Raw genomic sequence first — 72,089 nt, 5'->3', positions numbered from 1 at the left:
CCCAAATCTGGCATCAGCTGTGATCATGGCGTAGTGATGAAAGGGGATTATCAGCAGTATTGATTTTGGTATAGCCTACTATTCATTTGAATAGGGAAGAGAAGAGTTAGTCTAATTTGGACTTTTCATTTCCACACAGTTGGTGGTATCAAAAGAGATAACACCAGCCATCTATTTTTATACAAATATGGGCAGATACTGCTACGTGCATATATTTCTCAACCAGAATGCACTTGTACAACATGTTGTCAATGGAGACAGACAAAAGAATGCCAATTCCACTTCAGAAGTGTCTCATCTAATGCACTATTAGTCTGCTGCATTGTGCTACCTAATTAAACAGAGAAGATCCTTCCGTCATTTCCTTTGTTATACCATTGGTTTCTGCATCTGGAACATATTTGCTTCTCACAACTCTCCTCTGATAGCTCTGCTATTGACTAGTCCCCAGATATTTTCTAAATATGCAAATATTTGCTGAATACTTGATATCTGTACTTGATATTCCATGACATTTGCATCCAGTTTCTGACAGCTGATATTTCACAATATTTTGAAGTTGACATTTAATGCTATTCACTCAGTATTTGACAGTTTCCAATAATTGTATGCAGTAGTGTTTAATCTCTGACAGCATCCGATAAACATGCCATTCAATTTATTATTTGACAGCATATGAAATTTCCTGCCAGGAAATGCCATGAGTTCTACAGCACCTAAATTCCAAGGGAAAGTTTTACATGGAAAATTGTGAATTTTAAATTGCATAATCAAAATTTGAATAGCAAAACTGGAAATGCTGGTGAATTTAAAATAGTCATGACGATTTCCATCAATTTGTTGTGTGTACCTTCTCTGTTAATTTTCCCTGAGGTCATTCTGAAACATTCCACATTGTGGGAGAAATTATGGCTTTTTATTTTGTTTTTAATTTTTAGAGTTCCCATCTATATGTTTCAGAGGTCTAGTATTTGGTGTACAAGGCACCCTGCCTTCTTCCTATACAGAAGACTTCAGCAGTGTACATGCATAAACAAGTTATGTGAAGTTTACATTGCTTTCTTTTAAAAACAGCTCCTAAGACATGGGAATATCAGGGCCAAGTCAAGATATTCTGGTGCCTAAAAAAAAAAGAAACAAAAACACTTTCTCCAGTAATGTTGAATCTGAGGTCATTCCAATTATTTCGGATAAAACAACAGAGAAGACAATAAATTTGCTGTCTCTTCATGTAATTCAAAAGCCTTCAATTTCTGGATTCACATACACATACATGTTTTGCACCTGTCATTTTTGTTGAATTAAAGCAGTTCCTCTCCCTCCCTCTTAATTTGACATTTGGGAAGATGGCGTATTAGACTCCAGTTTTCTTAGAGGTTCCAATAACTTCCACACAAAGCCAGAACTCTGAAAAATTATTTTTTTTGAACTGCAATTTCCAGAATCCTGCAGCCACTCTACTCAGAGTTGTTTAAAAAGTTACTTTTTAAGGCTCTGGAGAGGATTGTCCCATGCCCTAAAAACACAAGAGTACAGTCTAATACAGCCTGAGGTTATTTATCTTGGACTATACTTTTCTGAAAGTAAAATAGGGCTGTGCATAGATTCACCATTGCGAAAGGAGGATGGGAGCACAAAAAAAATGTAAGCACATAAAATGGAATATTCCCTATGGCTTCCCTGAAGCAACTCCCCTTTGCAAATGCAGAAAGGTAGTCAGAACACCAGAGGTCTCGCTCGGTGCATCGCTGATCATAGCAATTGCTGTCTATGAATATAAATATTGAAAGATGCTGCAAAAGAAGATTGCCAGCTTCCATTTTTCCTGGAAATATATAAAACCTCGGTTGGAATTAATACACAGTCAGGTTATAAAAATTGCTTGTACATGGAGGGACTGAAATGGAATGGAAAATTGCAAGCAAAGCTTCTCAATGCAGCCATGATTTTTCAATCATGTTAATACACAGCTCTACAAGTGAATAATGGGAAGGACAATGGGAGTTGAAAAAAACATATGTAAGAAAATAAACACATGGCAAAGGGACCCTCTCTCTCTTCCAACACTGGTGCGGTCCAAAAGATTCAGCTATGGGAAAAGTATTAGGAGATAGCTTAAAGTATCTAAACGGAAGTATCTAGCAGGCAGATACAGATAGCAAAGACCCAGGTTCAAATCCTAATCAGCCATGTTTCTTGCCAGATTAAGAAGGGCCAACTGCTTCCTCTTGGTTTAGCTGTAATCCACCTGTGAGAATAACATATATACAGCTTTCACCTTCTTATGGGAAAGGCAAGCCATGGATGTGACAAATGAGGTTACTACATGGTCCTGCCACCTTCTGGCTATTCAGTACTGGATTTATACACCAGCTAATTAAGTTTTGGGTGAGTTTAGCAGGTAGTGGGTTTCTAATCCTAGAACCCGCCAGGGGCTCCAATTAAACTGGGAATGATCAGAAGTTTATTTGTTTCTTTTCCCCCAACAATATTTATATTACTAATAACAGGACAACATTTTTTTTTTGGGGGGGGTGAACGGGAAAGATGGTGGCAACCCAGTTCAAGAAGGTGTGAATAGCCCAGATATTCAGCTTGTTGATATCAATATTAGGAAATATTTCTCCAAGTTCACAGATGTGTGTGTGTGTGTGTGTGTGTGTGTGTGTGTATGAATAAAAGTAGGGACACCATCGTTTCAAGAAAGATCCAGGAAGTTGTGGAGTGTAAATGTGAATCCCACAGTGACAATATGTCTGTCTGTCTGTCTGATTGTTTCGGAGAGAAAGCATTTTTTTCTTAGTATGCTGGACTAATTTTATTCTTTGTCTTTTACTATTTGTACCTGAAGTCTTGATCCCTCCTGTATAAAAACATAGTGGGGGCTACCCAAGATGCCCAGTAATTGGGACTGGGACTGACTCCCAAGAGAGCTCAAGTCCAGGGGAGGCAGACAGAGACAAAGAGAGATAAAACACAAAGCATTCGCTCACATATGTTTTGAGATAATTGTTCACATTTAAAGCGAGTTTATGGGGGGTAGCAAAGGGGACTGACGGAGAGCCTCCACAATTGCATCCACATCTTCACTGTATTTAGTTTAGCGCTCAGTAGCTTTGGGTTTTTTTGTGGATACAGAGAAGGAGGCGGTGTGGGGAGGATGAAAGGAGAATGCTTAGATAGGTCAGGTTAAAAAAAGACAAAAAGTCATTTCTTTAAAAAAAAACAGAAAGAGAAAGTATTTCTGATTTTTAAAAAAAACTGTCTTTTTTGGTTTTTATTTGGCTGAAGAAAGGTGTGTAGGGCACAATTTGTTGTAAAGTAAAATCGCAGCTCCCAATTTTATTCAAACGGTTCTCCAGTTTTATTCAAAACAAGCAAAAAATAAAATGAAATAAAATAGGAGGAACATAACCTGCTCTGGGGCATTAGGAGTTGCTTTGGGGACAGACACAAATTCCATGGGCTACATGATTCTGAACCTTTCCTCATTTAGTGTCCCATATCATCATGATCATCATTGTCAGCATCCTTGTTGCAACAACAATAGAGTAAACCTATTGAATCAACAGATGAATGGCAAGCGAAACAGTTATGTAAACCCCATTAAGTCATTGGGTCTATTCCAACTGGGTATTAGCAACTGAATTTAGGCCAAAATGATGGAATTTCAAATTGTATGTAATGTTATGCATTCTCTTAAACCTGATATAGACTGCTCTTCTCTTCCCTGCATAACTTATGTCACAAAATCACCCTCCATTTGGCATTCTATGTGGCAGCTGCCTAAGGCAGTTTCTTTTGGGTTTCATAGAAGCAAATTGTCATTTAATGTATTTTTACCGGAAGATATAGGGGAAAGCACTTGTGGGGATTTATTTATTTATTTAGGCCTCAGGTATCATAATAACTTGGCCTTCCTTGATCATTATGCACCTTGACTTGTAAGTAGAGGAAAACATTAACAGCTTTGCCTTAGGCAGCAAAATATCTTGAGCCATCCTGTCCCATCACCCCATAATGGAGAGGTATGAGTCTAAACTGGTCATTCTGGTCTTAGCCATTAGAAATTACTGGCAATTCAAAATGAAACTTCTCAATTTGTCACAAGCAGATATGATAAACACTGTAATTTTCTGTAAACATATGCCTCAGTATAATTGAAAGTTCATTATAATGCTTATTCCATTCTCCTAGAATGCTTTTCATCGTGTGTTGGTAAATGTGTAAATTAAAAACCCAGAGGTAATTTTTGTGCTTTATCTGGATGTTAAGAAGATTGCAAAATTATCATCTCTTTCATAGTTAAATAACTTTAACCTGCACACCGACCTTTTAATATGCAAATAGCTCAGCTTTGTGGAAGGAAATGCATTTGGTTAATTGTGAAAATGATAAGTGGAGGAAATCTGAAGGAAACAGGAATTCACTTTGAAGTAACCCCAGCTGAAAGCTGATGTGATAAGGAACAAGGAATATATATATATGGGTAGACTCCACAGAGCAATTGTCTACTGCTGTTCAAATTGGAGACTCTGCAGCTGTAATGAAAACCAGCAGGAGAGTTTCGAACTTACAACACTAGCAGCAAATTTGGTGGATGCATAATGCATGCCTAGAGAGTTGAAGAATTTCAATAGGTCCTTTGGGAGCCATTTTTATCCCTTCTTTTAAGAAGTGTTGAGAAGACTAAATGCTGTGACACCTGGAAGATTCTAACTGAATATTCTCTAGAAGTCCAAAACATATTTGTTTCCATGAATAAATGTCAATGAAGGTAATACATATGTAGGAAAAATTAACATGCATTTGGTATGGTCCTGGCAACATGTATTATTTTTGCATTGCATATGATGATGTTATTTGTACATGAGAAATCACAGAACTACAGTAATGTTATCAACAATGGACCTTTTTTAAGCAAAACAATTTGTTCCTTTGGCATATGTATTGGTGAGTAGGTTCATACAAATGTTCAAAACAATAGGCTAAGTGCCAAAATACTTAGACTTTCGAAATTTGAAATCAGCAATCTTGCTTGTTTTATTTGAGTAGACATGATTTGGTAGGGGATTGGATTACTGTGCCATTATTCTGACCTACATCAGTGTCAGGGTATTGCCCAATCCACACTTCAGAGAGAAGTCTTCAGAGGAAGCAGGTTGGGATTCTATGGCAAAGCCCACTCCAAAGAAAATGTGAGGTAATATAAGGAGTACCATCATAGGGATGTCTCACCTGCCTCTCCTAAACCCTCATATGGTTTTCTCTCATCCTGGGCCCCACTATGGTTCTCCATGATTTGCCAGGATATGAGAGAGTGGGATTGGACCTGGTGAGAAACTAGAGAAATGGAGCCACCATTTTGCTTAAAACAAAAATATACTTTGAATCAGGGAAAGACCCAGCTGCAAACAAAAATGATGTAGACATTACTGTAATCACTGACGCAGGAAGAAATGTACTTGGCAACAGGCATATAGGTCTTCGTCTTTTTACAGACCTTTGCAGGATCAATAGCTTCCTTCAAGCCTATCGCATCAGCTCCTTGTTCTCGTACATCACCAGCCCAGCTTCTGCCGCAAGTATGGTTTTGACTCTAGTTCTGAGCTACCATGGGCAGCCTGAGGATTTGGATAGGATCCTTGGAGAGGTGAGAGCCACCATATGTATATTAGAGTCTTGCCTTCCTGGCTAATTAAAGAGGTTTGAGGAGGACTGGCTGAGTGGGTAAGGGAAGTTATTAATGGCTCTTTACCACAAGGCAGGGTTCCAGCGTGAAGGAGGCTGTGGTAATACCACTTCTGAAAAAATCCTCCTACAGATCCTACTATACTATAAGCCAGTCTCCAACCTTCCATTTTTGGGACACTGTGTAGTGACTTCTCAACTCCAGGGGTTCCTGGATGAAGCAGATTATCTAGATCCATTTCAATCTAGTTTCATGCCTGGTTGTGGGATGCAGGCAGCTTTGGTCACCTTGGTGGATGATCTATGAATGAAATTGGAAATTGACTGTGGTATCCATCTGAGTTGCCTCTCTGGGATGGGACTTGGAGGTAAAGTTCTGCAGTGACTCTGTTTTTTTTGCTGGATGGGCACACTCAGAAAGTGGTACTGGGGGATTCCTGTTTGACTCCTTGAGCGTTGGGCTGTGAAGTTCCTCAGGGTTTAGTCTTCTATGCTATTTAACATCAACATGAAACTGCTGAGAGAGGTTGTCGAGAGTTTGGGGGTCAGATGTCACCAGTATGTTGATGATACCCAGCTCAACAAATTGAATTAATCCAGACAAGAGAGAGATGCTCGTGGTCAGTTGAAAGAGAAAGAGGGAAATACTGATTCAGCCTGTGAAGTTTATCACACAGCCCCTGGGGACGTGATGGAGGGGTGATGAAAGGGAGTGGGATTAGAACTGGATTTACCACACAGAAGAATGCCACCACCAATCATTCCCATTGCGTTGCAAATCCATCCCAGAGGGGGCACCTTTAAACAGTTATCAAAAATTGCCCCCTCTGGAACAGATGTGAAACACAGTGGGAATGTCTGGTGACAACGGCAGCAGCATTCTCCTATGCGGTAAAATGCATTCTTCGCCCCTTCTGGTTCCCATCCCGCTCCCTTTTGTCACACCCCCATCACATCTCCGGGGGCTGTGAGATAAACTATTGAGTTTGATGGAGTTACGTTCCCCCTGAAAACACAGATTTGCAGTTTGATCCATAAAGCCTCCTACAATTTGGACTCAGGTTATTTGAAGGATTGTATCTCCCTTCATGAACTCATTAGAGTGCCAAGATTGTCTGGAGAAGCTCTTCTCTCTGTCACACCACCTTCTCAGTTTCTTTGGTGAGAACAGGGGAATAGCTTTCTTGGTGGCTGCTCCCAAACTTTGAAACTCACTTCCTAGAAAGGCCAGAATGGCTCCATGTTTACTCTCCTTCTGTTGGCAAGTCAAGATTTTTTTGTGCTGTCAGGCTTTTACAAACCAAATAGGATTGGGCTTTTAATGCTATGTAGTGCTGTTTTAAAGTTTGCATCTTGTCTTTTCATGGATTTTAATATTTTTAATATTTAATGTTTTAACCTTATAAATACTTATCTTATTTTTTAATAAATAAAAATAATAAAAATAATAAAATAATATTTTTTAATTTATATGCCATCTCCCCCGCAGGATCGAGATGGCTTACAATAACAGATAAAATACAGTATAAAATACAACGTACAGTATATTAAAATACATTCCATCAATTCCCTCCTCTCCCAACTACACTTATAATAAAATAACAAGAACAATTAAAGCAATTAAAACAAATAAACATCATGCCAGTCAGAGACAAAGGGATGGGCAATCTTGGGTGTTCTCTGTCATAGTTTACTTTTTGTATTTTGTATTTTTTCATTTGTATTGTTTAAAATAAATTGTTAGCTGCCTTGAGTCCCATTATTGGGAGGAAGGCAGGAAATAAATGAATTAAATAAATGTGAAGTCATGTGCAATCAGTCTCACTTCAAGCTGCTATCTGTCCATTAATGAAAGCATATAGGTACACATATTTTGCCCAGAGCTTGGAATGTTAGGTTTGAAAATTAATTTGTTAATAGTAAATGCTTAAAATTGGAACAGTAACTCACTATCATAAACACTGATAATGAAAGACATTTAATTAGCTAAATTATTGTTAATTAATTCATTAACTGAAAAATTCCTGTTGGACTAAACCATGGGATTTACAGAGAATGACATGGAGATTGTCAGTGTTGACCTTAGGGAAGGACATTTCATTACTGGGGCATTCAAAAGGCATCTTTTTAATCCTTTTAAAGTGCAGTGTTTCCCCACATGGACTACAAAGCCCATAATATATTGACTTCAAATGAGAACTGTCAGATTGGGGGAAATTGTCCCAAAGCATAGGATAGCATCTTACAACCTTTTATGTCTAGTTTGTTACTCATTTGCATCTCTTTTTTTCTTTGCATCCCCATCAACAGGTATATTTCATTCATTCTTCAACTATGTTGTTTGTTAAAAGATAATAAGGAATAATTCATTTCATTTAGAGAACACTGATTCACTGTGAGTATAGCAACAGGCTGATAGCTTTGGAGTTATTCAGTGAATCAAGAATAGAGAAGTCTTAATCTGGCATTTTAAAGATTCTTTCAGCATTTGAAGAATATTTTTGCACTACTGAATCACTGTATCTTTTTTGCCTCCTCACTCCCAATCAAGAAGTGTCACCTGCAAAAATCAGTGGTAGAGCACATGTTTTGTATGCAGGAGGCAATGATCCCAAATTGAGTGGAGGAGAAAAAGAGAAGGAGGAAGAAGAAAAGGACAGAAAGGAGGCAGAAGAGGAGGAGGAGTAGGGGTTAGGTGTCAGAATGGAAAGGAGATGTAAATAAAAAAAGAGATAGCAAGGGAATGGCCAAGAGGGAAAGAAATGGGAAGTGAGGGTTAAGGCAAACATTTCACTTAATTATCTAACTTCATAGAATTGTATGAGCTATATTAGAAAGTATTCATTGCATCTCACCCCAAATAGTATTATACAATATTGTACACTATGGGATAATATACAGTAGAAGCCAGTGCAGAATATAATCAATAGAAGAGGAGAATTTAGTGAAAAGAGTCACGATATATCTTCTACTGGCTAAATAAATAAATAAATAAATATAAAATCCAGACACTTTTCTTGCATACATGAGCATGGTGGGAAGACACCTGTCTTCCAGGCCCATAGGTTCTAGCATTCTGATAGGGACCTGGATGCTTGAGGACTGTAGTGTCCTGTAAAGCAAACAAATTACTCCCTACACCCCACCCTTATTCCATTGAAAGGCTTACTTTTGTTCCTTTTCCCCATTTTTTCCTCTTCTTTCTCCAATTCTGCTCTTCTTCTGCATCTCAATCCTTCTGCTCTGACCTGAAGGAAGTTCTTTTTCTCCCTTACCTCTCTGCATTCACAAAGAAAACACATAGATTAGCCTGCTTAACAACAGAACATTGTGATGTGTTTCCTACACTTCTAATATGACTTCTCCTGAAGCAGCAGACTTCTGGCATAGAGGCACCCACCCTAATAAATTCTAATGATCAGTGTCCAAAGGTTCTGCAGAACAGATTACCTTATTTTATTTGTGGGTTTTTCGGGCTATGGGGCCATGTTCTAGCAGAGTTTCTTCCTGTCTAGCATTTGACAGACAAGTCACCATTTGAAGCCAAAATAAGTATATAGTGGACATGTCTATTCAGAACCAGGAGAAGTTACTTTTCCAAACAGTATCACTATTCCATCCTTAAGTGTTTGGCTTAATATTTTCTGCTTACACTAGATATGATGTGTGATCATCCTCAACAGAAAAAATAACAGTAAAGCCTTCAGAAAGTAAAACACAGAAATAGTTATCTGAAGCATTGTCTATATCCTAGAGATATCCTTGCAAGATTCACTGTAGCACAGCCATTTATTGTTAAAGCAGTGTTTTACAATCTTCAAGCTTCCTGACAGATACATACAATTGTTCATGTGACAGAATGGTAAGAAAACATATTAGCCTAATGCAGCAGGGGGTCTATTAAAAATGAGAATGGAGCTCTCTAGGAATATCATGCAGAGACAAGAATGCTGCCAGTACCATATGTTTATGTAATAAAATCAGGGTCCAAGTGTGCCAAGATATTATATAACAATGGTGGGCTGCCATTACCTCTTCAGTGTCCTCCCCTTCTCTCTCTTCCTTTACTAGATAATCAACTCTAACAAATATTGACCAGAATTTCTGGAGCTAATTGAGGCTTCAGCTTCACTATAAATTATATATGCACTGTCAATGTTCTTTCTGAAAACAGAAAACAGCACTACCTGCATGAGTCATGAACCTGTTAGAAGACAGACCAACATCTGGCTTTAAAGGAACAAAAAACTAAAATGAACACAGTTGTACTGACCTTCAAGGAGGAAATGCAGGGCCCAATTACAGTTCCATAGTCAGCAACTTTCCCTTTCCTAATATATCAGGGTAAGAACTAGAAGCTAGGTATTAGGTCACTGTGATGCCTCAGAAGCAGATCTTTGGGATCCAGACTAGGTTAAATCCATTAAATTTGTATCACCCCCCCCCTCTAATGATATCTATATTGTTCCAATACCAAAAATAATTGATACCACCCACCCCCCTCATTTTTTGCGCGAAGCTGCCCAAAATTTTAATTTTTAGGTTTTTTTCCTATTGGACAGTTTTAAATTTTGATGTTTAATCTCTTTTTATGGGGTCATTACTGTTTTTATGTTTGGGGGGAGGGTTGGGGTTATGGAGTTTTTAAATTGTAATTTTTAATTGTTTGATGTTTTAATCATACTGTTGGAATCCGCTTTGATTCCTAGTTGGGTGGGAGGTTGGAGCTGCTCCTAGGTCAACTGAGTTATGTTAAAGATAAGACAGGCAATAAGAACTGAATAAAAATGCACACATTGAAGCTGTTCTGTGCCATCCTGAGTAGCTTAATTTAGAAAAAAACTACAATAGTTAACTTGAAAGAGACATCTTGATGAACAAATTGTTACACTAACATGTGATTATTTCTTCCTTATTGCTGACAAATGTGTGAGTTTCTGTGAGCAGAAGGGCCCACTCAACATGTTGTCTTCTGTGGGTTTTTTTTTAAATGGAATATCTCAGCTGAGAAGAATGTTCAGACCTAGAAAATAAAGTGCCTGGAAGAGATTTTCTAAAATATAAATGAATTACAGAAGTTCACGTTGCTCTGCAATTTTTCATAACCAAACTTTAAAATAATGGTAATTTTAAAAGATTCAGCAGCAGACAGCATGAATTGCAAACACAGAGTCCACATTGCCTTGTGGATTCCCATAACTAGAAATATCTGGATGTAAGAGCAGTATCAGCAGAAGGTTGCCACCATCTCTCAACTCCTCACAATTGACAACTTCTGGATTTGGACAGGCCAAGATACATTCAGCCCATGAGAGATGTAGTTTGCTTTCTGTTTGAGGGCCCTGTCAATTTTTTTTTTTTAAAATCCAGATAGACAACAAAGGTGTATTATTTGGTTTACTGGGCTGCAGTTTTGCTGGCCTAGATTAGGTGTAACCCATGGACTATATGCCATGCTGCAGCCTGACACATATACAGAATTACATTTGCAGTAGCTCCAGCCCAATAGTTTTGTTCTTGAAGGTCCATTAGCAAATAAAAGCCTCATTTGAAGCAAAGGGGCCTAATCCTTACGCCTGGACAAATTATTTTGACACAGGAGGCAGAAAATTCCACAATTTCTTCTCCCTCCTACCCTGGGAGTTAATTGTTAAGATACTGAATTTAATAACAAATTCATTTATTTAATGAATAATTAAATATCTAGCCATTTGCTGCACCTTCATGACACCCAAAGGCTGCTTAAGGCTGCATAATGTTATATGCCAACCCTATTATTTAACATCAGATTTTGCTGGAAGTTTCCAAATCTCATGAGGATGGTAGTCAGGTGTGATGGCAGCCTTGTTTTATTATTCATTTTGCAAAGGTTCTGGAACAACAGCTCTCTCAAAAGGAGCAAAAAATGAAACCATTCACTTTTGTCAATACATTCTTAAAAGCTCACCATTTGTCCTACCTCCCAGCAATAATTTGATGTAAAAAAATAAAAGCTGCAGAATCATTAGGCATGTAAATCTGTGACTTATTTCTTTCAGCTTCAAAAATATCTAAAGCTGACACTGGTCATTGTGTTGTAAGGTGATTATGGCAACAGCCACTATGGCAACAACAGAGAACACAGCAAAGCATTATTAGGTAATAGAGCCAGCCATCTCAGGGAGTAGATACTGGAGGCAGGGAGTGGCAATATGGTGCCAGTAGACAGGATGGTGTGTGAGGATACAGGAGCAGATGCATCCCATTGGGGTACTCAACCGACAGTGGAATTAGTACATGGAATCTAGAATACATAGGAATCAGTTTATGGGAATCGAGGTGCCATTTTGTCCTCCACCTCCTCCATCAAAATGTCTTGCTTTGCCCCGGACACAGAGAAAAATAATTTAATTTACTACAGAATACTTTAAGTACAACAAAACTTCAGAGTCCTCCTAGCTGAACTAAGGACCTGTTTTATAGCAAGAAAATCTGGCCCTGCCTGGACTGATTCTTTAGTATTTCTTTTTGCTGTGTCTCTAAGAAGTTGCCACCTGCCATATGAAATTCTGAGGGGTATATGCTAGGTCTGAGAGTACATATGAGACTGAAGAAGGAGAGACAAGCATAAAAATGGTGGGTGGCATCTTGATATTCATACCCTCATACATAACTGAAGGTTTGGCCTGCATATTGAACTTTGATGGTTGTGGAGGGAGAAACTGACTACCTCCCACATGGAACAATCAAAAACTTGTAGGATTCACCTTCTTCCTGTCGAATCCCCCTCCACAGCCATTTAGATGCCGATGGAGATCATGAGGCATTATAGTAGAGTCTGAGTATGTCCCTATAGCCAACCACAAAATGACAAAGGAGATTATTGCATTACCTTTGCTCCTGGCATAGACACAGGATGTAACTTTAAGAAGGCAGATTTTATCGCACTCACCTGTCGCCAGGCAGCAGGCAGCCCATTTGCAACCGGGGCTTCCCCGGGCTTCTCTCGCATCTTTTCATGAATGAGATTTTCCTGTTATTGAAAAATTGTAGCAGAAGGGTTACAAATGGGCTGCCTGCTGCCGAAGATGGGTGATTGTGATAAGATCTGCCTTTGCTTTTTGTCCAGTCTACCAGTGTTTTTATGATGCTTCTTTTTTTGGCTTGGGTGATGGTTGGAGTTCTTGTGTAGATATCTGTCCATGTGTGTAGGTTTTCTGTATACTGCGTTGCCAAATGTTGGTTCAGTTTGTGGATGAACAGGGCATCCAAGAATGGCAATGTTCCTTCCTTTTCTTTTTCCATTGTGAATTGGATGTTCGGGTGAATGTTGTTCAAATGGTTCAGAAACACGGTCAGATCTTCTTCTCCATGGCTCCAAATGATGACAGTGTCATCCACATATTGGAACCATCTTGTGGGCTTTTGGGGTGCTGTTTCCAGGCCTCTCTTTTCAAAGTGTTCCATGTAAAAGTTTGCTCTCATGGGGCTCAGAGGGCTTCCCATGGCTACCTCATCTCTCTGCTCATAGAATCCATTGTCCCACTGGAAGTAGCTTGTGGTGAGGCAATGTTCAAACATGGTTACTCTGAGACCCAGAAAAACCCATAGGAGTGAAGACAAACAACCATTGAAAGGGAAGGTATTTTTGCTATACATCAAAGGAGTCGCAGACAGAATAGGGAAACTGGTGAGGAAACACAACCTCCAAATGATCTACAAACTGACCAAGAAAATCCAGCAAATGCTGTGCTCAGCAAAGGACAGGAAAGACCCTCTCATGGACACAGGTTTACTACACAGCATGCAGATGCGGACAAGTCTACATTGGGACTACCAAATGCAGTGTTGAAACACGAATCAAGGAACATGAGACACACTTCAGGCTGGTTCAGCCAGAAAAATCAGCAGTAGCAGAACACATTATAAACCACCCTGGGCATAAAATTCTATTTCAAAACACTGAAATTCTGGACTATGCCAACAACTATCAAGTCAAAATGCACAAGGAAGCAACTGAAATCCACAAACAGCTAGACAACTCCCCCAGGCAGTGTTGCCAATTTCGCGACTTTCACGCGAAAACGGGGACTTTTCAGAGCTTTTCGTGTGATTTTCGCCCCTGGCTCTCTTTCAGTGCCTTTTCGGCGACTTTGGCCCATTTCAGCTCCAGACTGCTGGAGTGTAACAGTTTTCAGCCAAGAGGGCTGGAGAAAAAACTCTCTCTCTTTCTTTCTCTCTCTAAGACTCCCTCTGAGAGCCAGAACAGAGCAAGCCCAACCAACCCCAACTGTTTGGAGGAATAGTTCAGCCAATCAGAGAGAGGACAGTGATTGCCCCCCCCCCTCAGGCATTCTCAGGCTCCAGGGGCAAAGCACAGTGGCTGCAGTGCTGGAGGGAGGCAGGGAGTGAGGGATCTTGGCTGGCTTCATCCCAATTGCCTTGGATTTCCAAGTAAGACATAAGTTTTAAGGCACACAAAGGCAATAGTTGACAATGGTATCATGGCTTGATGTTGTGGACTGCTGTGTGTGCCTGAGAGTGACATTTGGATTTATGAATTCCTGAGCCTGGGCAGAGTGCCCCAAGCCTACCTCTCAGGGCCGTTGTTGTACTGTCAGGACCATTTGGGTTGTGTGATGTGAATGTGATGTCCCTGAGTGTGTGTGTGTGTTAGTGATTAAATATGCCTCTGAGCATGGGCAGAGCACCTGGTCAGTTGGCACCCCTGCTGCCCTGTCTTCCCAGAATTTTGTTTTGTGGATCTCTTTTTCATTCTCTTTTCCATTGCCATCCATACTGCAGAAATAATCCAGTTTGGCACTGCTTCTAACTGCAAGGCTCCCTGCGATGATGGGATTCTGGGCACAACAAACCACCAAGCCCAGAATTTCATGCATGGAGCCCTGGCTGCCGGTAAAAGCAGAGTCTCAACATGTCACAACAAACTACAATTCCCAGGATTCCCTGGTTTGACAAGGGAATTGCCTCCACGCTTCCAGATCACAGCCCCAGAGAATGAGTCTATAGGATATCAGTGTTGCCAATTTAAGTCCACTTCTGCAGCTGCATTTGGATTTAATAATGATAATAATAATAATGGTGATGATGATAGAGAGATCTTGTAGCACCTTTGAGTCTCACTGAAAGAAAAGTTGGCAGCATGAGCTTTCCTAGACTTAAGCGTATTTCCTCAGATGCATGGGAATTGTAGTTCATTGTGGCACCAGAGCTCTTTCTCACAAAACTACAATTCCCAGGGTTCCCTAGCACTGAGCCAGGGCAGTTAAAGTGGTCTCAAACTGGATTATTTCTGCAGTGTGTCTTGGACCCAACTCAAGCTACATCTTCACTCACGTTTTAATTGCCATGGCCCAGTGCTATGAAATCCTGGGAACTGTAATTTGTTGTCACACTAGAGTTTGCTGAGAGAGAAGGTTAAATGTCTCACAAAACTACAATTCCCAGGGTTCTCTAGCACTGATCCAGGGCAGTTAAAGCGGTCTCAAACTGGATTATTTCTGCAGTATGGATTGGACCTTGATCATTTTTAATAACGAAGGTCCAAAACACTGCAGAAATAATCCAGTTTGTGACCGCTTTAACTCTCCTGGCTCAGTGCTAGGGAATCCTGGGAATTGTAGTTCATTGTGGCACCAGAGCTCTTTCTCACAAAACTACAATTCCCAGAGTTCCCTAGCATTGAGCCAGGGCAGTTAAAGCAGTCTCAAACTGGATTATTTCTGCAGTATGGATTGGACCTTGAGCATTTTTAATAACTAAGGGCCAAAACACACTGCAGAAATAATCCAGTTTGTGACCGCTTTAACTCTCCTGACTCAGTGCTAGGGAATCCTGGGAATTGTAGTTTGTTGTGGCACCAGAGCTCTTTTTGATAAAGAAGGCTCAATGTCTCACAAAACTACACTTCCCAGGGTTCCCTAGCACTGAGCCAGGGCAGTTAAAGCAGTCTCAAACTGGATTATTTCTGCAGTGTGTCTTGGACCCAACTCAGGCTGCATCTTCACTCCAGACTCCAGAGACAATCCAGTTTCATACCATTTTTACTGCCATGGCCCAGTGCTATGAAATCCTGGGAATTGTAGTTTGTTGTCACACCAGAGTTTGCTGAGAGAGAAGGTTAAATGTCTCTGAAAACTAGAATTCCCAGGATTCCCTAGCACTGAGCCATGGCAATTAAAAGGGTGTCAAACTGGATTTATTTCTGCAGTGCGGTTGCAGCCAAACACGTTTTCTATTTGGCACAAAGCTTCCTGAACCCCCTTCATGTTAAAATAAATATCTTAAAAGGACTGAAAGATTCTTTGTTTGGTTCAATGGTGATTTTGAGAGTTGAAATAAGTTACAATTATTTTTATTCAATTATGTTTACGTTTATTTGCAAAACATCTGCCATTTTAACATTATGGGAATTTTCCGGGAATTGTGACTGAATATTCCGTGTGATCTGGGGGGATTCAGCGGGTTTTGGACAAACATTTCCGGGAATTATCTTCGAGGCTTGTGGGCAACACTGCCCACAGGAAAGAAGAAACCCTTAAAGTAAACAAAGGTTTGCTGCCAGTCTTGAAAAACACCAAAATCAAGACCCAACCCATGCAAATGAAAACCACCGAGGGGGGGGGGGGGGGGTTTCTCAGCAAACAATGGATCACTAACTAAATCGACACCCTGAGGCCTTGGCAGTCAACAGCAGACCAATACAGAGATTAACATGTAAATCACTTTCTCTCAACCAAGGGTCACACAGTATATATACCCCACTCACCTCTATGCCAGCATTCTCTGAAGATGCCAGCCACAGATGCTGGCAAAACATCAGGAATAAACTCTTTCAGAACGTGGCCACATAGCCTGAAAAACCCACACAAAACCCCCTGTAGACTACATTATTATTAAATCATATTATTATTATTATTATTATTATTATTATTATTACATTGGGTGGGTGAGAATTACAGAGAATTAGGGCTTGGAAAACTTATTCTTCTCCTTTTGTCTACAAGTCTCAGAAAACTGGGAGTTTGGATAAAACAGAACAAAGAATATCCATAACTCTGTTAGTGACTGTTTTGGTATGAATATCACCAGTAGTTTAGTTTCTATGGATATACAGTGGGCCCTGTATGTTTGCGGGGGCCCAGGCCCACAGGGCCCCCATGAAAGTGGAAAAACCACAAATAGAAAAACACCTTTTCTTTCTTGAAAGAATCTTTCTTGAAATCTCTAGGTTCTCCAGTGCAATTCTGTGGTCAACATCCAGTGGAAGGTGACCACAGAATCACACTGGAGGACCTACAAATGCCTGGAGAATCTCTAGGTCCTTTGTGTAACTTTTATGATCACCATTTAGCAGAGTCACATTAGAGGACCAAGAGAAAACATTATTCAAATCCATGAATAATCAAATCTGGAATAATCAAAGCCGTAAATGTGGAGGGCTAACTGTAGTGAGATTTAATAAAGATTATGTAATCTGTACCTCTACCCAAGACATCGTCAGTCCACAATTCAGGCCTCCCAGAACTGCAGTAGTTTTAGGTGATACAGAAAAACTATGGTGAAATCTGAATCTGATGGTGAGCAGGAGAGAAGCAGGGGGAGTATGACTCCAAAATATAGCTGTAATCCATAGGGGTCCATCAACCAGCAGACAACCCCCTCCATTAAATTCTGTACTCTTCCCCAGAGCCAAAGATATCAGAATAGCCACTTGTAATAGATATTTTCGTTGATTTCTTTTGCACACTGTGAAGATGATTTAGAAACCCAAAGGAAGACCAAATATATTCCAAGCTATCAGCACTGATGACAATGACTGACATCCTGCAGTGTATTTTTTCCCTTTAGTAGAGTAAAGCCATTTTTGGTTCAACAAACCATATTTTTCACTTCAGCATCAATTGTTTGGATCGAATACTCTCTGATTGCCCTGTGTGTACTGCATTGGTAAGTGCACTGCCTTTTTGATGCATTATTGCCTTTTACATGTTAAACCAATTTATTTTATTTGCTTTATTTTTATTTCATGTTGTTATAGTTGAAGAAACCACAGCATTAACTACAGCAGGATTGTTACACACACTGACCAGATAGTAAGCCCCGCTGAATAATGAAAGGTTTTCTTTTGACAAACATTCACCAATGTGTGCTGTAAGAATGCTGCCCATTGCATGTTTGCTCTGTTGTCTTCCATGGCACTAATTCTTTGGTCAGTGTGCATTGGGTTGCATTCTAAGTCTTAAATTCAACTGCTAGTCCTAACAAGAGTGGATCTAATGAATAAATTTCTGAATACAGGCATACCTCAGTTAACAAAGCCTCTGAAAAAGAAATTCCTTTTTTACAAAGTATTTTTATTTCCAGAGTTTTTCCATCTTGTCCTCTATCTAGCTGGAGGTCTGTTAGCAGCATTAGCACTGAGGGATTAAAAAGGGCTACAAAAAACAAAGACTTTTGTGTCAGGTTACAGCAGCGTGTCTGCAGTAAGCATTGCAGTGAAGTTTGATGGGGGAAAGAAGTGGATTCTGCTCTAGCTGATCCTACTGTACCCATCTGCACCTACTGACAACAAAGTGAATAGCAGCGGCCTCCAGAATTCCTTACTGAGCATGTGTGAATAACAAAACAGAGAAAAGGGAACAGCAGATAAACTTATTGCACCAGCTCCCCTCACATTCCATTTTTAAAAAGAATAGGTCTAGAAGTTTGGCCACCAAATGAAAATCATAAGAAAAGTGGACTTGGTGATTTTTTTAAAAAAAATTACTTCTCAATACTTTCAAGTGGTATTTCTGACTTATGGTGATCCTCACCCAAACCCATCACAAGGTTTTCTAGGGCTGTGGGTATGTGATTCATGTAAGGTTACCCAGTGGGTTTCCATGGCCAAGCCGGAAACCGAACTCTGGTCTCCAGAGTCGTAGTCCACTACTCAAAAAACCTGTAGTTTTGGATATTAAAAAAGTTTGCTGAAACATGTTAGAATTGGTAATATATGCAAATCTGACTGCTTCATCTTATACAGTATATCTGAGCAAATAATAGTAATAGTTTGGGGAGCAAACACAGATTAATCTCAGAGAAAATGCACTAAAATGTCTCCTTCAATCTTGAGTAATGCAAATGCTATCAGTCCATTAGCTGCCACAGTGAACTGTATACTTGCATTCACACTTCCACATCCCATATATGCTAAGAGCAGAGTTTTAGAAACCTACTTTGTAGGACTCCAACATGGCCAGTGGTCATGCTATCTGAGAGATTCTGGTAGTCTAGAAAAGTAAGCTCTGTGCAAGAGCACACATAAACAGTCAGAGGGCATTCCTTCTATGGAATGGCAAAATTCAGGTTTACTTTTTGTAATTTATACATATTTTTAATTTTTTCAAGCCGTGGATGGTTGAATCCATGAATAAGGAATCTGTGGATATGGAAGGCCAACTGTATCACAATTTTCTGAAAGTTCAGCTCCTGTTCTTAGACAAGGGTGGGCAACTTTCTTGGCCCTCCTTAACCATAGAGATCCAGAGAAATGTAGTAATTTCCGGAAAATTCAGATTGTGCCCTCCATGCCACTGGTCTCACCATAAAGAGATGGAGAAGTTTAAATTCCCCCGAAACCAGGGAGTGGGATGGGGGAGGGGAAACTTAATTCCATGCCCTTCCTGTAGCTATCCTGAAAGAAACAGATGTTTTCCTCCAGCTAATAATGCCACGAAAGCAGTCATCTTTCCTGTGCTGACATCTCTGGGAGTGTCTGTACTCTTAAGCTTTTCCTTACACTTAATAATGGAAGGCTTTGAACAAGGAATTGCATGTAATACTATGCAAAGGACTTCATTTATTAAATTAACTAACTGGAAAAAAAAGGCACATATGATTTCAGTTAGAAGGGCTTACAGTTTCAGTTCCCAGATCTTTCATAACTCCTTTGTCATATTTCTTTGTAAGTATTTTGTTAGCTTAGTACAGTGTGACAGTAACCTTTGCCAGTGTAACTCCATGATTTCCCCATCCTTGCTTTGCACAGCCTTAGATGTTACATGTTTAGCTATCATCCTCGTTTTCTTTTTAACCACGCTGCACAATTACTGCTTTATTTCCCAGTCCACCAAAATATTTGACTACATCTATTTCTCTTTGATATCCATTTTTACCCCCTTTAACCTCTAGTTCTGTGAGCATTTCAAAGCCTTTGGGCCTATATCAAATAATTCTTTTGAACCTCAGTGTAGTTATTTTCTTTGTTATCATTTCAAAGGACCCACTCTCCCCCCTGAGTTTTTGGAAATACAGTTTTATTACTGTCCATGCAGCACTAGATTTTTTTCCAGTCCAGAAAATGCTAACTTTTCTTAACTGCCTGGTTTGGGGGAGAATATTTGATAGAGAGTCAGGATTGCCAGCTGACTGGAGCAGAGTAGCTTGATCTTGTATATTTAACTGCAGCTGTGGAGCTATAACAATCAGCAGATTGGATTTTTCATACAATTAAGGTAAAAATACTATTTGCAAATTAAGAGCTCTTGAATGATAGCTATGGCTGCTGGTTAAAAGTTGGCAAGCCTACCACAAACCAGAGGGGGTTGGATTGTGCTATCAAAACACATTCCAAATACTTTAGGGGTTTGTCTTGACTGAATGTTTTGATTTAACATGGAAACCGTTTCAGAGCTCCTTCTTGCACCGCGGAAAGGGCGCTCTAGGCGCCCTCGCACAGCGCGACGGCATCACTACCGCGCCACCTCGTTTGGAGGCGGCGCGGTGATGACGTTGTAATGGCGGCCCCCGTGTGGAACGGGCACTGCCATTTTGTACGGACTGGGCCCGTACTAGGGTTAGGGGCATCAAGAAGTGCCGCCGCTTTCTAACCCTAGTACGGACCCAGTCCGTACTATTACGCCGGTTTGTAACGGGCCAAAGAAACATAAATACACATCTTTTTACTTTTGGGATTTCAGTGACAATGCATTTCCGATATCACTTTATTTCCACAATTGCGTGTGATAACCAATTATTCGCCATTTTTGCTTTATTTGCGGGATGCTTTAAATGTGCTTTAATGCCGAAATTAGCCCCAGTGTGATAAACTCCAATGAGAATTTGAAACATGTCTTTGATAAAAAAAAATGACCCTCTGGACTGGAAGCCATGACCTATTCCCTTATTCTCTATATAACCACATATCTTCTTCAACCATAGCCTTTTTCTCAGACCACATATTACATCCATAGCACCTTAGCTACTGAGGATTAAACAGCAGGGTGGGGAGCGTAGCTTTCTTTTATGGATGTACTGCACTGTACCACAGCCACCTCATAATGTCAAAATTGCCATAGTAACGACTCATTTCTTATTGACTAGATGGATAAAAATTCACATAAGACAGAAACGCAGTGACTTTCAGGCACATAGCTGCAGGCTACCCCCATGGCACCTTTTACATATGCTGTCCCCACCTGGCAACCCCACTCCCCCCCCACACACACACACACACAACGGAGGAATGGTTTTGTTAAGTGACCTGCCACCTAATTTGGAACTTGATTGGCTCATGTTACATTTTAAAAAGAAAAAGTGGCCAAAATGATTTGTGAAATTTGTTTTTCTGTCGATAGAACAAATCCCTCATTCTTCATTTGGAACCAAAATGGAGATCAAGGACAGAGGACTCAGTAAGCAAGCAGCAGTTCCATCATTTCTGTTTTCATGGACTTTTTCTCCTGTCAAGATAAAAGATGAAAGAAGTGGTGGGAAAATGCAAGGAGAGTTACACGTGGAAGATGGCCACATCTCTGGAGAAGGGATGGGAAAAGCCGTCAGTTTTGTTTACTCCCACATCCAAATGTTGTAAATGTTCTTTTTCTCCTGAATGTACCATTTGTGAATTGTGGCAACTTCTTGGAAAACTAACTGAAACAAATCCCCTCTGTTTTATTCTGGAACCAGATGTAATTTCAGGACTCTCTGGTCCAGAACACCCTGCAGAAACAATCCTGTTTGAGACAGCTTTAACTGCCCTGGCTCAATGCTAGGGAATTCTGGGAACTGTAATTTTGTAATGCATTTAAGGTTTCTCTGTTAGAGAGCTATGGTGCCACAAGCGATCTCAAACTGTATGATTTCTGTGGTGTGCTTTGGACCCCTGAAACTTCATTTGGTGCTGAACACTGATGCATGTTATAGCTATAAGTTTTATTGGTGATAAATGATGAAAGTGGGTAGTATCCGGCAGACTAATATTCCAGCCCTTTTGCTGATAGGGTCCATCACCCCCTCACAGCCAATGGTAGAATTGGGCCCCTAAACATTTCTACACAGGCTATCCCTGACCAGCAACCCAATTCCTCATGGCTGGCTATGGGGCTGGAGTACTGCCTCATTCAAAGCAAGGCCAATGGAAGATGGACTCCCAAAGGCTATATAAAGAAGAAGCAAACAAAGGAAATCAAAGTGTGTTAGTATGACTTATCTCTCCCCTCCATAGGTGTGAAAACTTGTTAATAACAGAGGAAGATTCAGTCTCCCAGTCTGTCCCCAGCCTTGATATCTTTTCCCAGTCTCAAACAGCCACGCTAATGTTAAAAATAAATAAATAAATAAATGTCAAACTCATTCATACTAATTAATCTATACCACTGGCCATAATGCTAACAAGACTCCAAAGTCCATCTACCTAGTGGCAGAAGCCCAACTCACTACACACAGAGAGGCAATTTGTACTGGCCAAATTCAGGAGCAGCATGTACCTGTTGTGATGGGGAAAAGACTGTGTATTTGCTGTCTCACCCTTGCTGTTCCCACCTCCCTTGACCCATTACCAGCTCTAAGAGCTTCCACTAAGGAGCCACTGCTACTTCTTCTTTGTGGAATGAAGGTGTTGGTGCTGCCTTTCCTACTGTTCGTGAGGGTTTCTACCCTGGAAGTGGCTTTTCTCCATCTTGTCTCTCCTGGTGCTTTGCTGCTTAGAGACAGGAAGGGATTAGGCATGGGGATTAGGAACCCTAGTGAAAAGCTGGACCCTTTCTACTGTGGCTGCTGAAATACCTTGTGGTTGTTCTATTTATCTTTCCCTTATCTCACAGCAGAAGAAAGCGTCCTCCTCCCATGCTTAATTCATGTTATTAGCATGACTAGATTATAATACCCCTGCATGCTTATCCTGTTCTTCTACCATCTGTAAACAGTAATGGACCTGTCATTGGGTATTAACATGGATGTGAGAGCTGGACAGTGAAGAAAGATGATAAGAAGAAAATAAGTGCATTTGAGATTTGGTGCTGGAGAAGAGAGCTGAGGATAACATGGTGAGCCAAAAAAAGACAAACTAATGAGCGCTCCCTGGAAGAAAGATTACCAAACTGAGGCTGTCATACTTTGGCCATATCATGAGAAGACATGACTCATTAGAAAAGACAATAATGCTAGGAAAGGTAGAGGGCAGTAGAAAGAAAGGAAGGCTGCATACTAGATGGATCATGTCAATGAGAGAGGTCATGGGCATGAATTTGCATGACCTAAGAAGAGCAGTGGAGGATAGGGGGTCTTGGAAGTGTGTCATCCACAGAGTCGCCATGAGTCGGGGATGACATGAGGACCGCTAACAACAACAACAAGCTGTTCCAGCAGTGATTGATGGGGAACACCTTGGGAGGACAGCATGAGTCTTACCAGGTGGATTTGACTGGCAACCTCCCCAGTAAATTTGGCCTGGTTAGTTCACTCTTCAAGCTATCCTGACTGGTTTTCTGGCTGCCCCTGCTTTTCTACAATCCTTGAAAAAGCCCAGGTCAGGTACGGAGAGGCAAGGGAGGCTGGTGATGGGGACATGTGAGAACCACAGTGAGAGTGAGCCCTAATTCCCCCCCCCCTCCCCGAAGCAGTCATATGGCCAGAAGGAGGTGGGGCCGGCCTGCACAGATCTCTTTCCAACAACACCTGAACTGAGAATAGCAACATCTTCAAAATGCAGGCTTTTGACTAACATCATCATTTTCGATCTCCTGTATAATTTCTAACATCATTTCTAACACCTTTGCTTGAATAATAATCCAGGGGTGCTTCAAAAGCTTGCAACATGTATTTTGTGCATTTTGGTTGGCCAAAAAAGGTAGCACTGTTTTGCGGATTTTTGATGCTTTTGTACCTGACCTGGGTATACAACTAATTTTTAACTGTTCTTTCAACTGGAATCAGCATTGGATTCCGCTCATGTGCATACTGTGAAATAGGTGTCTCCCGCCACATTATTCTACTCTTGGATACTTGCCCACATTAAAATGTATTATGACGCTAATTATTGTTACTGCATTTGTTCATTTTTGGAGTGACTTTGAGCCCACTATATAATCATCATGGACTTATCAGCAGCTTGTCTGGTGTGACTCATGAAAACATACTAAGCACACACTCCAGCTTACAGTGCCAACTGGGCTGTGTAAATTGATCCTTCTGCCATCAAGGCTGTGGTGTAGACACCTTTCTAAATTACATTAGAGGTATTTAGGATTTCACTGAGTCATAGAGCAGGTATAGTGGCAGTCCTTGCTTTTTTTTTTCTTCAAAAAACTAAAAGGCACAGTGTGCTCAACCTTTTGTACAAAATACATTTCAGCAATGCAAGGTATCTCTGGATTGGTCTGCAGAAACACAGCAACTAATCTTACTAAAGTATCAGAAGAAGGCAGCTCATACAAAAATAACCAATTAAACTGCAACCTTTTATACATACTTCCTCCATGAACATTATCTTTAACTGAGGCAAAAACCAAGTATTTTATTGATTCCTGTGCTTTCTTTTGAAATATGGCTTTATAGCACTTAGTGGAACATTATGAAATAGTCCTAAAGCAAAAGTCATGTGGTGGATATGGAGGAATACAAAGTACTTTCATGCATGTTGAAAGAAAGGGATTGCTTTGTTCTTAATCCCCTCCTCCCATTTTTCAAAGTGTTACTTTTTACAGAATTGGCTGTAAAAGGAAGAACGCTATCCCTGAACAATTTAAGTCAATAGTATAGGAATCCAGAAATTATACAAAAAAGTGTAAATCATGTAAAAGTTGTATTCTGTGTGTTGATGTTTTAAAAAAATTTCACCAGCTATAACAAGATAGCAGTCAAAGACAAAATTACTGAGGTTTTTTTTTTTTAAAAGAGAGAAATTATCTGTCTAGAAAGCCGTGTCAGCTACACCTTGATCTCAAACAAGCACTGCAAACATATACATTCTTGTCACTCTGGCTCCTTGCACAGATCATGACAAAAGGCTGGTAGTATCAGGATCCTGTCCAACTCAGACCATGGGGGGGAGAGGTTGAGATGTTGCAGAAGCACCACCCTACTTCTTTAGAAGACCTCACAGAACCTGCAGCACATCAAATGCACCCCACAGAGCTCAGTTGCAGTCGTGCCAAGTAATGAGCTCTCAAATGATCTGATTGACTCTATCCTGAGACCTGTCTAAATCCTAGCAATTATCCATATCTCATGGATCTTCAGCAAGAAACAAAGATATGCTGGAAGACAGCATGCATGACAACCTTGGCCCCATTCAGACTACACAGATAAAGTTCCATTATTCCACTTTAACTGCTCTGGTTCCATCCTGGGATTGGCAGGCTAAGGAAGGGCATTTAGAAATCTTACCTAGGGCATTCTTTGTGCCTCACCAGATTATCAGTCCCAGGATTCCATAGAATGGAGTTGTTGTTGTTAATCGCTTCAAGTCGATCCCAGCTCATGGCAACCCTGTGATTGAGACATCTCCAAGACTCCCTATCCTCCACTGCTCTGCTTAAGTCCTGTAAATTCATACCTATGACCTCCCTAATAGAGTTTATCCATCAAGTGTGCAGTATTTCTCTCTTTCTACATTCCTCCATCTTCCTAACATTGTTGTCTTTCCCAATGAGTCATGCCTTCTCATGATGTGGCCAAAGTATGAAAGTCAAAGTACGACTGATCATCCTGGCTTCTAGGGAGATTTCATGCTTGATCTGTTCAAGAAACCATCTGTTTGTCTTTTGGGTTGTCCATGGTATTCTCAGCACACTTCTTCAGCACTACATCTCAAATGAATTGATTTTCCTCTTACCCACTTTCTTCACTGTCCAACTCTCACATCCGTACATGTTATGGGGAATAGAGTGGCTAGTACAGTTCTGACTTTAGTGCTCAGATGTATATCTTTACTGTTTAGGATCTTTTCTAATTCTCCCATACAATGCTATGATTGTGTAGTATAATGGGCCACAGGAGTCTTTATTGCCAGGGTTCTACTTAGGAGGAGACAGATCCTCAGGACACAAGATCTACTTGAGAGGTGGCAAAAGACTACAAATTGCAAGCAACAAAAAAACCTGGAAGAAGAGGTTCAAACTGTATCTATAAAGCCTTCATGAAAAGGAGAAAGGGAGTTGGAGGGGGGAAACCTAGCTGTACTTTTTATTTGTTTGTTCACTGAAAACAAATTCTTCAGACAACCTAAGAGACAGGTATATACATGGATGTCACCCAATAGGCAACAGAGAAATCAAATAAACTACAAAATCAGAAAGCCTCCATTCTTTCTGCAGAAACAAGACCAGGATCAGACTGTGGCACAGACCATCAACTGATGATATTAAAATTGAGAGTAAAGCTAAAGAAGAACACTAAATCAATCACTGTGCTAAAACACAAGCTGAAGAACATCCCTGTAGAATTTAAAGATAATGTAAATATAGACAAGATGGGGACAATACTCCAAAGAACTACTGTATATACTCATGTATATGTCTAGAAATTTAGGTTAAAAAATCGACCCCAAAAACCTGAGTCGACTTATCCATGGGTCAATGTAAGTACTGTAATTTAACTCTCTCACACACACACACACCCATCCATCCCTGGTGAAAGGCAAGAATATAATATGTCCTCGAAGCACTGATCCCCATTACTCTCTCATCCATTCAGCCTTAAGAGTGAGCTACTGTGATTTTGTAGATTCTTTGAATGTTTCCTTTGCTTCATCTTTTAGATCCTTTGTTGCATGCCCCTAAGTTTTACCCTCGACTTATCCATGGGTCATACCAAAATCCATAACTTCCCCCCAATGCACTGTCTAAAAGACAAATAAATGGGTATTAGAGCAAATCAAGCTCTCCCTAGAAGCCAAGATGCTTAAACTGAGATGGTCATACTTTGGACATGTCATCAGAGGACACAAACCACTAGGAAGATAATAATGCTTGGTAAAGTACAGGCAGTAGGAATAGAATAAGACTAATTGATTTCTATTTTAGCAAGAACATTTGTGGATACTTTCATGGATACCAGTCTACTTCTCAGATGCAATACAGAGTGATATTAAAGCCTTGGGTTATTAAGCATATAAATAAAGTTGTATGTGTGGGATAGAACATAATAGGATTCAGAAAGATGCAAGTAATGACCCTTGCCTTAAAGGTTCAAAGGGCTGTGTGAGTTGATATAGGTCTTTCAGATCTTTGCAGTGGTCAGTTAGAACTGACATGGGAAATGAACAGATAGGCTTACAAGAAGTCAATTCATTTGAGGTCAGACTCAAAATTGTTTTTGAGGTTCCTTCTTTGAGGTCCCATTCCAACCCTTTTTGCACAGCTCCTTATCACTCCTCAGTATTTGACAAGCGTGGAGAACTAGCAGTGTTTCTTTATATAAAGTAAACTTATTTCAATAACTCATTTTTCGGGGACCACGCTTCCTTTCTCTCTCATTCTTTTAAATTGAACATTGCCTTAATAGAGCATAAATCCATTGACTTAAGTGCAATTATTTTGTATTTGCACTGTCATGCTCAAACTCTGGTTCTGACCATGCATTAATTAATGGAGCTACAAGTGAAAAAAGTTGATAATGTCATTGACGCATTAGCAAACAGTGTTGTCCAACATTTTATTTGCAAAGTATATACACAAAAGGATTAAAATAATTGCCAATTTTTTCTCACCTGATAGCAGTACTGAGGCCAGGTGTATGGAACCACATAGGAGGTTTAGAATGGGAACAGAAACGGGGCTATGCAACTCTTAACATGTTGCGTGTGTAGGGTGGCCAGATATCCTCCTTTTCCAGGACATGTCCTACATTTAAATTTTTTGTCCAGGTGGAATTCCAAAATGTCCTCCATTTTGAGCATGCCTAGGAAGCATGAGTTTATATTTCTCTGAGTGTTTTGAGCTTTTAGTTTGTAACGTTCTACATTTTTATTGAATGTCCTACATTTTGTGGTGCCTTGTCCTCCTTTGTGGTTATGACATCTGGTCATCCAGTGTGTGTGCCAAATCCTCACCCTTCATTCTTCAGTAAAATGGAGGATGATTGTGAATAAACAGCTCTGTATGATCAGGGACACTTCTCTGATCACTAGAGATGTAATATTTTTGGAGAGTTTAAAATCTTGTGGGAGATTTTTTCCCCTCACTGTTTCCAGAAAAAAAATAACTAGTAATTTTCAGGAAAAGGAGGAGGATCTATGTTAGAACCTTTTATAAATTTAAAGTCATGCTGTTGTTGTAGAAACATATATATGCTTGGTTTGGCACTATTGCCATGTTTGGTATATTAAAAGTCTAGTTTTTTCAGACACTAATTACTAATTGCTATAGTATCAAACAGATGTGAAGTGCTTGTTTCCATTTTAAAAAAATGAGAAAAAGAAAGTAAGACCAGGAATTGCAATGATCTGATAATGTACATAGTCTTACATAAAAGTCTTCCTGTTGCATAGTTTTTAGAAATAATTTTGAAGCAATCAGGACATGATGAACTTGTCTTAAATATTTTATGTATCATTCTAAAAGGAGAGAAATTCATAATATTTTTCCCAATTTTTCCAGGGGGGGAAAAGTCTTAGGGGAATTAAAAAAAAAAAAAAAAGGGGGGGGGGAGAAATTTTTCCTGAGTTTTTCCAATATTTTTTGGGGGGGCCTTCACATTTCTAGAGAGCTATCATGATGTAGTGGTTTGAACATTGTAATATGAGTCAAACAGCTTGGAGTGGCCTCTGGACACTACAGCCCCAATGGAGACATCACTAGTGTGGCAATGCAGCAACTGTACGCCACACTCCTGAAGCCAGTTGCTGCCACAGTCTGAAAGGGACTGCAGACAATGACCATTTTTTCCCATTCCTTTTGCAGCCGGGATTGGGCCATGTTAGCTGGCCTCGGTGTGGCTTCAGGTTGATCTGGGGACGTACGTCATCTGCACGCCACACCCCTGGATTGGCCTGAAGGTAGTGCGTTTTGCCCTTCTGTTTCGGGCCTCTGTAAACCAGGATCTGACTACCTGCTCAGCCATGGAAATCCACTGGGTGATCTTGGGCAGGTCACGCTCTCCCAGTCTCTGAGGAAGGCAAAAGCAACCTTTTGTTCCTCTGAGCAAATCTTGCCAACAAAACCTTATGGTAGGGTTGCCATAAGCTGGAAACGACTTGGAAGCACACAACAACAGCAACAACTTCACATTTCTAATTGGGGCCCCAATTTTATCAAGGTCCCAAGCAGCATGGAATATTTTATTGACTCAAACTATGCTGAAGGCAGGGAAAGCCCCTAGTTAGATTTCACCATCCCATATACTAGGAATGGAGAATGAAAAGCTGGCTCTAGGAGTACACAGGGACATGGGGAGAGTGGGGCCAGCATTCTCATCTCCTTCTCTGTCCCCACATTCTGCTCTCATTCTTCTGAAAGCCTGAAGCGGGTGAAGGTTCAGAACAAGACATCAAAAGCAGCATTACTATACCCAATAGTCATAACTTTTCAAAGCTGAAGGACACTACCTTTTCCTATGTGCCACGTTTGTAAGGAAGAAGGGATAAAATGTTGAAAGGAAATAAAGTTTCCTTGAAATTTTCACCTAAAATAATTTTTTAAGTCAACACAGGGCATTCTCAGGCAAACAATCTGAAAAAAGATTATTATTATTAACCTTTATTTATAAAGCGCTGTAAATTTACACAGCGCTGTACATTTGTACAAAGATCAAGAGTCTTTGTAAATGTAATTATTTTCTTAGAAAGTTTTCTGAATGTCCATAATTGAACAAGGAGTATATTATGGAGACGGAGAGGAAAGGATAGATGGATTGTTGCTAATGGACAGGTAACCTGGGAAAATACAGTTGGGCAAAGTTCCTATACTGCCAGAGAACACAGAAGTCCATGCCATTGGCAATGTAGAACAGTTGCCTTGGGCATTCAATTTGTGAAACAACAGCAAACTATAAATTAACAATTAATTAATTTGTATTATATTTTTATTGGGAGCAAGGAGACCCTGGTGGATTTCCTATAACGGGCCTTGAGGACCATGCACCTTAATTTTGAGGAGATAGTAGAGTGAAGTGTCATTTTTTATGTTGTTGGAGGTAGCAAAATGTCTGGGGGCCCCAGGCTAGGGAGCTTTTCAAAATGTGTATTTCAAATTACTGACTTTCTGCAAGACAGTACAGAGATTTCCTAGAATAAGACTGTACTACACATCACTTTCTGACAGGACTGCTGATTCATGGGACGAGTCGAAAAATATCTGCCTGAAGGAGATCTGATAAATCCAGCACAGGAGACTTGATAGGAGGACCTATTTATTTGTCTTTTTAGCAGTCCACAGTATCTGTACAAATCTTATCCAGCACTACATTTCAAATGAGTTCATTCTCTTCCTATCAGCTTTCTTCACTATCCAGATTTCGCAACCGTACAGCATAGACAATCCTGACTTGTGGTATACTTTTCCTCGCAGACTAAACTTGGTGTGTTTTACACAGAAAGCATGTGGTCTACCACTGAACTACATGGCCCTGGATCATTCTGCAACTTTAGACAGAGAAACACCACAAAATGACCTTGCTCTCAGAAGAAACAGATTGGAGGGAAGCTTGTCTAGAAGGGCCAGCCCTCTTGTTTGGTAAAATGAAGCAGCTGATGGTGTTAAAGAGAGGGAATAGCAGTGATGGTTTGGGAGACAAGGCTGTATGTGTGCCAGCCTGCTGTCCTAAGGTACAATGATGGATGCTGTTCCATCACCAGTTGTGAAAACAGATATGATTTCTAGTCCTATAGGTTTCTATAAATGGAATGGAAGGGGGAATTGTCATCTTGTCTGTTGCCTCAGGCTGCAGCCCCTGGCACCCAGGACTTCACCAAAGCCCACAATGATTTAATTAAGGTATTCAGGACATAGTCTTCCCACTCAAGTAACCCTAATGCACTTCAGCACAACAGTAATGACTACATTTTCCAGGGTTGGCTTTAGGCATTTTGCTATCTGAGACAGGACCAAATGGCACCCCTACACAAACACACACACACACACACACGTATATACACATATGTCAAGATGGCTAGGACAGCCAAGTTATCTTGGCACCTGAGGCAGAAAATCTTACAAATGTCTCTCCACCTTCCTGGCAATAAAATCACAATCACAATGTTAGGTAGCTAAGTTTCATGTTGCCCCAAATATGCTGCCTGAGGCAACTGTCTCACCTTGCCTAGTACTGTAGTAGGAATGGCCCTAGCCTTATCACACACACACACACGCGCACACACGTCACACTGTTTAGTCAAATCATTGTTCTTATTTCCACAGGAATCAAGGCTGCAAGAGCAGCCACTTACTTAGTGCCACCCAGTGATTTCATGATCTGATGTCCTATTTCACAAACACAATTCTCTTAACCATCTCTCATCCATCCTTCTTTTTTCTTCTCTACAATGTCTTTTTTCCCCCTCTTAGCGCAAAGGACAGATATTATCTTCCAGTCAAAATTCTTATAAGGAAACATGCTCAAGCTTAGCAATTGTGAGTTGACACTGAAATACAGTTGACATGAATTTTCTCCAACAAATGTTGGGATATTGCCAAGTGTTAATAGTACCATTCTGGCTCAATAATGAAAACCTTAAGCTGCTATTTTCCTGCTAGTTTTTTTTGTTTATGATTTTAATCTCCTTGTATGTGTGATTTCTGTGGGATGCAAGATTATATTAATGTTATATTATATTAATAAACTAGATATAGCATTAACTGGTAAATAATCAGAGCTTGGAAAAGTTGCCTTTTTAGACTACAGTTTCCAGAATCACTTAGCCTGCTAGTGGGGGGATTCTGGGATTGTAGTCCAAAACTGGAACTTTCCTTAGCTCTATGATAATATTGGATTCTCAGTTCTTCTGTTTGATTCCACAATGAAATATAACAGACGAGTTTAACACACTGGGGGGGGGGAGGGGGTTCCCCATGCAGAAATGGGATTTAAAACAGGGAAATCCCGCAAAAGTGGGATCATTTTCACATGATGTTGCACATGATATTGCATATTAATATGTACATAAAGTGGAAAAATCCCTCAGAAGTGGGATCGTTTTCACACGATGTTGGGGCATTGAGCATTAATATGAAAATAAACCATACATAATAATAAACATGCTTTTTACTTTCGGGATTCATGTCAGGGTAAACACAGGACTGGGAATCAACATGTTAACTGTTGAAAAGTTTAACTCTGACAAGAGAAAAAAACAAAGGAAAGGCCGGAGCAGAACCCTTCAAATGTTGTTGAACTTCAACCCCCATAAGGCTTGTCTTCACTGGCAAGAATACTCCAGGCTTCCCCTGGTATTTTCTGTCCCCAAATTCCCAACAAATTCCCCCCATTAGCTGTGCTCTCTCCACAGTGTCAACAGGCGTCTGCCTTACCATGCAATCCCAGTTCATCATCCAGCACCGCCACTGAAGTCACAATGAGGTCATGCTATCGACACTGAGCACCTTGGTCTGACCTCAGGTGGCCTGCGGGGACCACATGGGAAGGCAGCTGCCTGCCACCACTACAGAAAAAGCTGAACACCTGGAGCAAAAGGTAAAGTTTTTAAATATGGGTTAAGGGGAGGAAAAGTTGAATTAGGTGCAACTGTCATATAGACAGTCTGTGCCCGATTCATCACGTAAACAGCACACAGCAAGCCTGGGAGGAATTCAGAGTGTTGACAAGCCCTTAGTCTTGGTCAGAGTAGGAATATTGCAAAATGCAGCCCAGCAACACTTTGAGGGCTGCAAATACTCTGCCACTGGTTTAGAAGCAATGGTTCCCACTCCTGCTGTACTGGATCAGTTCTTTTGCTTGTTTTGTTTTTGGTTTACCATGATTTGGGATTTTGCCTCCATGCCGTTTTATAGAATTTATTTATTTATTCATTGGCCAGTTAAATCCATGCTGCTTTCTTTGGCCATGCTGGCTTTGGAGGATATGTAGCCCCCAAAGTAGCTTTTCCATGCTACTCCCTGAGCTGGCACACTGGAAACAGTTATTGGCTGGGAATTTTGCAAATTGTAGTCCATAAAGAGTTTATTTCCCAAACTATATTTGGCAGAGGTGGTGATGTTATTAGCAAGTAAAGGGCAGATCTAGATCAACTTAAATCCTATTCAGAGGTCTCGTACCCCCATATATTTTGATCCTATTGCATCCTTGCTGCTCATCTCTGCAACTGCCCTTTCTCTTCCCCATATATTGGGACTGAACATCATCATTGGGGAGCCGATTCTACTCTAATAGGCTCTCTGCACAGTTTTAAACTTCAGAAAGTGGAGGTTCTAAATGGAGTGGACAAATCTGTTGGTCTTTCTTTGTCCTACATTCAACTTGCTTCACACTCAAGTTTTTATGCTGTCTATGAAATAATTCACACATTTTGATGGGTTTCTATTAGATTTGCACTGCATGAAATTCTCTACCATCTGTACTGGAGAAATTTAATTGGTACTAGTTATTTCCAGTATGGAAAGGATTGTGTTGTATTTGCCTGCCCTGCAGTTCTCAACAGAGGTGGCAGCCCTAATTCAGCACCACAAATGTGGCTACGTATATAGGGATTCAAACTCAGAGTTTTGAAAGACATAAGGACTCAAATCCCCCTGCTTGAGTAGGTGAATATGTCATTTTGCTTTTTCTAACACTGAGCTATTTTTGAATCTCTCATTCTTTCCACTGCATTTATGAATGTCAGCATTGTGAATTCTGAAACATTATTTCAAAAAAAAGAGAGAACAAAATGAACAAATTCTCACCTGTTTCTCATTCTAAATTATTTACAGTCACCACAGCAGAGAAGGCTCACTGAAGTAGAGCTTGGACAAGATATTCTATGGACTGTGACTCACAGAATGCCCCACTAAAAATGGCTGCTAAGAGATTTGGGACTTAACAGTACAAACCAGCTACAAGAAAAGAGATTCCAGCTCAACCTTAGGAGGAACTTCCTGATAGTAAGAGCTGTTTGACAGTGGAACGCACTCCCTCGGAGTGTAGTGGATTCTCCTTCCTTGGAGGTCTTTAAGCAGAGGCTGGATGGCCATCTGTCAGGGATGCTTTAAATGTGATTTCCTGCATGGCAGAGGGTTGGACTGGATGGCCCTTGTGGTCTATTCCAACTCTATGATTCTATGTGGTGCCCAGAACTGGACACAGTAATCCAGATGGGGTCTGACCAAAGCAGAATAGAGTGGTACTATTACTTCCCTTGATCTAGACACTATACTTCTGTTGATGCAAACTAGAATTGTATTGGCCTTTTTAGCTGCTGCATTGCACTGTTGACTCGTATTCAACCTGTGGTCTAGTAGGATTCCTAGATTACTTTCACATGCACTGTTGTCAAGCCAGGTGTCCCCCATCCTATATCTATGCATTTTATTTTATTTTATTTTTTGCTTAAGTGCAGTACATTTCTCCCTGTTAAAATTAATTTAGTTAGTTTTGGCCCAGTTTTCTAATCCACTAAGCTCATTTTGAATTTTGATACTCTCCTCTGGGGTGTTAGCTACTCCTTCTAATTTGGTGTCATCTGCAGATTTGATAAGCATGGCCTCTATTCTTTCATCCAAGCTGTTATTAAAGATTTGAATAGCACTGGACCCAGGACAGAACTCTGTGGGACCCCACTGGTCACTTCTTTCCAGGATGAAAAGGAACCATTGTTGAGCACCCTTTGGGTTTAGCTGGTCAACCAATTACAACTCCCCTTAACAGTTGCATTTTGTAGCCCACATTTTACTAGCTTGTTGGCAAGAATGCCATGGGGGACCTTATTAAAAGCCTTACTGAAATTAAGATATGTTATATCTACAGGATTCCCTTCATCTACCAAGCTGGTAATTTGATCAAAAAAAGAGATCACACTAGTCTGGCATAACTTGTTTCTCAGAAACCCATGTTGACATTTTGTGATTATGGCATTCCCTTCTAAAATGTCCACAGTCTGTTTAATGATCTGCTCTAAAACCTTTCCTGATATTGATGTCAGACTAACTGGGCGATAGTTATTGGGATCCTCTTTTTTCCCTTTTTGAAGATGGGGACAATGTTTGCCCTCCTCCAGTCTACTGGGACTTCTCCTGTTTTCCAGGAATTCTCGAAGATTATTGCCAGTGGCTCTGAGATTACTTCTGCCAGTTCTTTTAATACCCTTGGATGTAGTTCATCTGGTCCTGGAGACTTAAATCCATTTAGATCAGTGGTTCTCAGCCTTTGGGCCTCCAGATGTTTTGGACTTCAATTCCCAGAAGTCCCAGTCAGAATGCTCATCGTTCAGGAATTATGGGAGTTGAAGTATCAAACACCTAGAGGAACAAAGGTTGAGGACCACTGATTTAGATTAACCAGAGACGTAGCTAGGATTTTGGGAAGGGGGGGGGGGTCCAGACTAAGTGCCACCATTATAATGGGGCTTGAGTGTGGTGGCGCAGCAGTACACACCATTCATTTTTCTAATGGAAGGGGGGGGGGTCTGGACCCCAAGAACCCCCCCCCCCCCTTGGCTACATCCCTGGATTAACCAAGTATTCTTGTACTACCTCTTTATTTGTTCTGTTCTGCATTTCCCCTTTTGTGTCTTCTGCTTTATTTTCCTCAGGTTGAGTACCCTTTTCCTTTTCTAGAAGACTGAGGCAAAGAATGTGTTGAATAGTTCCGCCTTTTTTCTGTCCCCCATTAGCATTTTGCCATTTTCTCAATGCAGTGGCCCTACCATTTTCTTCCTCTTCCTTTTGCTACGGACATAATCAAAAAAGTACTTTCGATTGTTCTTATCCTCTCCTTCAGATCATATCAGAGTTCTCCTAGAGTGAAATCTCTCTTGGGAATAAGGATCCCATACCTAGATGTCTCCTGCACAATCTGGACCATCAAGAGGAGCAACTATTAAAGACAAGAGTGGGTTCACTATTTCCACAGCACAAATCCACCAGACACTGATGTTCCTGAGGTCATTTTAAACCATCTCCTTCCAATTTAGAAGCAACCCTGAAAAGAGATACAGGTAGGCTGCAGATTGGTGACATGAAAAGCTACAGATTAACATGGGAGATGCTTAATACATGTTTGTCTTTATTTATTACATTTATATCTCACCTTTCCTCATGAGCTCAAGGCAGCATACATGGCTTTCCTTTGTTTCTATTGCATTCTCACAACAACCCTGTGAAGTAGGCTAAGCTGGGAGTATGTGACTGGCCCAATGTCACACAGTGAATTTCATGAGACAGCGATGGTTAAAATCTGGTTCTCCCAAAATCCAGAACAATATTGTAAGCATGATATCACCTGGCTCTCATTTCCCATATATTTCTACTTTGTAAATATAAACACACCATGCACACACATATTCACATTATCAGAACAAATGTAGGTTATGGAATATATCAAGAGGGAATGTCCAGAGTTTCCTTGGGACAGGTGAGTTTCACCTTAGAGCTCTACTGACAGACTCAAAGGACTGGTCTCTGCTCACTAGCAATGTAAGGTGAAGGCTATTGAATTCAGTTTCCTTTTCTGAAGAGAACTGAAAACTTTTGATTATAGCCTGAATGAGTCACCACTCACTGTAAAGGTTTCATTGACTTTCATGAGAGCAGAATTTTATGCTACATACATCTTCATTTTATTTATATTTTAATATGAAAATTGTTGAAAAAAACAGGGTAGGTTTCTTCTTTGCATTTTTAAAAAAATATTACGAATATGCAACCCTTATATGTAATAGTGATGATGATGATAATAGTGGATACCTTTTCATTCATTCAATCTGATTGTCAGGCATCATTCTGATAGTCATTTGCTAACATGCTTCTTTGCACAATCTTTAATTATGCGATGTCAAAAAACTTTAGTTATTGATCAGGTCCAAGGGAAAGTAGTGTTGGATTGTAAGTCCCATCAACTCTAACCAATGGAGAAGAATGCTGGGAGTTACAATCAGCATAATCTAGACAGAGACACTTTTGCCACCCTTGGGGATCACATATTATTGCCTCTTCTTGACTGTGCAGTAAATGGAAACCATACTAAGCAAATTCCTAAATTTGCAACCATTAAAAGGACAAATGCTTCTGTGAAAATTCTTTGGTAAAGTGAATTGTGATAGGCTTAAATCAAACATGATACTGATGTAGTGTCAATATCAAACGAGATCTGAGACAAGATGTCTTCGATTGTACCTGGAAGAAAGAATTGCATGATGTTCTGAAATTCTTCCATCAGCTCAACACTATTATTATCAGTCCAGCCAAGAGAGACGTAATTGTAAACCAGTTGGCTTGGCATTCACTGAATATGAAATCTCCATTGTCAGATTGGCAGAAAGAATTCATTCTTTGCATTCACTTGCACTTTGGAGCAGTTGTCACATTTAAAATTGTTCTCCAGAGAGGTCATTTGCTACGGAGCTAAGCTTGAGCTTCAGGGAAATATTCTGCTAGCACCTATAGTCAATAACCAGGTATGGTAATCCATCACATTAAAAAAAAGTTGTACAAAACTGTTTCTACTTAATCCCATTGGATAAATACACTATAGATTTAGTGTCAGCCCATCTAAGTCAGTATGACTGAAATGTTTCCATTCAGGCAACATTTCCTCCTGGTTGTTAGAATCAAACATTCAGAATGTAGTGGATAGGAAACTTGTCAGAACTAAATGGGCCATTTGATAATGCCAGTCCCTTCAAAGACGGTCAAAGGAGGAAATGACTGAACATCAAGATCTTCATCACAAGCATTCAGCTGTGATTGAATCCTCCAGAGGAATGGAAGCACACTCCTTTTCATCAGTATCACAACTGTTGGGTGGAAGGCTGATACTGTTAGGCTCACATGGGCAACAGGCAACTCCTCCTTTCCGGCTGTTTGACTGATATCGCAGGGAGGCATGAAAGTCTAGTGACAACACAATGAGACGATACAGTTGTAACATCACACTTAAGATATTCTTAGCTGTGAAAAACACCAGCATCTGGGTAATAACATTAAAATAACCCATCAGGATCAAACGCACAATAAGAAATGGCCCATCTTGTATGAATAAGCTGATCCCAATGTTCCACAGGTCTGCACTGTGTCTGCAGAGGAGCAAACGGAAGACTTTCTTAGAGGAGATGGATGGACCACACTCAACATGTTGCACTGCAAATAAAGAAGGATATTTTTGTTTAAATATGTTTGCTTGTTTTTAATACTATAAACCAAGCAAAGGAGATCCTGAACTGAAAAGCATAACAAGGTGTAGAGGAGAAGAATTTGTTACTTATCAGATTCAGCCTGTATTTTTGTTTTATTTTATTTTCATGCGAACTTTCTCCTGAAGTGGGACTCAAGGTAGCCCACAGATAAAATACGTTAAAAACTTAACAGTATAAAGCTGTATTTGTGTCTTAAAAATGCAAACATGGTTAGCTCTGCATGTTGTCTCTACCCAGTCAAGCTCCTGTCAACTGGCATTTCTTGGGGGCAATGTATCAAACCTCTATTTTCCCAGGTATTTTTACTCCTTGATGGTGCCATCCCTAAGACTGTGAAATAAGCTTGAGAACTGTGAAACATTCCCCACTTGTCTGTCTTTGTCACTGGGCCCCAAACCAAAATGAGCAATGCCAGCAGGGCATGGCCAACCCAAGACATTCATCTGCCTGAATCAAGACATTCATCTGCCACTGCTCTCCTGACACCTTCTGCATGAGGCATTCTACCTAATGGTAAGATCAGCTGTGAAGCAGAATTATTGTTGCTTCTCATTCAGTGGACCCTATCGCATGAGGTTAAGAGTGGCTTACCTTTACTGAATTCAGTGTTAATTCAGAAGGCAGCCGGTTCCTATCATATATAAATCAGTGGTGAATCATTGGCCAGGTCTGTCCTGGATGCAGCCAGGGTCATCTAAGCCACTTCCACAGCCATTTTTAGTAGTTGGAAGCTTCTGACTTCTAAAAATGGGTGCAGAAGCAGCTTGGATGACCCTGGCTGCATCTGGGATGGACCCGGCTGCCGATTTGGTGGTGACTTAGGCGTGATAGAAACCGGCTGCCGATTCGGTGGTGACTTAGGCGTGATAGAAACCGGCTGCCTCCCGAATAAACACTGAATTCAGTAAAGGTAAGCCATTCTTTAAACCCATGTGATAGGGTCCTTTGTCTTTACTTCAGGAAGCAACCTATGATTAAAATGGTGATGGTTTATGGATGCCTTCATTAAAATACTGTAAAAGACTGGACACTAGGCAAAGAAGGCTGAAGCATTATAGTTAGGTAAGGGATGAAAACTTCTCAAAGTGAGAAACACTGAAGTACCCAAAGTTACACTGAGTCACTGGATATTTGGATAGGGTCCAATTCACTTTCAGTGCTTGTTAGAAGGTGGCACCAAAGTTCATATTACAGTTAATCCCTTCACAGATACCCATATATCACAAATATCCTACTGCCAAAGAGTAATGAAAACTATTCAAGAACTCCCTGGAATTGCCTAGAGCAATTGACACTGTGAATCCTGGCTCCACTTATAAACAGTGGCCTCAGGCCTTGAGCCTGTTCATCTTCATGCCATATGTTTGTTTTGTAGCATTCAGAATGCCATACATCTCTGTAAGAAAAATAGTTCTTACAGCTTGAATTGCCAAATAAGGCTTTGACAGAGTGCTTGGCTCTCATTTGGAGGCACCTGGATTTAAAACACTTTAAAATGAGCACGGAACACCTTAATACTCTTTGGTAAAGTTTTCAAAGAGACAGCCCTGTTAGTCTCTTCCACGTTACCTGACATATATGAGTGAACTGACAGTACTGTGACTTGGCATTTTCCATATATATGTTGGTTCTCATCATAGGCTGTATCCGCATTGCAGAATTAATGCAGTTTGACACTGCTCTAACTGTCATGGCTCCATCCTTTAGAATCCTGCGAATTGTAGTTTATTTTGGCACCAGAGCTTTCTGGGAGAGAAGGCTAAGTATCTCACAAAACAACCAATCCCAGGATTCCATAGCATTGAATCATGACATTTATAATGGTGTGAAACTGCATTGATTCTGCAGCGTATATGCAGCCTTAATCTTTTCCCAATGTCTTTTTTTACTTTTGGTTAAATCCTAAGAAATAGTGTACATTACTAACCTGCAAGATCTAGGGGAAACTGTAGCATGCTCCAAGTCCACACTGCTAGAATCGCATAGACAAGAACATGTTTGTTTCTGAAACAGAGAAAAATTAGTAACATTTATTTGGGAAAGCCATTATATTAAAAATATATGAAATCCAGCTGGTAGGACCTACAGCTTCTTATATTTCGATATAATAATAGGAGGAAACAATCCCAAACTTAAATTTATGGAATCTAGGAGTGGACATAATCTCAAGAATATTTCACAAGACCAAAGAACTGGTTTGCAATTTATTTATGTTTTATTTTTTTAAAAGCTTGTGTGTATGTTAGGAAGTCCTAGTAACAAAATCCGGCCCATGTGTTTGATTGGAATTTTGTAGTTACACTATATTATTGTATTCCTGAGTGGCAAATCAAAGGCATGTTTCCCAGATTTTGTGCTCAGACAGTAAAAAGGTAGGATGGCCAGCCAACATTGTTAGGGGTGCATTCAGTCTCTAGCACAATTTTCCACCCTTTATCCCCCTACTAAACTTTTCTCAAGGAAAAGTGCTGGCCAAGAAATCTAGCTCATATCTTTAGTAAGAAAATGTCTTGAAAGCTATAGAGATCAGGGCTTGGAACATTTTTAATAAGAAAAAAATAATACTGTATTGGCCAATACGTGAGGTTTTTTCAGAGTATGGAGTCATTTAGTGTTCGCTGCTTATAAGTGTAATAATGATGCATTAGCTATGTGCCATTTAGTTACTGTATCAATATTTACAAAAAAATACTTTAAAAGTCCTAAAATAACAGCAACGAACCCAGCTGACCTCCAAATATTATATTTTAGAATTAACAACTAAACATTATCTGTTTCTTTTATTTATTTACTGTATTTTATTTATATCCCATCTTTCTCCCAATATGGAATCCAAGGCAGTTTACCTCACAGATTAGAATACAACTACAGTAAATCATCTGTAAAAAATAGTTTAAAAAATTAAGTAAACATAATCATATTAAAAGCAATTATCAAATTAATCTTTCAAGTACAACAGATAAAGGAAAGGTACAGAATGCCACTACCTCCCCATTGCAAAAACATTCTTCATTTTAAAAAAAGAATAATGAGTTTATTCTTCACTGTAGTATTTTTGCAAAAGGACAGTCTTTATGCTTTCATTGTGCCCAAAAGCAATGGACTTTGTCACACAAGGATGGGCGTCTTTATCCCATTCAGAAAGCGCAATTGAACGTTATTGCATGAAAAGCTTTCTTGCTACATTGCACTGATCTCATGAATGTGCCGTCAATGAAGTGGAATTGTATTACCGGGATCTTCCGATAAAACAAAATTACGGGAAATGAGGGAACTATTCCACTTCATTCAAGGGACATTTACAGGATTTAGTGAGAAAACCTTTCATGCAGTCACATTCAATCGCACTTTCTGGATGGGACAATGTCCCAATAAGCATGATTTTCTGTGAAACACTTTTCTGCGATCATACAATAAGTGTGGGAAAGGGATGGGACAATAACGTCCCATCCTGTGTGATCATGTCCTATGTGTTACATGTAATGACTTTATTTATAATGGTTACTTCCAGTCTCTAAAGCAGATGTGGGGAAACTGAAGTAGGTGTTAAGCAAGCCAATGGAATACGCTGGAGGGGGGGAGCGATATTTTAGCAAACAAATAATGTTTTATACAGATGGTGCTCTAGGATTTCCCTAAACAGCCCATCTGAAAATGCAAGCCTGTGCACATCTATGTAAGTGTCGTCACCAGCGTTCACTAATATTCACTAAAATATTCACAAAGTAACATTCACTAACATACATACAGAAACTGAGTGTTGTAAATCGCTGTAACTCAGTAATTCTGGATTGAACTTTCTGCTAAGAAGCATTACTGTTGAAATAAGCAGAAAGACTTAGCAGTTTGGGGTCTTTCTTTTTTAATCTACAGAAAATAATTTTGATTAATTATTGTCTTATAAACCATCATCTGCAGTGTTCTAGAACAGTGGTTCTTAACCTGTGGTCCACAGACCACCCCCCTGGCAGCCACAATGTCATCACAGGGGGTCTGGAAAGGCTTGAAGGCAGCTCAGCCAACCTCCTCCCTGCAGTGGAGCAGCCATGTGACAGAAGCCAAGGCAAAGGCTGCCTGGCTGGCTGGCTGAGATTGCATGTTGCTGTTCAATCTTCTCTAGCCGCAAACTGTTTGGGAAGAAGCAGGAGAAAAGTCTTCCCTTCCTCTCCAGCACCTAAGGGAAGGTTTGACTGATGGTGTAATGGTTAATGGTTCAATGTTCTAGTAGTTGTACTAGTAGTAGTACACAGGACCCTTGGCATCCACTTGGGTTTGATTCCAGGATCCTCCATGGATCCCAAAATCCATTGATGCTCAAATCCCATTATATTATATACAATGGCATAATATAATGGTGTCCCTTATATAAAATGGCAAAAATTGCTTTTTGGAATTTATACTTTTTTGGGGAATATTTTCAAGCCATGGATGCTTGAATCCCTAGATACAGAACCAGTGAATATGGAGGGCTGGCTGTATTATTATTTTTATTATTATTGGTAGTAGTAGTACTGATGCTGTGGTAATAAAATATATTTAAGAACCACTGTTCTAGAATATTCTAACATCTGCAGTTCTGTTGCCTATAGACACGAATAAGTGCTACTGACAGAATCACTTAAGTTAGGCAGATTTTACAACAAGCAGGCTGCATCCACACTGCAGAAATAATCCAGGCTGACACCACTTTAACTGTCATGGCTCGGTGCTATGGAACTGTGGAAATTGTAGTTTTATGAAACATTTCACCTTCTCTGGCAGAGAGCTTGGTGCCACAATAAACTACGGTTCCCAGAATTCTATAACATTGAGTCATGGCAGTTAAAGTGGTGTCAGCCTGGATTATTATGCAGTATGGTGCAGCTTCAGTGAGAGAAAGATGGAGAGAGATGCCCTTTTCAAGTGTTCAAACTTGCACATGAGCAGAGCAGTATTCATTTTTATACACAGGGCTTCATTTTGTACATGTGTGCTCCAGCCCTGTTTTGCCAGGAAGATCTGAAAATGAACTGTTAACAGGAAATGAAATTATAGTGCTAAGATAGGGCTTCAAGTTTCATGGAGCTCTGTACCCATGTTCACTTGAACACAGTTCCTTTTCAGATCTTTCCAAGCAACACAAGGATGTTGGGAGTAGAGAGTGCCACACTGAAACATATGCCCCTATCTATCTCTACTTGTAAGCAAAAAGGAATACATGAATAGGGCTAGATAGAGAGATCCAGCATGTTTGTGATCCATTTCACGCAGTTGGTGAAGTAGGCACAACCTCTGAACTATGGCACAATAACTTTGTTTAGTCTATCAAAAGCAAGGGTGGGAACCCACTGACACCAAAGGAACAAGCTAGTTGAGACGTACTTCAATGTACCAAAGCTTTGCAACAGGATTTAGGATGATGGATGTGAATTTATTCCTGTTTATTCAGCTTGATTGCTTTCATTTTCAACAAGCCTCTGTCGCTATTGTTTAAATTCCCGCCTGGACAAATACTGTCTCTTCCCATTTGGCCCAATGACTTAAGGGACATCTAAATGTTCCAAATGAAATTCTTCAGAGACTGGCATGGACTGAGATCTCTAGACTAACTGGTATACTCCTATATTACCTACCTTACATTCTCTATTTCCAATGTCTCACTAGTGAATTCAAGTATATCTGCTGCAGTACCCACAAACATAAGAAGCAGCTGCGATAACTGGTCCCGAGTAATTTCACCGCCAATGGGAAGCAGCCATCTCCCAATGATTAAGAGCAGTAGAAAGGTCTGGTGGAGGCCTAATGTCCAGACTGACTCACACACTGTGGAGACGGTGTTAACAAGATCCCAGGCCTGTTTAAAATATATATATATAAAAGCCAAACATCAGTATAGGAACTCTGAAGAAACAGTAAAGTAAAGTTAGAGGAGAAAGGCTAGAATGTTTTCAGAACTTCAAGAATCAGGGTGCTGGTCTGGTCTGAACATTTCAGTGAAAACTCACCAAAGGAAACGTGCAAGTCCTCTGCCATTTAAAGTCAGTTCACATGACTGCTCAGTTGTAGCAGAGGACAACATTAAACTGTGCTATGCTGACATCTCATGATGGCCACATAAAGCCTGGAAGATTCTAGGAATTGTAAATCAAGTAACTTTCCCAAGCTGTGGATTTTACACAAAGTAAAGCTGACAGTGACTGACTTTTTAAATGAAAAATATACAGATAATAAACATCCACTACAGGGAAGTAATAGTGCCACTCTCTTCTGCCTTGGTCAGGCCCCACCTGGAATACTGTGTCCAGTTCTGGGCACCACAATTCAAAAAGGACATTGAGAAACTGGAGCGTGTCCATAGGAGGGCGACTAAAATGGTGAAAGGTCTGGAAACCATGCCCTATGAGGAATGACTTAGGGAGCTGGGGATGTTTAGCCTGGAGAAGAGAAGGTTAAGAGGTGATATGATAGCCCTGTTTAAATATTTGAAGGGATGTCATATTGATGAGGGAGCGAGCTTGTTTTCTGCTCCACCAGAGACTAGGACCCGGAGCAATGGATGCAAGCTCCAGAAAAAGAGATTCCACCTCAACATTAGGAGGAACTTCCTGATAGTAAGGGCTGTTTGACAGTGGAACAAACTCCCTCGGAGTGTAGTGGAGTCTCCTTCCTTAGAGGTCTTTAAACAGAGGCTAGATGGCCGTCTGTTGGGGATGCTTTGATTTAGATTTCCTGCATGGCAGGGGGTTGGACTGGATGGCTCTTGCGGTCTCTTCCAATTCTATGATTCTATGATTCTATGATTCTAGGGCACTCACAATATGAAACTACATTGTGTGTATATGTGCCCTCAAGTTGCCTCTCAATTTATGGTGGCCTCCTCTTGAGGATTTTCTTAGGAAAGAAATACTCAAGAGACAGTTCTGCCAGTTTCTTCCTCTGAAATATAGCCTACAGCACCAATTGGTGGTCTTCCATCCAAGTACTATCTAGGGCTGACACTGCTTAGCTTTCAAGTTTAGTCAGGATCTGGTGCTTTTAGGGTATTTAGGACCTGGGATTGCACTTCTAACTGCCCTGCCCTCCCAAGACACCCCTGGGGTAATCCAAGGTTTAATATTCCTGCAAGTCTTTTCAAAAGTTTAGATGTCTGTTTCACCCTTAAAGTAAATTTTAAAACCAAAATGTATTGCCTTTCCAATCCAGTTAATACACAAAGCACTGTGCACCTATTAGTCAATGTACAGTGTTCTGTACAGCTTAAAATTTGAAATGCCTGGTTTTGCATCATCTTTTCCTAGGAAATGTCAATAAATACATATGCAACAGGAACATGGTACTTGCTATTTAGAATGAGCTGAAAGTTTCCATTTCTCTATATTCTTCTGACGCAACAGCCCTGGTTATCCATTTGAACACTAGATTCATAGATGGCACACAGTGGTAGGTTCTGCTCTCTGAAGGATACATCTACAGCATGGTGTCCAAGTATGCAAGTATGCACCAGTGGAGAGGTTTTTTTTAGGAACAGAAACCCTGGAGAAGATCTTAACTTTTCTGTGCTAAAGCAGACATCGAATATGGAAGGTCCCAGCATCATTAGCTGGGCATCTAATCTCAAAATACTGTTGAGACAAATCCATTTATAGTGCTGCCGCCAAGCAGTGACAGCAGCATTGGGGTTTATCACACAGGAGGAATTTCTCTTAATTTCGAATGAAAAGAAAGTGGGGCCAGAATGCATTCTTGTGAATTCACTAGCTCAGCGAATTTACATGGATTCGAATTGTGTTTGAACTGACTTCCCATTGCCCGAAAATAGTTTGCTATTGCTTGAAATTGTGTATGGTAGTCTACACGCAATAACGTGAAACCCCATGATTGCGTTCGGACTGACTTCCCATTGCCCAAAATTGCATTTGGTAGTCTATCACTCAATAACATTAAACCCTTTGATTGCGTTCAGATTGCCATTGGATTATATTTCCAGTTTTCCTTGTCTGATAAACTCCATTGCCCTAGACAAAACAATTGTCTTTGCCAAAGGCAACTTTTATGTTCCCAGTCCAGATTTTTAATTTTTTTCTAACCATATGGAGCACTGCCTATATGATACATATTGTCACCATGCCTTTTAGGGACATCTCCAGTATCTCTAGCTTCATTACCTGAATCTGATGGGAGATGCAGTCAAAACATCTGGAATCTAAGACTAGGTCTTACCCATCAAATACTCTAAGTGCCATGATATCTCAAGCAGACAGCATAGTAATTTGGTATTGGGATATCTGATATGGAGGGTCTGGAAATTATTATTAGCCATAATGTCAGGAACTAGCACTAAATTTGTGGCCACTGGGTACAACTGTTGCTTTCTCTGCTGGAAATTTGCCAAAAACCAGCAGTCAATCACTAAGGGACTAACATCAGTCTAGGGACCACCACTGAGTGGCACTGCCATAAAAGACTAAAACTATGTTCAGGCCTTCGCTTCAGGCACCTGGGATTAGAACAGGGAATGAGGATATGAGCACTCATGTAAGCCCCAGATATCCAATATTCTTGATCGCTAAGATATAAGTTAGACCATTGCATGATGAAACACAAAGCTCTAAAGAATGCATTGTGACCATGTTCTGCTGAACACCATTATAACGTTGCCATGAAAAGGAACGTCTATGCAGAAGCTTCATAATTTCAGTACAGTTACTGAGTCCTCTTGACTGCATGGGAACATTGGAGGCCACACATGTTCCTGTCTCTAATTTTAGCCTTGGGTATCATCTGGCAAATGTAAGTATGGGTTCATTCTGCACTTACCATGGATGAAGCAGACCAGCAAAGTGAGAAGAGTCCTAAATTTAGCAGGCCAGAGCCTGACAGAACTTGGATGAAACTGACAAAATCTGGAAGAAGCACATGCTTGATCTGTGTGAACTTGTAGTGATACTACATGGTTAGGGTGGTGGACTCTTCCCCACTGTCTCCTCCCAGACATACTTATGTGGTTTGTATGTAGCCATACCCCACGTGACAGCAAAATCTAATTTGCAGCAACAGAATTCAAGTAGTTTCATAAATTCTCAGATATTTAAAGGGTTAAGTAATTATTTCATGAGACAGAAGTTTAAGAGTAAGAAGAAGAAGAAACACGCCTCACCTTTTCTAGTATGTGGTTGTCTCTGGTTTCACCTCTACTGAGATGCTGGATTTTTTCACTGATGCTCTGTTCCGATTTGTTAGAGCAAAACTGAAATAAGAATATAATCCATGAAAAATAAATACTCTGATTCCCCATTGATGCTGCTGTGTGCCTGCAAGTCATTTCAAGTTTATGGCAATCCTAAGGAAACCCTGTCATGTTTTTTTCTTGGAACAATTTATTCAGAGGAGATTGTCATTCTAAGTCCATGTTAGTCACCCAAGATCCCCCAGTGGGTTTCCATAGCTGAGTGAGGATTCAGACCCTAGTCTCCCTGAATTCTGTTCTAATACTCAAACCACTACACCATGTTGGCACACTCTGATTCTTCATAGGCTTTGATTAAAATAACTCATTCTGCCAACATAATTTGATTACTTCACACAAGAGCTGCATTTTCTGCCATCAAATCATGTGTGAATAACAGTTTGGTGGTTGTTTGGAAACATGATATGAATGGGGAAACATATCCATGTATATTCCCATTCATATCCCACCATGTACTTAAACAGTTCAATGTGGACTGGATGAGTAATTTACTAGATACAAATATGGAAGTTTCTCTGATTCCATATAGATCAGGATCTATTGCTGGATCAAATGGTTGGGCTCTGACTTTGAACTTAGAAGCCATCTAAAAATTATCTGCCAAGTGACAAATACTACTAAAGGTCATGGGGCATTCTTTCTCACAACATGGATAAATCTGTCATTTCCAATTTCACCTATATTCAAATTTTTAAAAATTTAAAATATTTTCCATCTTGTTTTTGTTATAGGAATTGTCATAAAGTGGCAACTTCATGCATTGTTCAGAAGCCCCATGCCACTTAGGGAGAAGCCTTGTTTCAGAAGGGACTTGGCACACAAGAGAACTGGGAATCTCTTCTCTCTCTCTCTCTCTCTTTCTGTGTCAGAGGGAGGGAGACAGATAGAAGAAAAATTCACACACAAACAGTGAGAAAAGACAATGAATAAGGAATGTAACACAGCCTTGGTGTACGGATAAAAACTATGTGGTTAAAAATGATGTTGACTCTTACTGACTTGTTTATGATTTGATTAGAGGTGAACATAAAAATCTAAAGTGGAAAATTGGGTGTGGTTTTCCCAATTTGAGTTCATAGCAATCTCTCACTTCACCCCATTAAAAGAGACATCTCCAGAATTTTGACAGTATTGTAAGCAACAGAAGGATTCTGTTCCATCCATGTGTCTTCCATAGAAGAACAGATGGTATGCAAGCCTCTCTCACACTTTTAATGCTTGTATGCAATACACTTTCAGAAGTGGCAAATGTCAAAAGCAAAGAAACCTGGGTAGCAAGTATTCACTTATCTGAGAAGAAATCCCAAGGAATTTATTTGGTCTTACTTTTGAGCAGACATATATTGTGGTTGTTATGTCCCTCAAGTTGCCACTAATTTTATGGCAACCTGATCTTTGGATTTTCTTGCTAAGATTTATTCAGAGGAGATTTACCACTGTCTTCCCATAGATGTATACAAGACATAACTATTTGGCTGCAAGGCTGTACACACCCACTTGGCAAGAAGCACCATTGAATACATTTGCAACCTACTTTGGATGGAAGAGGCATAGGATTCCACTGTCAAGCTATAACCAAAAAGTCTCCAATCCAAATAGTGCCTCTGCCACAGACTGACCAGAGTAGCGCACTACAGTGGACCCTTGTTATATGCTGGGTGTGGTTCCAAGATCCCCCATGTATAACGAAATCCGTGTATGTTCAAGTCTCATTAAATATAGTAACATAGCAAAATGGTGTCCCTTATAAAAAATGGAAAACCAAGGTTTGATATTTGAAATTTATCCCCTTTTTTAAACATTTTCAAACCATGTATGCTTGAATCTGTGTATAAGAAGGGCCAACTGTATTTCTGAGCTTCAGTTTCCCAATGGCAAAATGGGATGACTAATATTGGTCTGTCTTATAGAGTTGTAAAGATTAAGGTACATGCAGGCATTTGACCACTGAAGTACTATATACATGACACATATACCACTAAAACACCCACCAGGTGTCATTGAAAACTCCCAACTGAATTACAATCCATTACTATTAGGTCAAGAGCCAATATGATGCAGTGGTTTGAGTGTTGAGACTATGGCTCTGGAGACCAGGATTCAAATTTCTGTCTGGCCATAGAAATGCACTGGGTGACCTTGGGCAAGTTGCACTTTCTCAGCCTCAGAAGAAAGCAAAGACAAACCCTATCTGAACAACTCATGCCAAGAAAACCGCATGATAGGATCCCCTTAAGATCACCATAAGTCAAAAATGACTTGAAGGCACTCAACAACAACTGTTAGGTCCACTGATTAGACCACTTACCTTAATGCAAGTTAGAGTCTGTCCCGGTACACAATGGCAGCAACCAAGCGGCACGGGAAAGCTGCACAGTAAAAAAGGAATTCCTAGAGCAGCTCCTTTTTGCGGCGTACTAAGGGCTGTGATGAAGCCCTAGGAAGCTACTTCCTCTAAGAGACGTGTGGGCAGTCAGACGTCCACACGTCATTTACACGCCCCCCCCCCATGTGGGCGGTGCCGTTCAATAATGGCTCTGCCTGCATGTCATAGGACTCAGGAGCATGAGGTTGGTGCGCACTCCCAAGCCCTACTATCACCGCCAGGACACTGCTTCCTGGTGGTGTGTACCACGCCAAAATATTCTAAACTAGCATGGATATTCTAAACTACACTTGATGAGTATAAGTTAGATACTAAACTAAACTGTGTGTGTGTTTGTGTGTGTATTCAAATTCCTGCAAATACATTAATATATGTGTATATGTGGCCTTTGAAAGAGAAGGCTAATATCTCACAAAACTACAAATCCCAGCATTCCATAGCATGGCTCCCTGCAGGTGTTCTCTAAATCTTAGGACAGGCCATTGCATGTACAGTGGACTGGACTCTTGCCTTTCGTGGGGGATACGTCCCCCCCCCCGCATTAAAGCAAAAACTGTGTATGCTTGGGCCCCATTATATCCAATGGGGCTCGTGCTCGCCGTGCAGCCACGTGGGTATCCCATGGCCGCACGCACCATTCGTCAGCCCCATTGGATATAATGGGGCTCATGCTCTCTGTGCGGCTGTGTGCGCGCCCCAGGAATGCGCCCGTTTCCCAGGTGGCTTCAGAGTATGCTGAAAGCCACCTATGAGGAGCCTGCATATTGCGCAGGTTTACTGTATATGGCATTAAATTAAATATGATAAAGATTGCAGTTCTGCATCTGCTTAACTGGAGAGATTAGTGCAGCTATAAAAAGCTACTTATCGTTGCCAAATTCAATTCAAATTTGGGATACATCTGGATACTACTGCACACATTTTTGCCACCAACACCACCAGGTGGGTGCATCTTGGGTAATATCTGGCTAGAATTTGAGTTCAACCAGTATTTTTTTCAAATCTGGGAGCTTCCCGGCTTTGCAAATCGGCCAGCTGAGCTTAGATTCTAACTGGATGTTACCCGGGATGCACCTGCCCGGAGGCTGCTGCTGCAGAAATACATGCCATAGTATCCAGATGTATCTTGAATTCAAATTGAATTCGGCAGCAGTAAATTGCATTTTTTTAAGCTGTGGGCTAATCACCTGGGTGTAAGGTACCTGGGGTTTCTCTTGGACTCACCACTGTCACAGGCTTACTTGGTGAGGACATGAAAGAGAGCATTCTCAGTGGCTACTCCCATCTTCTGGAATGCCCTTCCACAGGAGGCTATGGTGGCACCCTCCCTGCTCTCCTTTTGCTAGCAGGGAAAGACTTTTTAAAAAGCTTTTAATATATAATCATTTACAGGGAAGTGGCTTATTGTGGTGTGTGCTTTTGTATGCCTTTTAAATAATTTTATATGATGATTATAATTGTTTATAAAATTTTATTGTCATGTTGTAATTGATTTATATTGTGAATCACTTAGGGTCCCATTCCTGAAGAAAGGCTGCATATAAATGAAATAAATAAATAAATACATTGGAATAAGTGAGAGTTGCTCCTGAATAAACATGTATAGGATACATGTATATTAAAGTATATTACAGTCACTAACTGATTGTTAATCCTGTACATATTTACCTGGGAAAAAGCCCCACTGAGCATAGTGAAACCTGTTCCTAAATAAACAACCAATGGATAGTGCCTCAATTTTTCTGTTTGTGTGTCTTTGGTATATCGGTCCAAACATTAATGTAATGTCACCCAATTATGTACTACAATTTGACTGCAGCACTGAATGTAAAGTGTAAATGAGCCGTGACAATGAGCAAGGGAAATGACATTAATGTAATCATAGCTGGCTGAGTGTAATAAAACAGGAAAAGAAGAAATGTAAATGAAACACAAATTGCCATTTTTAATGGGATTCTAACAAGTGATGGTGTATGAAAATTTCCTAGTGAAGTCTAGCATGCTGTTGTGAGATGGATTACAGTTTCAATGACATGGTACAATTTAGGCACAAATGTCTTTCCAGTTTGATAAACATTTTAATTTATCCTGCGTGAAGCAGAAGGTCTGTTCCTGCAATCAGTGACTGGTGGAGGTTTCTGACCACATGTAGAGCCTTGTTGCATGAAAAAACAAAGAGGAAATGGAGAGTAGCAACTTTCTTTGTGCTTACTGCTTGATGTTATAGCACTTCACTTCTCTTCCTGCGTGAGATGGTTGTAAAAAGTGTGTCTTTTTTCTAACTAGAAAAATCCATGCGACAGGAGATACACTTTCACAACCATCTCCTGTGGGAAGAGAAATGAAGTGCTATGACATCATGTGGTAAGACTTGGAGAATGCCACTAGTCTTTGGCTTCATTTCCACTTTGTTTTCTCATCTGATAAGGCTCATAGTCAACCTTAGTGGAAAGATAACAGAAATGTTATCAATATGTTTTGTCATTTTGAAAGGGAAAATAAGCCATCAACTACAGAACAATACACACACACACACACACACACACACACACACACCTCTCTTCCATGCCAGCATTCTCTGAAGATGCCAGCCACAGTGAAACATCAAGAATAAACTCTTCTAGAACATGGCCACATAGCCCCAAAAAACTCACAAAAAACTATGGAAAATAAGTTCTTACTTATGACCATTAGGGCCTCTAATAATACAAACTAAAGTGTCGGATTCCATCACCTAGAATACTATGTTAATAAGAACTAGACCCCCCCCCCCATACACATCACACAAATTGAGTCAAACTGCATAATTTCTCTTACTTTGAATCACTTGTTCAGTAATGCATCTATTTTATAAGTTTTACTACTTGCATATTTTATTCTTGGTTTCTTAAAGACAAGTCAGCCAATACAAATGTTCTGTAACTAGGGCTGATCCAAAAAAAGTTGATGCCTCTGGTTAAAAATCTAAGTGACATCCTTCCTTGGGAATTAAAATTCAACAATCGACCAATTTTTATTTGCTGCTTGAAGCCATTTGGGTAAAATCAGCCCTGTCCATATCCAACCAAATTCCTCATTACGTTGTAAAAAGGAGAAAACAAGGGGAAAGCAAAAAATACCTGAATCTCAGGATGAAGCTCCAGAAGCCACAGTGACGGTACTATGCTAATCAGATAGATGAATATTGCTGGTGAAAACCTGGAAAGGAACACAAAGAGAGTTTACCAGTTTCTTATTAACACATAGCAAAAACCACTTCACTCATCAATTTGCTCTGTCAAAACACAGGAAAAATAAATTAGTGTTGGCTTGTTTATAATCTGCCTTTCCATCACTGAGTTCAAGGCAGTGAACATGGCTCTTCTCCTCCCCACTTTATTTTCGTAACAACCTTGTGAGATAGTTCAGGCTGAGAGAGAGGGAAAGAAGACTGACTCTATGGTCCCCAAGGAGTTTCATGGGTCATTGGAGACTTGAATCACACTCTCTCAAGTTCTCAGTCCAGTACACAAAGCACTAAACTACATTAAGCTGCATTGGAAAATGAATAAACAAGAATGTAAAGATTGTATTCCACTTCCGTTTTGATAATTCCATATACATTTTCCATTTGTTTCAATCAAGGCTATTCTGATGATCACAATGCTGTTCTCTGATATCAGAGCCTCCAACTGTCTTGATTTGGTAGGAACATACCCAATTAATAATCTGTCATCCCATTTGTCAGCTGCTTTTAAAATGTCTCACTTTCTCTCTCTCTTCCCCCTGTTTCCCCCTTTGTCATCTTCTTATTTCACCTGCTGCAAAATGGGTTCAAAGAGCTCTGCATCCAATTAATTCAACAGTGGGGAGAGGAGGATGCAGAGTCTTACCCTTCCCAGTAGGCTGAGCCAAAAGCAAACCACTGCAACATCTCCAAGCTTGTATGTTCTCCCCTGTTAGTAACCTTTGCCATATTGACGCCCTCTAATGTTATTTGGCTACAGATGTCCTGCTTTTCTCTGTGAAATGTTGGGTGGTACGTGATGTGTACAGAGAGCCAGAGTGATGTAGTGGTTTGAGCTTTGCACTATGCCTTTGGAAACCAGGGTTCAAATTCTCGCTCAGCCATGCAAACTGACATATTCTCTCAGCTTCAGAGGAAGGCAAAGGCAAATCCCCTCTGAACAAATTTTGCCAAGAAAATCCCATGATAGGCTCAGTTTAGGATTGCCATAAATTAGAAATGATTTGAAAGCACACAACAACAACATGTGACATGTACATGGGGATTTTGTCTCTACGTTTTTGTAGCAGTGGCTTGTGAAGGATCTTCAGGAGCAAAACTCTTTGAAAACCAGTATCTGTGCCACAGCAGCAGTAACACAGCTTTTTTCTTGGTGTACTGGTTGCCATTTTCTTCACCCCTGCCCAAATATTTGTGGAACAGCATAACATTTTGGAAGAGGGCAAAACCATACCAGTTGTTGCCATATAAAACACATTTTGCACAATTATAGCACTTCAGTACCACTTTTCTGCCATGCCTAAACTTTTTGTCAACCAGGGATTTATAGTCCTATAAGGAAGTCATAATTTTCTGCCAGAAGGTTCCAGGGCAGTGTTTCTCAGTTTTTGGCACTCTAGATATTTTGGACTTCAGCTCCCAGAATCCCTGACCACTGGCCACGTTGGCTGGGATTTCCTAGAGTTGAAGTCCAAAGCACTTGGAGGGCCAATATGTCAAAACCAAAGTTCTGGGGCTTCCTCTCAAGTAAAAATCCCAAGATTCTGTAGGAGACACACTGCTGGCCACTTCCCTGACTCATGCTTCTTGGAACCTGTCAGACCTGCAAGAGGGGTTGGCCTATGTAGTACCCAGCCAAGCTAAGGAAAGACCGAAACTGCTTCCTGGAGGGCAGGTTACTGAGTACAATTTTCCATAATAAATTTCCATTTTCTTAGGCACAAGGCCGACTGGTGACACCCAAAAACTGTATGAAGGTTGAATAATCCTCATATCTAACATGTCCTGCACCACCTTCTCTGTAGCCTGCTTCCCTGAGAGAGACACTCAGCATGGCTCGTCTGTATCTGCATGTCAGAGAAGATTACAGGCACAGCTACATGTTGAGGGTCTGTTGTAAAGACTGGAATAGGTGAAAACAGGGCAGTAAACTTGGCTGTCAGTAGGGAAAACTGTGCTGTGTGGGTTTAACCTTGGATGGAGTGTAACATCTTTCAGGCTACCACCCTCTGTTTGATAATAAAAAGCACCTAAAGGCCACTTATCATCCTCAGCTTCCAGTACTGAGAGTGAGATGTCTGGGTGTATCATAGAAGGGCTTTAGTGAATTCACATTACACACTTTTAGCTTAGTGCTAGATTTTGAACACTGGATGGGATAATTCACCTGTCCTTGTGTGCTGCTCAAACACTGCACCTGGCCGCTCCCAGGCACTTTCTATCTTGCTAAAACAGATTGCCTTCAGGACTTTCAGATGATCCTGTGGCACACTGGTCATACCAGGCTTTGTGGTCTTGCTTGGTCTGTTGGAGGGAAAAGAAATGTTCCCATTTCTGAGAACAGAAACAGAAACAGAAATGCCACCCGTGCTTCCCTGAGCATATTCTGCAGTTGATAACAAAATCAACCACATGAGTCTCTGACGAAAGCCACACACACAGTCTTTGCATCAGCTGCAATTCCCCTTTCACATCACAGCCATCGACCAACTCAAAGGATGAGCAACCCAGGCTTGAGTGTGGAGGGACCAATAGGCTAACAAAAGCTGCTGCAGGACCAAGTCCCAATCATTTGAGTGTTTATTCATTAACTTATGTTTCATAGTTCCCAAGGTTGCAGCAAAGCACCAGCCCATTAGTACGATAGTGCACTACATTTGTTTCTAGTAGAAGTTGCATTACTTTGAATCTGAAATGTGTTCCTGCATCCATCAGTATTTCTAAATGCTATTGCATCCTTACAAAAATATCTATCAGAGCTTGGGGTGTGGCTTTTGCTGAGATTCCACCCAGAGGGGTGACTTCTGGACAACAAGTGCAAAAGCAAAAGTTTGATTCACCTTTAAGGGGAGGTGGTAATTATCATGTTTTACAGAAGAGGAAATAGAGGATCAAAGAGGAAATCCCAGCTTAGTCCAAAATACCTAAGGTGGTTTCAGTGCAGTACAAGGCTTAGTTTGGGAACAGAAACTGCCTTGGTCTCTCTGTGGGTTTGATTACTTGTGCCAAAAGAGAGGCAGGAATAGTGCCAGCTTATTTTATTCTTCTGGATTTCCCAGGAGCTTTGGATGCACCTCTTGGATAGGTTGTCTGGATTTAAATGTTGCATCCCTGTATGCAAGAGAGATTACTGTTCTTCCTCCTGGCACTGGTGGCCTCAGATTTCCCAACTCCCTGTTATAATCTCATGCTTTTCAACAAATATGTGAAAACAATGGGTCAGCTGCACACAACGTTCTGCTTCACTTTTTCATTTAATGCATGCGAGGCACTTGGTGATCCAAACCAGTGCTTGGGCAGGATAATGGTCTAGAAGACCAATGAATAGAAACTCAGTCCAGACAACCCAGATATACTATTTGTGGGTTGCCTGTCTTCCTGATTATGGAGCTATTCACTTTGTTTTGAAGCTCCACTCTTCCCTAAAACATCAGGCTCATAGTTTGGGAGTTTTCTTGGACTGATCATTGTTGTTGAATATACAAGTAGCCTTGGTGCTTCAAAAATTATTTTATCGGGTCAGGCTTAAATACCAATTGTGGCTCTAGATGGAGAAAGAGGGCCTTTGGGCAGTTAGTCATACTCTGTGGTAAATTCCCATTTAGATTATTACAACACAATACATGGGAAGCTGCTTTTGAAATCAGTGAGATTTATGTTAGTCACAGCTAATCTAAATATGACTAAGTCTGGATCTAGTATTGTATTCTAAGTTTGGCTTCTATCATAGATGGGCAAGCTCCATGGGTCTGGGGGCTAATTTTGCTCCTTGAAGATCTACCATGGACCTTACCCTTTCCTCAGATGCAGTATTTTTTCCAGACAAATAGCCTGAAGTGACCAGAAGTTCACTTGCAGGTTTTTTGGGGGGTGGGGATAAAAACAAAAGATGTTTTACAGACATACCTGCACGAATGTAAGGCCTCCCAAAAGAAGACTGAGCCTGTAAAAATAATCTTTGAGGGTCCATCCAGAGCTCAGCCAGTGCGAATCCCACCCCTGATTTATATTTATTTGGACTTACTTCAGCAAAGGATTATTATTATTATTATTATTATTATTATTATTATTATTTCATTTATTTATAGAGCGCTGTAAAGTTTGCACAGCACTTTACATGACAGAGATCAAGATAGAATAAAATAGTAATAAAACCTGCATACAATCTAAAATATCAACATTACAAACCAAAAACATCTCTAAAATGGTACAACAAAAGTAAAGTGGCCATATAGGCATCATAATGGATTAAAGCAACCAGTGATATGGCATGCTTCCCTAAATAAAATTGTCTCCACCTTGGTCTTAAAACTGGACAAGGAAGTGTTAGTTCTTAATTGGGTAGGGAAGAGATTCCAAGCATAGGGAGCAGCATGGGAGAAGGACAGAATTCAAGCAGGAGAGGAGGAGAACCTTGGCTGGGTCAGAAGATTGATATCATAAAATCTTAATGTGCAAAGAGGGTGATAGGGAGAAATGAGCACTGACAAATAGGAGGGAGCTAGTTGATGAAGAGCTTTAAAAGTTAACAGAAGGAGTTTGTGTGGGTTCTGAAAGGAATGGGGAATCAAAGTGGATCACAACAGTAAAATGACACAGAATACAATTAAAATTAAATTAAAAAGACAGATAGGAATAATGGGGTGATATGATCAAAATGACAAGCAGAGAAAATGATCCTGCCCATGGAGCATTGTTCAGAAACTAAAGGGTCCAGGTGGGAAAGAGGAAGACCCACTAGAAGTGAGTTACAATAGTCCATGCGTGAGACCACCAGCACATGCACTGAAGTCTTGGCCATCAAAACAAAGAAAAAGTTTAATTCTGGCAAGATTGTAAAAAAAAAAATCTACATGACTTGGCAGTGGTGTGGATCTGTGGAAGAAATGATAGAGAGGAATCAAACAGAACACCCAAACTATGGGCCTCATGAACAGAAATGCCATCTACTGTAATTGAAAAAGGATAATGGAGAGATGGCTTGGGTGGGAAAACAAGTATCTCTATTTTGGCCTTGTTGAGTTTTAAACGCCAGTGAGTCATCCATGCAGAAACAGCAGCAAGACATGATGACAACTGCTGCTCAACATCTGGGGAGTACTCAGGAGTTGAAAAATACAGCTGGATGTCATTGGTGTAAAGATTATATTGATAGCCATACTAGCTATTAAGATTTCCTAAGGACAAAGTATATAGGGAAAACAATAGGGGACCCAAGACAGAACCCTGGGGAACTCCAACAGATATAGAGATAGGGTTGGAAACTAGATTTCTGGTAACCACCACAAAGGATCTGTCTGAAAGATTTAAAGCAGTTTAAAACTGAATCCGTGAAACCCAGATCTTGGAGTAATTCCCCTCGGAGACCAAGGTCAATGATATCAAATGCGGCAGAAAGATCCAGGAGAATTAGAATAGAATAGTAACCTTTGGACTTAGCCATTAGAAAATCATCAGTCATCTTAGTGAGATCAGTCTCTGTTGAATGCAGTAGGCAGAAGCCAGACTGAAAGGGATCCAGAAGAGAATTAGCAGTAAGGAATTCAAGAAAACAAGAGTAAATGGTGCACTCAAAAACCTTAGATAGAAAAGAAAGAAGTGATATGGGATGATAGCTTGAGAGAGAAGATGGATCAAGAGTAGTTTTTTTCAAGATAGGAGATATTAAAGCATGCTTAAATGCAGATGGAAAGAAGCCAGTAGAAAGAGAAAGGTTAATAATATAAAGGAGAGAAGGTAAGATACAGGGAGCAACAGAAATCAAAAGACGAGAAGGAGGCAGGTCAAGAGAAAAAGTCATCAGCTTAGAAGAGGTCACAAGCTTTGATAATTCACCCAGAGAAACGGGAGAAAAAGTAGAGAAAGTTCCAGTTATGGGTGATTGAGTTGCTGGCATAAAAGACGAACGAAGAGAGTAAAATTAAGATGGATTGTTTCAATCTTGGTAGTAAAATAATGTGCAAAATCATAGTTTTTTGTGGGTTTTTTGGGCTATGTGGCCATGTTCTACTAGAGTTTCTTCCTGACATTTTGCCAGCATTTGTGGCTGGCATCTTCAGAGAATGCTTGCCTGGAAAAAAAATGGGTGTGTGTATACACACACACACTGTGTGAGCCTGGGAATGCAGGAGTGATTTGCATATGTATTGTTCTGTTGCTGATGGCAGGTCTCAGGCTGGGAGGCTAATGCAAAAGAGGATTAGTGTCTGCTAATTGGTGATCATTATCTGCTGGGAAAGCCCCTGACTTTGAGTGGTTTCCCCTTTGCTGAGTCTTCATTTTGCTATTCTTCAAAATCGTTGGGTGAGACTGAATGAGGAGCTGGTGGTTTTAGCAAAGAATTAAAAGTGGAGGAAAGACACTGTAGCTGCCATTAGTTAGCGCTGATCATGGATTTATGGTAATTCTGTTTTTTCAGGGAAATGGTGCATGAGAAGAATAAAAAAATTTATAATGAATAAAGTTGGCCCATTCCCTGGCCTTTCCCCACAAACATTCAGTAGCTTGAGAGCATGAAGGGAAAAAACAAACAATGGGAGCAAGCTAGGGCTGTGGCTTATTAAGAGAGTTCACACCCACTGTTAAAGGGGAAAAACTATCTACAGTTGCAGATAAAGTAGAGTTGATTAGAGAGACTGCTGGATCCACACAGTCTCCAAGATCTAGGGAGGATAAAGAGGAGTCCAGAGCCTGGCCAAATCTCTCAGGATTAATAGAGTGAAGATTGAGAAAATGGCGTTAGACTTTTTGTCAAGGAGGTGGATTATAGACAAGAATAAAAGAAATAAGATGGTGATCAAACAGCTGATACTCAACAGCCACATAGGTTACACACTTTTGATAAGAACAATATCAAGACAATGACCAGATGCATGGGTAGGTGCGTTTGAATAGGAAGCAAGAAACTCTCCAAAAGGTGTTAGGCTACAGCATCCAACATCCAGCATTCCTCACCATGGTCTACACTGGCTAGTGCTACTGGGAAGTGCTATCTAGAAATATTTCAAGGACTCCATATTTCCCACCCCTCATGGCACCTCAACCCATTCTCTGTGTCATGAGCTCTCCATCCATTCCCCACATTTATTACCTTCCACCCCTTCTAGTTAAAACTTCCAAACTTGGGTCTGATACACATTGCAAAAATAAAACAGTTTGACACCACTTCAACTGTCATGTCTCAATGCTATGGAATTATGGGATCTGTAGTTTCACAACACATTTAGTCTTCCCTGTCCAAGAGCTCTGGTGCCACAACAAACTACGAATCCACCTACACTTGCCCAGCTTCCCATTCTTCCTTGTCCTGTGTCTAGCTGGAGGGTTTTTTTATTATTATATTTTAGCAATACCAGGATTTGAAGGATGGTGAAGGAGGGCTGGAGAAACATAGACTTTTTGGTGCTGACTTGCAGCAGTGTGTCTGTGGAGTAAACAATGCAATAAAGCTTAAGCTATGAAAGAATGGGATTCTACTCTAGCTGATCCTATTGTAGCTGTGTGTGTCTGCCTACAACAAACCTGGTAAACAGCAGAAGTCTCCAGACTCCCTTAGTGAGCATGTGTGAAGAGCAAAACAGAAAGAAAAGGGGACAGCAGATTAGCCTGCTTTACCAGCCACCCCAACAAATTAAATAGCATAGACCTGTAAGTGTGGCCAGTGAAATGGCAATCACAAGAAAAGTAGAGACTGGTGAAAGAAAGAAACAGTCCAGGATAGATTTTAGAAGAAGTTTGCAACTAGTTTGTAGAAAGTTCGAATGCTTTTGTTTTATTTACATAAGGCTTACCTTACTTGGTTGTTTTATTTCACATGTGAATACACTTGTCCTTCCACATTTGTGGCTTTGTCTTTTGCTGATTTGATTAATATACTCTCTCCCCCTAGGAATCTCTAGGTCAGTGATGGTGAACTTATGGCACGCATGCCAGAGGTGGCACTCAGAGCCCTCTCTTTGGGCACCTGCACCATCTTCCCAACACAGACTTCACTAGAGTTTGTCATTAGAAATCCAGAGGGATGTGGCACTTTGCAATAAATAAGTGGGGTTTGGGTTGCAGTTTGGGCACTCGGTCGCTAAAAGGTTCTCCACCACTGCTTTAGGTCCTCCAGAGAAATTCTGCTGGAAGTTGACCATGGAGTTGCACAGGAGGACCTAAAGATTCCTAGAGTAAACACTTCTCTAGGCATTTGTAGGTCCTGTAACATGATTCTATGCTCAAATTCTGGCAGATGTTGACCACAAGAGTTCTCCTGGAGGATCTAGAAATTCCCTAAGGAGGCGTTCGCTCAGGTTAAAAAAAAATTGTTTATTTGTGGTTTTTTCACTTTTACAGGGGTCCTGTGCCCCTAACCCTAGCATATCTGGAGGGAGAAGTGTACTGTTGGTTCTAAAAATGTTTGGTGGCCAGCCCATCTTGGTGGTGCAGGAAACTATCTCTATTCTTCCCATGTTATTTCTGCCTCTGCTATCAATTTTCTGTTAAAGAAGTAATGTCCCAAGAACACATCTAATTTGTCAACCGAGGTATACCTGCATATGTATAACTTCTCTCTCACACAGGGTTAGAATGGTAACATTCAGATGCCAACTGCACAAGTCCTTTATGCAATCCCTCTCCTGTGTTTGCTGTCATGACAGAGTCCAGGTATGTTAAGGTGGAGAATGCTAGATGAAAAGATGGAGTATAAAGTAGGTGAGGGAAACTTTTTTTTATCTTATCTGTCTGAAAGATTGAAAGCACAGTGCTGATTTCCAGACTGGATCCTTAGAGTGGGACCTGGTAAGAAAGTTTGGAGTTTCATGTGTTAAAGTAACCAAACACTTTCAGGCTGCATCTACACTGTGGAATTAAGGCAGTTTGACAGCACTTGAACTGTCATGGCTCAGTGCTATGAAATTCTGGGAGGGGGAATAAATGCTGAGCACTTTTTATCTCTATGTACATCTGGATTTTCCCTTCTAGCCTTTCAGTGAGGGAGCAATCAAACATGCCTCCATTGGGTTGCTGGAATATAATGCAGGTGTACAGGCTGAGAAACTCTCATAGCAGAGAATACATATTTTGCAAGCTCAGCTAGAGACATTGTGCTGGATGACTATCTTCCCACTAGGATTTCAGCATTTGCACAGTTCTTCCAGCTGGCCTGTTCCTGAGGGTGATCTAATGAAGCTGTCTTTAGCCAACTGACTTTGGCTTTTGCTGCCTCTTCAAGAAGAGGCGTCTTGAGAAAACATTCTTGGCCAACCCCACTACATTCCTTCCTCCCAGTGACTACCATTAAAAACTAATACATCACCATCTTTCCAAGCTTTTGAGAAAGGAAACAATAGGAAAGAAAGGCATGTATCTTTATTCGTGACTAACAAAAAGGGCTGCCATTTTCATGCATGGGGATAAACCAAGAAGACCCATATATTGCAGGAACACAGAAATTAGAGTTAAAGAAAGCTACCTTTTCACACTGTAACTCTCAGAATCTTTCCAATGAGCATGGGCAGCTGGCTGGCTGGGGTGGATTTTAGAAGATATAGACCAAAAAAGTAACATTCCCAAGCACTCTGAGGCCCCATTCTCACTAGCCCATTTGCTCTGGATAGAACTGGGTAGATCCAGTTGCCCCATACCGAATCAGCCCAGTTACCAGTGCCCACTACCCTTTACCTTGATGGGGCAATTTACCCCTCTGAAGTTTACATTTGCAGTATCACTTTAAAATGGAGCCTCCTTTGTTGTCAATCAAACTCACTTCCGCTTTCGTCAAAGGTGACATATCCTATAGCCATTGGCCAACTAAATGCGTGCTTTCCCTACTCCTTTAAAAAAACCTGGAGGCAGTGTGTGCATATTCTGTCAACTTGTCAAATTTAATACCCTCCAGGTGTGTGTGTGTTACCCTAAAATGACCCCATCCTGGGGTTTTCTTGGCAAGATTGGTTCCGAGGAGATTTGCCATTGCCTTTGCCCTGAGGCTGAGAGAGTGTGACTCCTCCAAAGTCATGGGTTTCCACAGCCTTCCCTCTGAATGCTAGCCTCTAGCTTCCCCTTCGCTTCCAGCCCAGCATTTCCTCCTCTTTGGAACCTCTTCCCTTCCCTTCCAGCCCAAAGCATTTGCATAATCTGTCACAGTAATAATAATAATAATAATAATAATAATAATAATAATAATAATAACAACAACAACAAATGTCGCTTGCAGGGGAGGCCACCTGAATGCCATCTCTACATCTGCTTTCCCTCTGATTGCCACTCCAGAATGCCACCTCTCCTTACATACACACATGTAGCACAAGCATTCACACATTCATTCTCTGAAGATGCCAGCCACAGATGCTGGCGAAACGTCAGGAAGAAACTCTTCAAGAACATGCCCACATAGCCCGAAAAACCCACAAAAAACTGTAGAACAAGCATTCGCATAATCTGTCACAATAATAATACCTTACCTCAGAATGCCATCTCTGCATCCTCCTTCTTTGCTTTCCCTCCGATTGCCACCCCAGAATGCCATTACATACACATATGTAGCAAAAGCATTCTCACATTGTATCAATTTGCCAAATTGAAAGGGACACATTTGTAACGGCAGCAAGCAAACAAAAGGGAAATGTAGCACAAGCAGACATATTCTATCAATATGTATCAACCTGTAGAAAAAGCATTCACATAATCTGTCAAAAATAAAAATACAAGAGAGAGAGAGAGAGAGAGAGAGAGAGAGACAGAGACAGAGACAGAGAGAGAAAGCTGGCTGCCAGAGGGGAGGCATGTTCTGACCTAAATCCCTCCCCTGAACTTGACCTTATCATGACAGGGGCCAAGTTCACATTTGCCAGCAGCGAGGAAGAAACAGGTTTTCCAAAAAGAAACGCGAAATAATTCACTTTTGGAAAAAAACGCTCTAATGGAGATTTGCTCTGGTTCGGGTGTGTAAAACCCTAATTCTGATGTGTTTCAACCAGTGCCAATGGGAACTTCCAATTTGTAATCCGGGTTACAATTCGGTACAAAAGGTAGTCTGAATGGCCCCTCAGAGACCTATTTCCCCCTTCACTTCTGCTCATATGAGGTCCCTCTCAGTGTCATCTAAGTTACCAGGATCAGTGATGGTAGATAGAGGAGTTTACCACACAAAGGAGATTGGGAGAATATCCTGTAAAAAGTGCATAACTATGCAAAACAATTTCACATAACATCACACAAAACCTAGCATTAAAGTAGTCACAAAGAAGCATTAACATGCATCTTTTTACTTTTGGGATTTCAGCAACAATGCATTTCTGAAATCATTTTCATTTTGTATGCACAATTGCATGTGATAATCATCCGTGCAATTACTTGCCATTTTCGCTTTATTTGTGGGATGCTTTAAATGCGCTTTAATCTCTCTTTAATGCCAAAATTGGCCTCAGTGTGATAAATTCTTGAGTTCCTACCAAACTGGTATCTTTAAGTGCAATACTTTAGGCTTTCCCATAGGAAGGAATAGCAAGTCATTCACTTAGGACTTGATCACAGGGGGGAAAAGCTAGGATTTAAGCCGGTATTAAAAAGGCATTTCCCAGCAAAGTCCTGAGATCACAGCAAGGATTTTCAGACACATTGCAATTAGAGAGGACTTATCCCAAGAAGAAACAGAAATGTTCAAGCAAGAAACCATTCACAGGGAAATCCCGTGAATGGTTTGTTGGTGGAGCATTCCTATTTCTTCCCAAGATAAGTCCTCTCTAATCGCGACATCATCTGAAAATCTTCACTGCGATCTCATCACTTTACCAGGAAAATGCCTTTTTAATATCAGCTTTCCCAGGCTTTCCCCCAGTGTTATAAAGTCCTTAGATTAGTTAAGATTTATAAAGGTGAACTCAGAAGTATGGTTGGAGGTCCTCAGCCCTTTACGTTGCTTACTCGGGTTTCTTGAACAGGATGGGTTGCATCATATTTCTCCTCATTTTATGACAGAGAACTTGTATTTGGATATTAAGCGCAAACCTCCTGGTCTAGCCCCACCCTGAGTGCCATTTCTTGATCACACCACAGCAGGGATGCATGGGTGCATCAGTCCAGGAGCCACAAATGAACAGGTATGTGCATGAACTTACATGCACACAAACACTGGAGGCTCAAGATTTTAGAAATATCTAAAATCACTCTACACCAGCAATCTTGCTCAACACCACTGGGGTCAGGTACCTCTACCCCATGAAACCATAAGCTACAGAGGGTGGACTTAGGGCCCGAACAGACAGGCCAAAATAAAGCTGCTTTGGGTCACTTTGGAGGTATGCTGTTTAAATGCTGCATAAGTCCTAAGAGTCCGAAAGCCGCACCAAAGCCACGCTCCAGTCCTAAGGACTGGAGCACAGCTTTGGTGCAGCTTCTGACCTCTTAAGATGCGAGTGTCATTTAAACAGCATACCTCCAAAGTGACCCAAAGCAGCTTTATTTTGGCCTGTCTGTTTGGGCCCTTAGATTGGAAAAAAGGAAAAAGGTTAAATACTTTTTCTCTACAATGTCCTGCTCCTTGCCCAGTTCCCCATCCATTATGAATGCTTAAATTCTTCACAGTGTCTTATCTCAGTGGCACAGAAGCAGCTACAAAGATCAGCCTGATTTGTGTTGCAGGTCTGGGCCTACTCTCCAGAGATACACCCAAGAATTAAGACACTATTTTCATTTTTGGGGACTGAAGCAAGACGTACATTTCACTATGACTTCAGAAAGTACAAGTGATTGGGTCACACATGCTAGGTATTCTTTCCTTTCAAACATGAAGGAACAAAACTTTGGAAAGTGAGATTTCTACTCCCAGTCATTACTCCCAGCTCAGCACTGCTTCTGGGTTAGGATTATGATACTTTAGCTTTTCAACTATAGCCAGGAACCCCAGTCAGGACCATTGCTTATGAGCTGCCATTAGCAACAGAGACATAGTTATCCCCACTGCTCTAATTGGGAGGGCTGATTGAATAGCAGGAGGCCATGATAACTATGAATGTGGTTGTGGTTGTGGTGGTGGTTGTTACTATTATTATTATTATTATTATTATTATTATTATTATTATTTCTTACCCACCATTCCCCAAGGCTTGAGGTGGGGTACAACATAGTTTAAAACACATGAAATCATTTAAACACCTAAGTGAAAACATATTAAAATTATCCTATATAAAAGTATGAACATACTATTTTCAAATTCATAATTTGTGGGCTGCAAGAAAGTCCATGGATTAAAACCTAAGAGCTACTGCACTAGAGTGTGACACTAATAGGTGACAAAAATGAAATCTAGGAAATGATGTATGCCTATCTATTTGTCTCATTTTCTCTGTGTGTATATGCATGAATGCAACTGAAATGATGTTTATCCTTTGGTAAACAAGTGTCTTTAAGATTTGGTAGATTTGGCTGCAGTCCAGAGAATGTTATGCCAAATCAAAATTGCTTCTCTGCTTTTCTGCAGCAGACTAACAAGGCTTAATCCCTTAAAAGAGAATCGAATGTAAGTTTGAGCACTGCTCAGATCACTTGGAAACATAAATGCCACTGGTGTCAAAAAAGAAAGAAAGAAAGATATTGTTTTAAAACAGTAATCCAGTGTTTTTCAGTGCTTTTGCTCAAGTGAAGCCTTCCAGAAAGTTCTGGACTGAAAGTCACACAGTCCTAGTTGGCATAGGCAATGCTGAGTGATATAACCCAATAATATAAAGAGGCCTGCATTTTGCCCACCCATGACTAGTTAGGTTATATTTTCCTCTTCACCAAGAAGTTCCATAGTACATCTGTCCAGTGAAGAAGATTCTCGAAAATGGTTTAATGTGCATTCAAGCAAGCACCCCACCATCTATTTTCCTCTACCCCAAGGAGCTAATAGCTTCAGAGGGTGGTTTTAGATTGAGAAAAGAACAAAACCTGAAAAGATTACACAACTCCTCCACAATCCCATCCTCCTAGCCCAGCTCCAAAGATTTCCACAATCCATTATGAATGTTTAAATTCTTCACAGGACCATATCCAGTGGATTGAAAGTGGCCAAAAAAACCCAGCCTGTTGTATTGGACAACCTATGATGCATGTGATAGGTCTGGGCCTACTTTCCAGATGTGCACCCAAGAACTATTTTCATTTTTGGGGAGTCATATAAAATTCACTATATGAATTTGGTGTCAGAAATACATGTGCTAGGTGTTCTTTCTCTCCAAGTATGAAGAAACAAAACTTTATGGGCAGTGAGATTACAGCTTGGTTAGATCAGTAGTCATGACATTTTTGTCCAATTTTACTCTGAATCTTAATCTGATTTCTTTTTTTATGTGTATGTCTCCTGCTTCTCTTTCTCCCTACCTCCATTTTGTTTTTGTCTCTTTCTGGCCTTGTTCATATTTGAACATTCCCTAAGCCCAACTAGCAACTGCAAACATTACATGCATGTAGCATAAACTTTGTGTTTGTGAATTAGTCATCACATACATTAAAGAAAACCTATTGTCTTTTTGTATCAGAATGCAATGGACTTTTTTTGTGTGAATTAGCCACCACTCACAATAAAAGAATACATATAGTCTTTTCATATCAAAATGCACTGTATTTTGCACAAAATATCCCTTTGCCAAAAATAAGTCTTTGCAGAAAACATACCTTTACATGAAATGTAAAGTTTTGTGCAAAATGTGTGTTTTGTGCAAATATTGTTTTGTCTTTGTGAAATTTTTGCAAGAAAGACTCAAAACAGAAAATAATAATAACAAATGTGTAAAAAAAATCCTTGCATTCTTTTAAAAATGTTTCATTCTTACATATGTAAATAAAATATAAACAAGCTGCTGTGATAGGTCTAGACATGCAAATATTCGGGCTGATACATTGTACTGATGAATCACATTGGACACAGGCGGAAGTCAAGTCACATGCGGGCTTTCTCTTGCTTAGAACTGAACTTTTACCAAACTTTCTTCCTCTGATGGAAGACCTTTTGCTAATTCCATAGCTCTCTGGGATAAAAATAAGAACATACTAGCCATCAACCCATTGTCATGTCATTGTTTCTTCAACTTTTTAATAGCGAATAACGCCTCCCTTTAGAACTTAGCTGCCTTGAATCCCATCTTGGCAGAAAGATGGGATACTAATTCAATAAAGAAATAATGGTGTTCTGGCAGTTATAACCATTTCTGTTGATCAAATAGCATTGGCATTCATGTATCATGAGGGTGGGGGTGTCATAATCTGTGTATTATTTGAATGAAGAAACAGACAGAGGATGTTCAGTGCCATTGCACTAGATCATATATAGTGTGGCAATTAAAAATATGCAGTAAGCACTAGAATTTAGTATGACTCATTCATTCATTCATTCATTCACTCAGTTGCACTCATTCATTGGTGTTTTCTAAAGGATGCCAACTCTCTTGTGTCAACTGTACATCACTCAAAACACTAAAGATGCATAGAGCTGTGGAGAGGCCATTTATATATTCTGCTGACAACACATTTTTTTCCTATGAGTTCTCATGGCTCTTTGTTGCACTCAGGCAGTGTCATAAATGAGTCCCAGGGAAACAATAGCCATTAGCTATTCTGGCACCAATCTCATTTTATACCAAACCCCACCAATCTACTATGTAGCCAAAATTTTATATATCAAATTCACCATCTGACTAGTTGCTCAGACAAACACAAGCTCCCTAAGTGGCCTTGGCTTCCAGGGAAATTACTTATTTTGAATTAATGCACTGAGCTCTAGCATTCGCCTATCTTTGAGATGGCATTTCTCTTGTGCCCGGTCTTTTTGGTCATTTTAATCTACAAACTTTCATGCAGGCCATGGTGGCAAAGTCATAATGGGAACCCCAGCTGTGCAGTCCTGTCATCACCAAGTCTTTCTGGCAAGGGCTACCAAACAGATTCCTGCCTGAGCACAAAAGTCCCACAATCGTTCCCACTGTTCTTCCAGTTCTAAGTTCTAAACTTTTCCCACTTTTTCAAAGGAAAGAAATAATCTGGACCTGGACAGGCTGAAGCACAGTGAATGCAGCAGGAGAGAGGGGGAGAGCTGAAAATGCAGCAAAACCAGAGCTTTGTAGAGCTAGTTTTTTGTGGGTTTTTTGGGCTATGTGGCCATGTTCTAGAAGAGTTTATTCCTGATGTTTCGCCTGCATCTGTGGCTGGCATCCTCAGAGAATGCATTGTTTGAAGATGCCAGCCACAGATGCAGGCGAAACATCAGGAATAAACTCTTCTAGAACATGGCCACATAGCCCAAAAACGCCACAAAAAACTATGGATGCTGGTCATGAAAATCTTTGACTTCACTTTGTAGAGTTTCTTTTCTATATTGCAACTTCCAACATTCCCCTCCAGCATGGCTATGTGCTGGTGAAGGATTCTGTGAACAGTAGTAGCAAAACAATACAAATAACCCTCTCTTACCAAGTATCACAGTTCTGCACAAAACACAAAGGGGAAAGAGTAGTTCAAGACTGCAAGCAGGAATGAGACTTCAACTCTGAGGTGTTGTTAGGGAACAGCTATAAAGAGCCAGAGAGAGTGGAGAGGGGGAAGAGAGAAGAGAGAGAAGGGGGGCTATATGCTCACCATTTGTAGCCTCTGCCTTGCTTAAACTTGAGAGTGAGTGCTGTTTCCAAGCAAAGGAGGAGGTTAAGCAATGCCAGGAGCCAGTATTTGGGTTCCTTCTTCACTACAGTCACTCTCCAGACTGCAAGCAGGGAATGCAAGACAAAGAGCAACCGAGTCACCAGGGCATTGAACAGCACCCGCAGTTCCATCCTGCCCTGGCCTCCCTCCCCTCTTCCTCCTCCCCTTCTCCAGCCTCTCTCTGTCTGTACAGAGGACCAGTGTGCCTCCAAGCTATGAGAAGCTAAGAGGAAGAGCCACTGGATGCTCTAGCCCGGCAGACCTTTCCTCCTGTTCCATCTCCCCAAAGGGGCCCATGATAACAGAAAAAAGAAACTGCCTTTTCCCCTCCCCTAAACTTCCTGAAAACTCTGGTGGAGAAGGGAGAAAAATAAAAATGAAAAGCCAGGGCAGTGAGTTCACAAAAACTGTGACTGGCTAACATCAGAGGGACACCGTCACAACTTTTTAAAAAACTTGCTCTTTTCCTGATGCCTTCATATCAGTGCTGCATGTGGCCATTTATAGTTGAGAGAGGGGAGTATTTTAAGGGGGGGGGGGCAAAATGCCTGCTGGATTGTTTCTGAATTCACACTTTAACAGTAGGATGGAGCAAAGTTTGTATCTTATTTCAATAGACTTACAGTAATTCAAGAACACCATAGCCTCACAGAACCTAATGGATAGTTCTTATGAAAACTTAATGTATGGTTCTTAATAACATCTCTTTAGAGAGTTCCTTATTCATTGTCCACATTAAACTCTCTTATCTATGCACTCATGCATCCCTTTCTTCTTTCCCCTCTTTAATATAACGCCTGTACTAGATTGCTGGCCTTGGATACAAAGGCATGGATTTCAATCTCCATTTTGCCAAGGGACCCTGATGAATGGTCAGAGTGAGGTTATTACAGGTTTCATGCAAACAGTAAACCTTCAGTAGGTGTGCAAGGACTTGCCAAGCTTACTTGTAGATTCAAGATTTCAGTTGTTTTAATCAATGGCAAAGCTCTTTGTTATACTTGTTCCAACCTTCTCCGAAAGATCTCCAGATGGAATTTTATATTTGCACAAAGCCTGTGAGACAACTCAGGTCGAGAGACAAGGGATTGCCCAAAGCTGCGTAGTCACCTTCACAGTTGAGTAGGGCTCAGACACTGGGTTGCACACAGCCATAAAGCCCACCATTCTAGCCACTACATCACTTTGGCTTGGTTTCACATGTGGAATACAGGGTCAGCCCTATATAACTGTATTATCAGTTCATGACTTCTGTGCATAAATTTGTGAATGCTCAAATGGATATGTGTGATGTACAATCTGTAGGAGAAATCAGATCAAAGATCCATCATAACTAAGAGGGGGGAAATAGCACAGCTGCAGGAAATGAGGAGTGGATACTCATCCTGCTGAAACTGGGATCACTGACCTACATGGTACACCTGGGACAGCTAGAATAACTTCCTTCCTCTTTCTCTACCATGGCCCTGATGTAAAATAAGCTTTATAGTATTGTTGTCCAAAAGGTAACTACCAATATTCTATCATTAGCTCCAATCCAAGATTGGCAATTTGATAATTACCCAAATGTAATGAGAGAAGGGAGCCAGTTTGCTGTCACTGTGCAATAGGAGGTACAAATCAGCAGATTGATTAAACTGTCTAGATCAGTGATTCTCAAAATCCGGTCCTATAGGTATTTTGGACTCCGAGAAGCTCCAGCCATAATATTCAGGGATTCTAATACATGGAGTCTAATACATCCAGAGGGCTAAAGACTGAGAACTATAGGTCTAGATCACAGGCCTGTTCACAAACTCTCTGCTTGTTATCTGCCAGGAATTACATTCAGAACAGTGAGGCATCAAATAAGCTAGGTAATAGTCTCTTCCAAGGACAGATAATTGTGAGTCTTGCCACAACTTGAAAAGTTGCTTTTTTGGACTACGGTTCATAGAATCCCCCATTCAATATGGCCACTGGGAGCTGGAATCCCAAACCAATAACTTTTCAAAGCCCTCACATCTTAAAGACTTTATCAGAGCGGAAAGTGGGGCTCTATGGGGTAAGGCTATAAGAAAAAGTAGGCAAATCTTTGCTTCTCTGTGAGGCACAAGTTGACCCCCTCCCTGCTCTAAATGTACATCTTTCATGTGAAATTTTTTGATGTCCCTGCCATTTTAATTTAGAAGATTGGGAAATGCTATCTTAAGTGCCCACTATGGAGTCTGGATTGGGGAGTCTACAATGAAGATTTCCCAGCGATTAAAATTCAGGATCAAGAAAGTTGTTTGAACTCCTACAGTTTCTCTTCCATTTGTAGCTGAGTTAATAACATATGTTCCTGGAGGATTACAGTCAATGATTAAGAAAATTAGGT

At 40.5% G+C, this 72,089-nt stretch overlaps 1 protein-coding gene across 1 annotated transcript; it reads right to left on the bottom strand.

Moving 5' to 3' along the window:
- Nucleotides 1–36,102: 36,102 nt before the first annotated feature.
- TMEM26 (transmembrane protein 26) lies at nucleotides 36,103–69,861 on the bottom strand. Its single transcript, XM_089507894.1, has 6 exons — nucleotides 69,671–69,861; nucleotides 52,968–53,046; nucleotides 47,373–47,462; nucleotides 43,849–44,069; nucleotides 40,164–40,240; nucleotides 36,103–38,180 (listed from the first exon to the last, which is right to left on the bottom strand). The coding sequence occupies exons 1-6, from the start codon at nucleotides 69,859–69,861 to the stop codon at nucleotides 37,768–37,770; spliced, it is 1,071 nt and encodes a 356-aa protein (XP_089364020.1). The 3' UTR covers nucleotides 36,103–37,767.
- Between the last annotated feature and the right edge of the window lie 2,228 nt (nucleotides 69,862–72,089).

This window comes from Sceloporus occidentalis, unplaced genomic scaffold (assembly GCF_023333645.1).
Source record: "Sceloporus occidentalis isolate IW3139 unplaced genomic scaffold, rSceOcc1.0.p SCAF_2, whole genome shotgun sequence".
Taxonomy (NCBI): Eukaryota; Metazoa; Chordata; class Lepidosauria; order Squamata; family Phrynosomatidae; genus Sceloporus; species Sceloporus occidentalis.
This window is presented reverse-complemented; position numbering and strand designations above follow the sequence as displayed.

What these genes read in the sequence shown, in the direction of transcription:
- TMEM26 (XM_089507894.1), bottom strand. Translation starts at nt 69,861, where the DNA reads ATGGAACTGCGGGTGCTGTTCAATGCCCTGGTGACTCGGTTGCTCTTT. An exon ending in CAAGGCAGAGGCTACAAATG is followed by an intron (nt 53,047 to 69,670) that starts GTGAGCATATAG and finishes GTTCCTTTCCAG; the next exon opens with GTTTTCACCAGCAATATTCA. An exon ending in AGCTTCATCCTGAGATTCAG is followed by an intron (nt 47,463 to 52,967) that starts GTATTTTTTGCT and finishes TTCTTATTTCAG; the next exon opens with TTTTGCTCTAACAAATCGGA.